This window comes from Schistocerca cancellata, chromosome 1, assembly GCF_023864275.1.
Source record: "Schistocerca cancellata isolate TAMUIC-IGC-003103 chromosome 1, iqSchCanc2.1, whole genome shotgun sequence".
In the NCBI taxonomy this organism is placed as follows: Eukaryota; Metazoa; Arthropoda; class Insecta; order Orthoptera; family Acrididae; genus Schistocerca; species Schistocerca cancellata.
Genome location: NC_064626.1, coordinates 68,902,189 through 68,974,277, shown reverse-complemented (window position 1 = coordinate 68,974,277; position 72,089 = coordinate 68,902,189).

The window sequence follows — 72,089 nt, the reverse complement described above, 5'->3', positions numbered from 1 at the left end:
TGTTAGCAACATCATTGTGGAAGAGAAATAGTGAATAACGCATTGAAAGAACCACATTTTAATTTCCACGTGAAAGGGTAGCACTTGTTAATTGCACACACAGTCTACATTCCAGGTTACAAATGTCACTCGATGTGATGACCATCTACATCCATGACAGCCTGGAACTGCACTAGAGATTGCTCTATTGTTGTCTGAAACAATGGTGGGCCACGGATTGTGAGGGCGGGTGTAGGCTACCTCCCCCATTATGCTCATCTTCAGTCTCCAGTGTGCTTCAGGATGTCCTTAAAGTAACCACACAGCCAGAAATCACAGGTATTCAAGTGTGGTGATCTTGTTGGTCAAGCAGTTCCCAAATCACCAGTTAATTCAGGCTTCTGAATCACATTTTTCAACCCTGGTGCAAAAAGAGGACCTCTCTGTGTTCCTTTAATATGCCAATACTTGCAAAGAGCAGCTGCACTGTTGCTGTTTTGATAAAACAGCTTTACGAGTAAAGCCCTGCCCACCTTGTCCAGACCCACACTCATTGTCTGGAACTAACCACCTCATACAGTGGCAGCAACTGTCATTTGTGACATCGACTCAAACAGAGAAGTCTGTGCTGTGATGAGTGATTTGTCAGTGAGGATCTTTCTCTCCTGCTCATGGCCTTTGTAACCTGCCATTAATGATGAGGTTGCTTTCACACAGGCGATTTTGTCGTGGTGTCAGCCACACTGTTTGGTCACTATGATACATGACTGTCATGCATTTGAGTCACACGGTTGAATCTCTGGGCAGGTGACTGGGCTGCACGGCAGAAACTCTGTGGCAACAGCGGTCTCTGTGCTTTTGTGATGCAGCTACAGAATGGATTCCCTACATCATCAAAGTCAACAAAGGCACTGGTTTCATCCTATTTTAACTACTAAAAGCACAATACTTATCACAGTTCATAAGAAACTGCGGGAACGAGGCAGCTGATACAGCAGCAAAGGCTGCAGTCTTTCTTCCTCAGCCTGCTGTTGGCATGGTTCCCTTTGCCAATCTACAGCGCATTTTAATCCATGGTGCTGCTCTTTTATGATACTCACATTGGTCTGCACTTCCCAATAATAAATTACATGACATAAAACCTCTTCCTTGTGGTTGTACCTCTTCCTCTCGGCCTCTTTGTCTGGAGAAGATAATTTTAACTGGACTCTGGATTGGGCAATGTCTTTTTAGCTGTAAACATCTTTTAAGTGGCAATCCTCTCCTACTTTCTCCCCACTGCTCTCAGTTGTGAACAGCAGGACACCTCTTACTTCAGTGCCCCTATTTTAGTCTGCTATGTACCCGTCACCTGATATATCTTCCCTTTTAGCAGATGATACACTCTCAGCTGATCGAATCCTTGAGTTTATGGGTTAGTGATATGACATTGGTCATTTGAAGCTCTTTCTGGGGAAAACAACCCCCCTTCAATAGGAATTTTGTAAGATTTCCTTCAGCTTTTAGTTTTCACATTGAGTTTAGCTCCCATTGCTGCTGATTTAAATTTCGGTTTTTTTAATCTTCACTAAGCCACAGAAAGGGCGCTCATGACTGTAGCAGTTTTGTGCCCTAAAATCATAAAAAAAAGAGCCATAAAGCATTACTGCCCTCAGTCTTGATGCTGTTGGCATACCTGCTGTCACCCTGTGTCACTTGCAGTTAATTGGTGTGTACAGGGTGTTCAGAAATTCCTGTGAAAACTTACAGGACCTGTAGATAGAGTAGGTACACAATATTTTGAATTGGTGTGTACAGGGTGTTCAGGAATTCCTGTGAAATCTTACAGGACCTGTAGAGGGAGTAGGTACACAATATTTTTAATAGGAGCCTGTCACAAAACATATTGTTTCTGTTCTAAGATAGCTTGAGTGGGAGGAGGTACAGTACATCTTAATTGAAACTGGTCTTGCAAACTTGACCTTCCTAAAAACATGTTGGGGCAGGTCTTGAAAGCTGTGATGGCATGTCCGTCAGGAAATGCGGTTCCAACATGACGGTGCAGTGCTTCATTTAAGACATGCAGTTTACACCACACACACACACACACACAGGTGATATGGTACAGTGAAAGATTGATAGGCTGAGGTGGTCCAACAGTGTGCCTGCCACAATTGCCAGATTTAATTCCTGTGGATTACTTCATGTGGCAGCATGTGCAAAGTTTGACTCCCACAGAGATGGTGGAAGATCTGCCGGCACAAGTTCTGACTGTTGCACTAGAGACTGAAGAGACATCAGTGGGGTGGAGTGTACATGCTCCAGGTACAATGTCTGTAACACTGGTGGTCCCCACGTCGAGCCTCTGTTGTAATGCATCAGTACTGTTCTCTAAGTGCAATATGCTAGGTTTCTCTTTGTTTTGGTATAATGTATGCACTTAATGTTAAAGTGTTGATACAAATGTGCATAAGTGATAAATAGATGTTTCATTAGGTTTCCTTTCGAATTGTTGTCTAATAGTTATACTACGTTGTACCTAATTAAATTCTTCTAGCAGAAGTGGAATGGTTAAACATCAGAATTGATACTGTTGTAGGACTGAAACAGCAATTTTCAAGACACGGATTCCTATTAAAATAATATGTACTCAATCCCCTTGAAAAGTCCTTAAAGTTTGTAACTGGAATTTTGAACAGCTACTCTTTCACTGTTCACTGTCCACTGTAGATTTTGTGTTAATTGCTCTTATGCTAAATATCCTTACCATCTGTTCAGACTAGAGTACAGACTTCATACAAAGAAACATCTCTGATATTGCCAGTAAATCTACTTCACAGAAATTAAAAACTGTTGCTTACAAGAAATCAAAATACTGAAATCAATTGCATGATAAATGAAGACATTTACATTTGTGAAAGGAGTGTTGAATAGAAAACAATACTATGTCAGTGTCACTGTTCTGGCGTTAATTTTCAAGGAAACTGTTGCCTCTACAATACATGCATACTGAATAAGAAAGAACACTCGGATTCCGTATTCTGTGTGCAGTTTTGAAAAGAAAAATTAATTTTTGGTGAAATATATGGAGCAGGGTGGTGTGGCTTGATGGCTCATTGGGTGTAGGCCCAGAGCCAAAGGTCTGGGGTTATCAGTCCTGGCTGCGTGTTGTAGCCGTGTGGTCTGAGATGTCTTGTCAAGGCTCATGCAGCTCCCACCGTTGGAGGTTAGAGTCCTCCCCTGTGCATGGGCGTGTGTGTCATCCTTAGCATATGATAGTTTAATTTAGAATAAGTAGTGCTGATGACCTCAGCAGTTTGTTCCCATGGTCCTTACCACAAATTTCCAATCTTTATCAGTCCCCTGTCACCTGAAAAATTTACATTTGTTGCCTGTTTTGTCTTTAGCAGAGAGTTATTAATTGGGGAAATGTCATTTTTCTCTGTGATACTGAGTTTATATTTGGGTCACAGACCATTTTCTGTAAATGGTTTTAATGTGGACTGTAGAGTTAGCACAATTGTCACTGAGAAGTGTAAATTGATACAGTTCAAAATTTACAGGTCGGAGTCTACCAGAAGACCAAGCATTGGACCTCATAATGGGCCACATCTACTTTGCTGATGGTGAGGAGAGCTACATAGAAGTCTGCACAAAAACTAGAACAGAATGCACTGGGCTCGTGAACACGATGTCTGGAAACACAGCGGAATAGCTCTCCTTTCACAGAATGTGTAAGGTTTGAAATGCTGCTATCGGCATGCCATGTTACAGCCAGGGTGATATGCAGGTATCTCCTCAGTGGATGTGAGGCTACTACTAGATGTTTAGGATTCAACCTCCTTAATAAGGGACATGAACCCCTCTTTTAATTGCCTGACCTGAAGGGTAAAAATGCCTCCAATTTAACTGGTTTCATGCAGCTTTGCATGCAGTCTATGCTATGCAAGCATCTTCATATCCGTGTACACTACATCCACACTTAACTGTATTCAAGCCTTGGTCTCCCTCGGATTGTTACCCCTTACACTTCCTTCCAGTACAAAACTACTCTGATGCCTCAGTATGCGGCCTTCCATGTAATCACTTTAGTCAATTGGCCATACATTTTTCTCTCAAATGATTCATCATCTGCAGTAATTAAGATATACCCATGTAATATTGAACCACATTCTGTAGCACTTATTTTATAAGTATTAGTGAGTAGAATAATAAACAAAAACAATTGTCCATGGTCCCGATGTTGTGCATAGAGTGGGTTAAAGTGATAGACAAATATCTATTGATAGTTGTTGCCATGACAACTAATGCATCAACATTTTGCAATGATACTTGTAATAGCCTCAAAATAAGAATGCAGTGATTGGTCACAAATAAAGCATCTAACGTGCATAGCACTTCCAAACAAATTGCACTGCATTTTGTATGAATATTTATAGATATTAAGTGTAAAAAGTTTTCACTTATCTCTTGTTTAGAGACCATGCTCTGCCATTTTATTTTTTGCTGAAATTTTTTAAAATTAATAGAAAATTGCACCACACCAGGCTTTCATCACATATGCTACAGTAAGTTTTTATGAAATAATGTCTGGAAGTAGTGGCACATAGGTTGAAACTTAAAGTATTTGCTGATAATTTGTAGTTAATTCACAGCTGACTAATTGCAACAGTGGTAACAACAAGAAAATGAATTTCTGCACAAAATAAGAAGAAAATATTTCAGTGCAGCTCATTATATGTAATGAATTACTCAGAAAAACTTTCAAGTAATCCTTGACCCTACTTACAATGTTTTTATTCAGCATTGTATTAGTTAAGCTGTTTCAAAAGTGATGTGGTCATAAAAGATACACTTTTCCTTATTGGAGTCTTAGACAAAGAGAAGTAATTAAAATTTCTCTGCACCTTGAAACAGATACCACTATCCAGAGATTCATCATTCTGTCATGCTTCTTTGGGATTTTTAAATGTCACAGCTGTCACCTGTTTCTTGTAGACATCTGGTGTCTGAAAAATGTAGTCACAGGTCCCTTGCAGTGCCATTGAGATGCACACTTCTATTTGCACCCCTTTTAGACATAAAAAGGAAAAATAATAATCTTATCAGCTAATATGAAGGTTCAAAATGTAAACCTTTGATGTTCATGTTTCTGATAATTGACCAGTACCCCCATAGGATCAGTAATGAACATTGCAAACACAAGAAAAATTAAATGGTAAATAATGAGTAGATGTCACCTTCCAGCACCATATTCTTTTTGCCTGAATTGCTTACCAGGGTTTCCTTCCCATATATTATTATACCAGACAAATACTTACAGCAAGCATTTCCTAACACTGTGTTGATACAGAAATTTAACTTTTAGGAAGGGTGCTCTTGCTATTCACAAGTTACATTTTATATATTCTGTACTTCTGACACTGTCTGTTATTTAACTAACCTGTTTTCATTTCTGAACCTAACCCTCACCTGTCACTAGACTTTATTCATGTACCTTGTTTTACTTTGCCTTAAAGCCTGCCCACAAGAAAGTATTCATCACTGTTTTTTAATATTTTCCATCTGATGGAATTGAACTGTCATTTAAATGCTTTATTTTCCTTTTTCACATTTTAGTTTTTCTTGCATGTACAGACTAAAATGTGTGGGTTACAGCCCTTTTCTCTTTTAAAATATAATTCCATTTCACCTTCCATTCATGTATTTTAGCTTTTACCTGTGCAGTCTGTTTACTGTAAGTTGGAAGATAACTGTCAAATTTGTGTAATTCTATAGCACTAGTTGCCACAAAGTAACTCTTAACATTGGAATTGGCACCACCAGTCTGCATGTAACTTTGCTATTACACAACAAATTAAAGTTGTGGGTAACATGTAATCAACTTAAATGAGAAAAGCATTTTTCATAAAGCATAACCAGATATGCAAGAGAAGTCTTGAATATGTGGTAACGCTGAGGTGTTGAAACATCCCCCTTAGGGATATGGCAGCAAGGGAGGGGAAGAAAACCAAAGTGCACTCCGTGTGCATACCGGGGGGAGTCATTCCAGATGTGGAAAGGGTCCTTCCGGATGCCATGAAGGGTACAGGGTGCACCCATCTGCAGGTGGTCGCTCATGTCGGCACCAATGATGTGTGTCGCTATGGATCGGAGGAAATCCTCTCTGGCTTCCGGCGGCTATCTGATTTGGTGAAGACTGCCAGTCTTGCTAGCGGGATGAAAGCAGAGCTCACCATCTGCAGCATCGTCGACAGGACTGACTGCGGACCTTTGGTACAGAGCCGAGTGGAGGGTCTGAATCAGAGGTTGAGACGGTTCTGCGACCATGTGGGCTGCAGATTCCTCGACTTGCGCCATAGGGTGGTGGGGTTTCGGGTTCCGCTGGATAGGTCAGGAGTCCACTACACGCAACAAGCGGCTACACGGGTAGCAGGGGTTGTGTGGCGTGGGCTGGGCGGTTTTTTAGGTTAGATGGCCTCGGGCAAGTGCAGAAAGGGCAACAGCCTCAACGGGTGCGGGGCAAAGTCAGGACATGCGGGGACCAAGCAGCAATCGGTATTGTAATTGTAAACTGTCGAAGCTGCGTTGGTAAAGTACCGGAACTTCAAGCGCTGATAGAAAGCACCGAAGCTGAAATCGTTATAGGTACAGAAAGCTGGCTGAAGCCAGAGATAAATTCTGCCGAAATTTTTACAAAGGCACAGACGGTGTTTAGAAAGGATAGATTGCATGCAACCGGTGGCGGAGTGTTCGTCGCTGTTAGTAGTAGTTTATCCTGTAGTGAAGTAGAAGTGGATAGTTTCTGTGAATTATTATGGGTGGAGGTTACACTCAACAACCGAGCAAGGTTAATAATTGGCTCCTTTTACCGACCCCCCGACTCAGCAGCATTAGTGGCAGAACAACTGAGAGAAAATTTGGAATACATTTCACATAAATTTTCTCAGCATGTTATGGTCTTAGGTGGAGATTTCAATTTACCAGATATAGACTGGGACACTCAGATGTTTAGGACGGGTGGTAGGGACAGAGCATCGAGTGACATTATACTGAGTGCACTATCCGAAAATTACCTCGAGCAATTAAACAGAGAACCGACTCGTGGAGATAACATCTTGGACCTACTGATAACAAACAGACCCGAACTTTTCGACTCTGTAAGTGCAGAACAGGGAATCAGTGATCATAAGGCCGTTGCAGCATCCCTGAATATGGAAGTTAATAGGAATATAAAAAAAGGGAGGAAGGTTTATCTGTTTAGCAAGAGTAATAGAAGGCAGATTTCAGACTACCTAACAGATCAAAACGAAAATTTCTGTTCCGACACTGACAATGTTGAGTGTTTATGGAAAAAGTTCAAGGCAACCGTTAAATGCGTTTTAGACAGGTACGTGCCGAGCAAAACTGTGAGGGACGGGAAAAACCCACCGTGGTACAACAACAAAGTTAGGAAACTACTGCGAAAGCAAAGAGAGCTTCACTCCAAGTTTAAACGCAGCCAAAACCTCTCAGACAAACAGAAGCTAAACGATGTCAAAGTTAGCGTAAGGAGGGCTATGCGTGAAGCGTTCAGTGAATTCGAAAGTAAAATACTAGGTACCGACTTGACAGAAAATCCTAGGAAGTTCTGGTCTTACGTTAAATCAGTAAGTGGCTCGAAACATCATGTCCAGACACTCTGGGATGATGATGGCATTGAAACAGAGGATGACAAGCGTAAAGCTGAAATACTAAACACCTTTTTCCAAAGCTGTTTCACAGAGGAAGACCGCACTGCAGTTCCTTCTCTAAATCCTCGCACCAACGAAAAAATGGCTGACATTGAAATAAGTGTCCAAGGAATAGAAAAGCAACTGGAATCACTCAACAGAGGAAAGTCCACCGGACCTGACGGGATACCAATTCGATTCTACACAGAGTACGCGAAAGAACTTGCCCCCCTTCTAACAGCCGTGTACCGCAAGTCTCTAGAGGAACAGAAGGTTCCAAATGATTGGAAAAGAGCACAGGTAGTCCCAGTCTTCAAGAAGGGTCGTCGAGCAGATGCGCAAAACTATAGACCTATCTCTCTGACATCGATCTGTTGTAGAATTTTAGAATATGTCTTTTGCTCGAGTATCATGTCGTTTTTGGAAACTCAGAATCTACTATGTAGGAATCAACATGGATTCCGGAAACAGCGATCGTGTGAAACCCAACTCGCTTTATTTGTTCATGAGACCCAGAAAATATTAGATACAGGCTCCCAGGTAGATGCCATTTTCCTTGACTTCCGGAAGGCGTTCGATACAGTTCCGCACTGTCGTCTGATAAACAAAGTAAGAGCCTACGGAATATCAGACCAGCTGTGTGGCTGGATTGAAGAGTTTTTAGCAAACAGAACACAGCATGTTGTTCTCAATGGAGAGACATCTACAGACGTTAAAGTAACCTCTGGCGTGCCACAGGGGAGTGTTATGGGACCATTGCTTTTCACAATATATATAAATGACCTAGTAGATAGTGTCGGAAGTTCCATGCGGCTTTTCGCGGATGATGCTGTAGTATACAGAGAAGTTGCAGCATTAGAAAATTGTAGCGAAATGCAGGAAGATCTGCAGCGGATAGGCACTTGGTGCAGGGAGTGGCAACTGACCCTTAACATAGACAAATGTAATGTATTGCGAATACATAGAAAGAAGGATCCTTTATTGTATGATTATATGATAGCGGAACAAACACTGGTAGCAGTTACTTCTGTAAAATATCTGGGAGTATGCGTGCGGAATGATTTGAAGTGGAATGATCATATAAAATTAATTGTTGGTAAGGCGGGTACCAGGTTGAGATTCATTGGGAGAGTCCTTAGAAAATGTAGTCCATCAACAAAGGAGGTGGCTTACAAAACACTCGTTCGACCTATACTTGAGTATTGCTCATCAGTGTGGGATCCGTACCAGATCGGGTTGACGGAGGAGATAGAGAAGATCCAAAGAAGAGCGGCGCGTTTCGTCACAGGGTTATTTGGTAACCGTGATAGCGTTACGGAGATGTTTAACAAACTCAAGTGGCAGACTCTGCAAGAGAGGCGCTCTGCATCGCGGTGTAGCTTGCTCGCCAGGTTTCGAGAGGGTGCGTTTCTGGATGAGGTATCGAATATATTGCTTCCCCCTACTTATACCTCCCGAGGAGATCACGAATGTAAAATTAGAGAGATTAGAGCGCGCACAGAGCCTTTCAGACAGTCGTTCTTCCCGCGAACCATACGCGACTGGAACAGGAAAGGGAGATAATGACAGTGGCACGTAAAGTGCCCTCCGCCACACACCGTTGGGTGGCTTGCGGAGTATAAATGTAGATGTAGATGTAGAAACCAGTGACAATTGTGTTGGTTTCTCTGCAGGTGCTAAAAGTTTAATTTCATTCTTGGGGAAATGGAAAATGCAAATGGAACTTCAAATATGCAGTCAGTAAAGATTAAGAAATGTAAATTTCAGTTGGGATTGACTTTTTTAACTTTAATGCTTGAGTGATAGCTCGATACAAAGACCACATTAAGTCCTTCTGTATAAAATAGCACCTATGTATATGAAGATGGAATAGATATACAGTCTATTTAAGATCCGCAAGATATTTTAGTTAAACGTTGACATCACATTACACTTTCTTTCCCTTTCAAATTTTTTTCCTTGCCCAAAGGATTACTCTAAAAAATGAAACCATAGATGGCAGTGAAAGAATGCACAAGTGAATTCAAGATGCCAAAACTGCAAAAGTCCTTGATGTATCTCATCTTTGTTGGCCACTCATATTGTTGCCTATTAAGAGATCCCCTTTAAGCAGTCTGTATGGTGTTAGCTTTACAAAACTTCATGTGACATAAAGATGTCTCCTGATGAACTCGAACCACTGCATGCTGCTGAAGTACCTCAACAATAAAATTTTTTGCACTAACAGAGAATGTCCCGTATATAAAAATGACACCCGTGTAGAATTTAAAGTGTAACCTTAAACAAAAACTACTGATCCGTTTTCCCATTTATAGATAAGAATATAGAAAGCTTGGCATGTCTAATGCTTATGGGTGGGGAGGGGGGGGGGGGGGGGCGAAAGTTCCAAATTTTGTTGAACAAAATTATGTACATTCACTTAAGTTTTCCAAAAGCACACATTTTCCATTTACTGAACAGATAACGGTTGCATCTTTTGTACAAGTATTTAGTTATTGTTGTAAGTGAATTTCAAATAGGCTACTGATGAAAAAGGTATTTTCACCACCTGCTAATGTTGTGTAAACTGTGAAAAATTTTCAGTTCTTTCAAAATTGCTACAGTAAAATATAATCAAAGCAAATAATTTTAGCCATAGATTTTGTAATTCAATTTTTCAGAATTTATTAAATTCCTTGTCGACGTACTCCTGTTGGCAAAATGTTTGGATAACACTTCATTATGAAAGTATTAAGATACCAGTCATCTTTGACCACACTGATCTGTTAAGCTTTCCTTAGTCACAAATGTAATAGGAACAAACTGCTCCTAATTACCCAGTCAGCATCTAGTCAGTAACAGAGCATCTAACAATTTAATCATTCATTTTGTTTCATTGTTTTTGCATGTTTCTTGGATTATATTTGCAACACTGGCCATGATGCGGAACACCACTGCAATCAGAAGAGAGATTCCCTCTGTGGAAACAGGGTACTATTTACTCAGCAGGATTTTTGTTTTGATGTTGACATACAACAAAATTTGACAAATGTCAGCCAACCACATATACATGATCTATTCAGGGTCACTGACAGAAAAAGAATTTTCAAGTAGAAATGATTTAAGAATTTTTAACGTCTTGCAGCCCTGTGAAATATTAAGTGAACCATTTACTAACTATAACTTGAAAGTCATAAGCTTAAAGCTTCTTCAAAATATGATGATTTTGCCAAGTGTCATAGATACATTACACAAATCCTGATGAATGAAATATTTTAATTCATATTCTAAAATGCTGTCAATGGAATTTTAAATCCCATATGCAGTGGAGAAGTCCTTCTGGAGTACAAACTGTGACTGGCTCAGAATGTGGTTGCAGATATTTGTTCATTCCTAAATACACTGAATTTTCTTTCCCAAACCAATAGTCCATCAGTCAGTTACCTGTCCTACACATGAGGTGTTCTGGCAATGACATACTTAAGTAGCAGTGACTGGTCAGTGTTCAGTGACTGGTCAGCGTTCACTGACCCGATGGAATGACTGTAGACATGGGCAACGATGCTTGTACAGAGCGGATGCTGAGCTGCAGTCAATAGAATCCATAAATGTGGATGGCAGTGATCACAGGGTGTGAAGGAATGTGCATTTGGAAGCAATTGCTGTGGGGAAACTTCCTTGTAACTCTTGGTTGAGGCTTTATTGGACGACAGATAAATAAGTATGGATAGGTCGTGCACTGGGATGAAGAAGCAAAAAATTCATTTCTCAGCTACTGTGATTTAATGCAGTCATTACTGAGCCAGGATGTATAGATATCACAAACTCAAAAGCACGGAAACTAACTTAACAGAACTGGTGGATTAAATATAGGTACATGGCGTGCCAAACTCATTCTTTGTGTAAGATCCATAACACTCTTTGGTGGGACACTGCAATCTTAAGTAGTGGCCTGATATCACTGTCACTCACTGTAGCATGGACATGGGCAAATAATCCCTTAACAGTTTTTTTCAAATTTTTCCAAAGAATAGTTTCTATTAATGAAAATCTAGACTGACATTGAACATAGTCATATAAAGACAGCTTTTAAAGTTGAAAATTACTTTTAAAATTTCGAATATCCCCAACAATAAATCTTGAGCATAAGATCTGTTCAAAAAATTTTGAAACAATCATAAATCCGCACCAGCAATGCATTGGAGCAAGATGCAGTTGGCACCCCTGCTCACACCTGTGTTTAATACGTAACTGTCAGAAGTTCCGTTGTTGTAGGTCTGTCAGTTATTGTTCAGTACTGTATCGAGTAGAATGTTGCCACAGAGTTTGTGAATTTCAAGAAAGCAGTTAGAGGTGAAACACATCTGTGTTAAATTTTGCATGAGACTCAAGAAAACCTCCGTAGAGACACACCTGATGAGGTAGGTAGCCTATGGTGGTGAGTGCTTAAGCCATACTGTGTTGTGAATGGTTCACACAATTTAAAAATTGCATTGTGGAAGTTATGTGATCCTCGTTCAGGATTCTCTGACATCTACAGATGATTCTTATGTCAGGAATATTGATGAAATTGTGCTTGCCTGTTCAGAATGACTGAGAGATGGCAGAAGAATACAAGATTTCAGTTGGATCATGTTGTAAAATCCTGACACAGCATCTTGGAATGCATCAGGTTGCCACCAAGTTCATCCTGTGGCTCATGAGACCAGATCTGTGGTTATGCGATTAAATTAAATGTCAAACTCAGGATCACCATAGCCATCCTTTCTGAAAGCATTGCTTAAACAATACAGGAGTGTCTTAAAGTGTATGTTTGGAGCATCCAAAGTTGCACAAAGTAAAGATATCTATTGGCAACCACCTTAACTCAAATAAGACATCCACACTACAAATGTAGAACAGACACTCCCTAGCAGCTGAACGCTTGACTACCAGTTCAGTGTTCTGTTTATTTGATGGTCTTTCCTTAAGTTGTCTGAGCACACTCAGGATTTTAATTTTCTGTCTAAATAATGAAAACCAGAACTTGGGGGTTTTATTTTGAGGGGTTGAGCTTGTTTGATGTTTTAATTGCTTTGTCATTGAAGCCTGTGAAGCTGGCAGCATTGGAAATGTCTTGAAGCATAGTCTAATGACCATACTACAAAATTAAAACTATGCAAGTATTGTCTGTAAAATCTACAAATAATGGGTTTCTCAGATAACACATCCAAAAGATTGTCATTTAAGAAGTATTTAACTGCAAAAACTGTTAATAAAAGCACTCAATTTATGAAGCAACATGAATTACTCTCATTCGCCGTACTTCAAAAGATTGTATTTATCCAAACATGATTTTACGAGGATAATAAATGTCAGCTTGATCAAATTATAAAACATATCTAAGATATGGGTATATAATTATGAAATTCTAATTACAAAATAAATGCTGCTGTTCATTCACATCTCTTAGGCTCAGTGCACCCTAAACAAATCCTTCCAGCTGATACCAGGGCCTCAGTGATACCTCTCCATTACATTCTTTGTGTGTTTCAATTAGTCTCGAATTCTAAGCCAGCATCCTTTAATATTGTAATGGTTGTGGAGTTGGGTAAGTTAAGTTTGCACTATTTGCATAGGTCTTGGTTGCTGCATGTGTAATGTGAAAAGGTTATTTTGAAAGTTTTGCCAATCCTAACATTTACTAGCTCTTGATTTGTGTAAACAATAATTAGTGTCATATGTGGTATTAAAAGTGTATGCTTGTATTTTGCTACTACGGACTGTGAAATGGGTGTCAATGAGAAAAATTTTGAAATTGCTTGTAAGCTTTGTTGGAAACCATTAAGTAACCTCTCAGATACCGGATGGAAGAAGGCCAGGTATTTGTCACTGGCAGATAAACTGCCTCAAGACAGTTTCTAATTGTATTACATCTTTGTTCCTCTATCATAAGATTATGCATGTTAATGAGCAGATTATGATAGCATTTTAATTTTTACAATTTGGTCAATCATTCAATGAAACATTGAAAATCAAATTCTCATTGCCACTGTGCTGCAAATGATATCAGATAACAGCATAGTGAGATATTGCTAATGTCTCTTAATGTAACTGATTGGTATGCTCAGATAGTGCAACTGTATAAATCACCTGTAAGTAACACAGAAGAGTTTCTAAATTGCCTAGAGGACTTGCTGGAGGTGACAGTAGTGTATAAAAAACACTTGTTGTTTGTTGTAGACATCAACATAGACTCATTAACTAATAGTGTTAATTATTTGTGCTATATGGATGTATGAACCATGAACCATGGACCTGGCCGCGGGTGGGGAGTCTTGCGTGCCTCAGCGATACAGATAGCCGTACCGTAGGTGCAACCACAACAGAGGCGTATCTGTTAAGAGGCTAGACAAACGTGTGTTCCTGAAGAGGGGCAGCAGCCTATTCAGTAGTTTCAGGGGCTACAGTATGGATGATTGTCTGATTTGACCTCATAACACTAACCAGAAAGGTCTTGCTGTGCTGGTACTGCTAACGGCTGAAAGCAAGGGGAAACTGCAGCCATAATTTTCCCGAGGGCATGCAGCTTTAGTGTATGGTTAAATGATGATGGCGTCCTCTTGGGTTAAATACTCCGGAGGTAAAATAGTCCCCCATTTGGATCTCCGGGCGGGAACTACTCAAGAGGATGTCATTATCAGGAGAAAGAAAACTGGCATTCTATGGATCGGAGCGTGGAATGTCAGATCCCTTAATCGGGCAGGTTGGTTAGAAAATTTAAAAAGGCAAACGGATAGGTTAAAGTTAGATTTGGTGAGAATTAATGAAGTTTGGTGGCAGGAGAAACAAGACTTTTAGTCAGGTGAATACAGGGTTATAACTACAAAACAAAGTAGGGGTAATGCAGGAGAAGGTTTAATAATGAACAGGAAAAGTAGTAGGTGAATATGGACTGGGGGGGAAGAAATGAAAGAGGAAGCTGCCTGGTAGAATTTTGCACAGAGCATAACTTAAGCATATCTAACTCTTGGTTCAAGAATCATAAAATAAGGTTGTATACTTGGAAGAAGCCTGGAGATACTGACAGGTGTCAGATAGATTATATAATGGTAAGACAGAGATTCGGGAACCAGGTTTTAGATTGTAAGACATTTCCAGGGACATATGTGAACTCTAACCACAATCTATTGGTTAAGAACTGTAGATTAAAACTGACGAAACTGCAAAAAGGTGCGAATTTGAGGAGATGGGACCTGGATAAACTGACTAAACCAGAGGTTATAGAGAGCTTCAGGGAGAGCAGTAGGTAATGATTGACAAGAATGTGGGAGAGAAATACAGTAGAAGAAGAATGGGTAGCTTTGAGAGATGAAATAGAGAAGGTAGCAGAGGACCACATAGGTAAAAAGACAAGGAGTAATAGAAATCCTTGGGTAACAGAAGAGATATTGAATTTAATTGATGAAAGGAGAAAATATAAAATGCAGTAAATGCATCAATCAATAAGGAATATGAACGTCTCAAAAGTGAGATCGACAGGAAGTGCAAAATGGCTAAGCAGGGATGGCTAGAGGACAAATGTAAGGATGTAGAGGCTTATCTCACTAGGGGCAAGGCAGATACTACCTACAGGAAAATTAAAGAGATCTTTGGAGAAAAGAGAATCACTTGCATGAATATCAGGAGCTCAGATGGAAACCCAGTTCTAAGCAAAGAAGGGAAAGCAGAAAGGTGGAAGGAGTATATAGAGGGTCTATACAAGGGCAATGTTCTTAAGGACAATATTACAGAAATGGAAGAGAATGTAGATGAAAATGAAGTGGGAGATACGATACTGTGTGAAGAGTTTAACAGAGCACTGAAAGACCTAAGTTGAAACAAGGCTCCAGGAGTAGACAACATTCCATTATAACTACTGACAGCCTCGGGAGAGCCAGTCCTGCCAAAACTCTACCATCTGGTGAGCAAAATGTATGAGACAGGCGAAATACCCTCAGACTTCAAGAAGAATACAATAATTCCAATCCCAAAGAAAGCAGGTGTTGACAGATGTGAAAATTACCGAACTATCAGTTTAATAAGCCACTGCTGCAAAATACTAACACAAATTTTTTACAGACGAATGGAAAAACTGGTAGAAGCTGAACTCAGGGAAGATCAGTTTGGATTCCATAGAAATGTTGGAACATGTGAGGCAATACTTATTCTACGACTTATCTTAGAAAATAGATTAAGAAAAGGCAAACCTATGTTTCTATCATTTGTAGATTTAGAAAAAGCTTTTGACAATGTTGACTGGAATACTCTCTTTCAAATTCTGATGGTGGCAGGGGTAACATAAAGGGAGCAAAAGGCTATTTACAATTTGTACGGAAACCAGATGGCAGTTATAAGAGTTCAGGGACGTGAAAGGGAAGCCGTGGTTGGGAAGGGCGTGAGACAGGGTTGTTGCCTCTGCCCTATGTTATTCAATCTGTATATTGAGCAAGCAGTAAAGGAAACAAAAGAAAAATTTGGAGTTGGAATTAAAATCCATGAAGAAGAAATAAAAACGTTGAGGTTCACCGATGACATTGTAATTCTGTCAGAGACAGCAAAGGACCTGGAAGAGCAGCTGAACGGAATGGACATGGTCTTGAAAGGAGGATATAAGATGAACAGTAACAAAAACAAAATGAGGATAATGGAATGTAGTCGAATCAAGTCAGGTGATGTTGCAGGAATTAGATTATTAAATGAGACACTTAAAGTAGTAAAGAAGTTTTGCTATTTGTGGAGCAAAATAAATGATGATGGTCAAAGTAGAGAGGATACAAAATGTAGACTGGTAGTTGCAAAGAAAGCATTACTGAAAAAGAGAAATTTGTTAACATCGATTATACGTAGATATAAGTGTCAGGAAGTCGTTTCTGAAAGTATTTGTATGGAGTGTAGCCATGTATCGAAGTGAAACATGGACAATAAATAGTTTAGACAAGAAGAGAATAGAAGCTTTTGAAATGTGGTGCTACAGAAGAATGCTGAAGATTAGATGGGTAGATCACATAACCAATGGGTAGGTACCAAATAGAATAGGAGAGTAGAGAAATTTGTTGCACAACATGACTAGAAGAAGGGATTGATTGGTAGGGCATATTCTGTGGCATCAAGGGATCACCAATTTAGTATTGGAGGGCAGCATGGAGGTTAAAAATTGCAGAGGGAGTACAAGAGATGAATACACTAAACAGATTCAGAAGGATGTTGGTTGCAGTAGGTACTGGAAGATGATGAACTTTGCACAGGATAGAGTAGCATGGAGAGCTGCATCAAACCAGTCTCTGGACTGAAGACCACAACAACAACAGATGTATTACAGTGTTATAACTTTAAACAAATGGACTCAGAACCTAAAAGAGTCACTGGAAATATGAAGACATGTATTGACCATGTTCTCACAAATGTAGGAAAAGAGAAAATAAATGTAAACACCTTAGAAAACTACATTTGTGATCACAGAGCCCTTACTACAGAAATAGATGTATTGAACATAGATGTAACTGAAAGTGATACAGCTATATATAAAAGAAAATTTAATTATTCTAAACTTAAGATGGCACTAGGGAATAAAAAATGGGAACCAGTGTGCAATGCAAATGAAGTGAATGAAAAATGGGAATATTTCTATAAGTTATTCAGTAACACTTTAAATGAAACCTGTCCTTTAGTTAAAAAAGTAAATAAAACTGTAAACCATAAAGCCAAGAATCTCCCTCCTGAAATTATTGAACTGAGGGAGAAAATGAAAGATTGCTATATACTTTTTAGAGATACTAAACTACAATATTTCTCAACAAAATATAAACTGCTCAGAAAAACTTACAGAGAGTCCTTGACTAACCTTAAATCACAGAACTATACCTCTGAAACAAGGAACTCTAACTGTATCAGTAAAACTGCCTGGGAAATAATGCATAAAGAAAGTGGGAAACAGAATTCCTGTGAACACAGCAACATAAAATTAAAAGAGAATGTTGAAGAAATAAATGACCCAAAAGAAGTGTGTGACAAATTTATACAAAAGTTCAGTACAGTTGGTACAAATGAAGTTCATGTGAAGCCACAAAATTTTGGTCTTGGAAAATCTAGCCAGTGCTTTTATATCCACAGCATTACTGAGAGGGACGTCCTAGCAATCATATCAGCACTTCGACCAAAAATGTCTTGTGGCTGGGATGACATTTCACCTAAACTGCTAAAGGAATGCAGGGATGAATTAGTGAAACCCCTCACTAACTTGATAAATACCTCCCTCAGTAATGGTGTATTCCCTGACCTTTTGAAAATTACTGAAATTATACCAGCGCATAAAAATGGATTAAAACTGACACTAAAAACTTTGGGCCAATATCATTAACCTCAGAACTAGGCAAATTATTGGAGAGGGTTATACTAAATCAAGTTGAATCATATTTCATCAAACACAATCTGTTAAACAACCTACAACATGGATTTAGAAAAGGGAGATCTACTACAACAGCAGTAGCATCTTTTATACATGAAATATTAAATAAGCTGGTCAAAAGTGACAAGGTAATAGGCACTTTCTTAGATATGATTAAAGCCTTTGATACTTTGACCAATACAGTTCTTCTGTGTAAGCTAGAAGAGTATGGGTTGAGAAGAATAGCCTTGAAACTACTTACCTCCTATTTGAAAGACAGGAAACAGTGTATAAAGCTAACTTATAAAAATAATTAGCACCTCCTAACAACCAAATTAACCTTCAGGACACTTCAATGTGGCGTGCCTCAAGGAAACATACTAGGTCCTTTTCTGTTCCTTGTATATGTTCAAATGGTTCAAATGGCTCTGAGCACTATGGGACTTAACTTCCGAGGTCATCGGTTCCCTAGAACTTAGAACTACTTAAACCTAACTAACCTAAGGACATCACACACATGCCCGAGGCAGGATTCAAACCTGTGACCGTAGCAGTCGCGCGGTTCTGGACTGAAACGCCTAGAACCGCTTGGCCACTGCAGCTGGCCTTGTATATGTAAATTACTTATTTGAACCCCAAAATTGCATGGTTGTAAGCCATGCCAATGACATACCCTTCATCAGCTGTGGCAGTGATATGCAGTCTGCAGCTCACAGTATCAAGATCAGTTTCAATACTCTGTCCGCATACCTTACAGCAAACAAGCTTCTTGTAAATAAAGACAAAATGGCAATAATGATGTTCATCCTCAGTTATAATGCCGCCATAACTGATACTGTATTTACATCTCCATTGGGTCTTGTATATGCAAATTCACATAAACTTCTGGGCATCATTGTTGATGAACACTTATCATGGAAAGAACATGTAGATAATATTTGCAAGAAAATCAGTAGAAATGTGTATTTACTGAAACAGGTCTCAGCCTTCTTGGACCATGATACTTTAAGGCAAATATATTTTGGGTTGATCCATCTGCAACTTCAGTATGGTACTGAGATATGGGGTGGGGCATCAGCAGTACATATAGATATACTTTTTAGATTACAAAAAAGGCAGTAAGAATGGTAGCCAAGGTAAAGAAGAGAGAGCCTTCTAGAGACATATAGAAAATATAACATTCTTATGGTGTACTCCATGAATATATTGCAGACAGTCATGTCCATGAAACAATATCCTGAATTTAATATGACAAACAGTAATGCACACAACTTTGATACACAGGGAAGGGAAAATTTTTATATAATTGTGACCAACAAAAAGGCAATGGACCACAGCCCACATAGAATGGGAGCAATTTTCTACAATGCACTACCCTTTGAACTCAAGTAAGCAAATATAAATATGCTAAAGAGTAGAAAGAAGCAATTATTAATAGAGAAGTGTTGTTACTCTATAGAGGACTTTAAGTTGTAGTGCAATCTTGGAAAACAAAGTATATAGACAATATCTCTGATCTATCACTGGTATGAAAGAATGTAAATATACTCTGTATTATGTGTACTGTACTATTATAAATATAAGATAAATTGTGTTACACTATAGAGAAATCAACTTGTAGTGCCCTTTTGAAAAATAGTGTGTACAGACATGTGTCTGATCCATATGATGTTATGAAAGAATGTAAATATTTTACTGTATATGTGTAATGTAAGCTTAATTTTCCTGACAATTTATGAAAACTTTTTGTTATATGGACAGAAAATAAATAAATAAATTGTAAAAATGTAGAGGTGACAATTCTTATAGGCCTCTCGTATATTGTGGTAATATTATGTGTACATATTGCACAAAAAATATTGTATCTGATATGCACAGGAACAATGTGAAACTGAAATGTGTATTTGATTAGGTGAAGTTTCACTGGTGTAAAGAGAGAGAACTTTTGCCAAGCAGGACTCTGAAATGTGTGAGTACTGTTACTTTGGGGATCATATGTTCCCAATGTGGGGAAAAATGTCTGTTAAGGCATACATTAGTTACAAATACTGACTTGTTTCACATGTTTTTATAATGATACAAAGCATGAAGGAGTATTGTTAGAGCTTTGGTCTATGAGAATTGCATACTGCTGGGTTTAAAATAGATTTTGTCTTGCAGGTAATTCTGGAAACAACTGTGAAGCACTCATTCTCAATCACAGTCTACAAGAAGAGCATGTACTGGTTGGACTGGGAAGATCAGGAGATTCCTCATGTCACAAGTTGAAGGGGAAGAACTAGAGTCCTCATGTGATTGCTCAAGTCACATTTGCAGAATAAAGGTCTACAACCCTGCCCTCCATCCTTTGGTAAGTGTCTGGTGGAGGGTGAAATCTTTCTCCCTATTTATCTTGTTTTGGAGATGGGTAAGAAATTAATTAGACAGTCTGTAGAATGTGTAGTTTAATTCTTGAAAGTATTTGAAATATATTTGTTGATGACTGTATCTCTTGTGCTGTAAGGGTCCCCCTAATCAGGGCCCTGTTTACCTGTGGATTAGCTCTTCTCGGTGGACTTCTCTTTTGTGTCAAAAGGTGCTGAAAGAGATTTGTTATCCACTGGAATAACAGATAGTTTGATCTAAGTGCCTGTAATGTAAAATTCCAGATGATAAATTACATCTGCATGTATTCCAGTCAGACAAGAGCATGTCTTTTGGAGTCCATATAGACAGTAATTTGCACAAATATAACTTCATTTGTTCTCTGGTGAGAATTTCTTTGACAATGTGATCACCACTCTGCCTATCCTTCAGCCAAAGCACCAAAGAGGAGAATGCTCTGTCCAGCAGGTACAAGTGGCTGTTTATGGCTCACCTCCCTTGTAGTACAGGACTGTTGAAACTCTGATCTGCATGAACCATAAAACATGTCTTGAAAGTGGGCTGCTTTCTACTACTACCTTAACATGCAAACATCATTAGTCAGCCAGTGGAAAGTAGGGAAGTTGGACATCAGATCCCAGATTGTCGAATGTCACACTTCAAAGCAGAAGCCTAGAGCGTCCATATTTTATGGACATGTCAGATTATGTAACTCAGATAGTAAACATCAAAGAAGAACAAACTCAAAACAACACTAGAAAAGTCACAAAAAATGGTATTATCAGCTATTAGAACAAAAGTGTTCCATCAGTTATCTGTAGAGGTAGACTGTAATAGAAATTAAATCTGTACTGCTTTTACAATGTATATCTTGGGTGCAACTATTGTAGTTCTATATTATGAAATTTACTGAAATAGCCCCAAAACAAATTTTTCAAATTTACTGATAAATGTGGATTTCTGAGTTCACAATTAACCTTGCCTGGTTCCAGCCACTTTATATATTGCTGGGTTAAGGCTATCCCGATGTTACTCCTGTGCAGTTATGAAAAACATGGGAAAGAAAAGTAAACACTTGTGACATACCTATACTCAATCACATCAACTTTCCCAACTCTTTCAGGGCGATTCAAGCAGATAACAAACTTCATTTCCATTGATCTCAAAATTATCTTCCACTTAAATCTCTTACCTGATCCATATGTTCTTCTAGTAATTAGTAATTACCAACCCAGTGTTCCTGGACACACACACACACACACACACACACACACACACACAGAATCACAATTTTTGTCTGAGCACAATATCCAGTGCCCGTTTTTCGTCCCAAGACAGTTACATTGATCTTTCTAGTGAAATTATATAGCTTTCTCAGGTTGACAACAATTTGCATCATCATTTCATTGACTGTTGCTCAGTTTGAGTCACCTCATGTAACTATGAGGTCAAAAAAATTAATCTTGTTCCTGATTTGTTATAAAATTAAAAGCTTTGAAGGACAGCCCAATCTGTTTGCTCCCTGATCAGAAGTCTTGAAACTCCACCAAGAACAAAATTTTCTGTAATTCAGTTCCTCTAAAATGTTGTACAATGTGTGGAAATTCTGTTGACAACTTTGGCACTGAATTGTTGGTCCTTGTAAAGTTTGTTCACGTCACAAATCAAATCTTGAGATGTTGGAGGTGGTTAGCCAGGCAGTCCATTATATTACAGATGCTCACCCGTTGATGGGTGACACAGTTCTCTTAGATGTTATAAACTTCTAAAACTTGGCACACAGATTAAACAGCTGCAAATGGTGTCTAAGTGAGTTCAACGCATTCTGGAGTAGAAATGTATTCACACTAAAGTGATTGCATGACATTCAGTTTTTTATGAGTGGGCTTTATTTAAGACAGTCCCATAAAAATGAAGAAAATTGGTCGTGACTTTAATGCAAAAGGTGGAATGCATCTGCAAAGTAAAAAATATTACACTGCAGCAAGAAATTAAATTTATAAAAAGAATATGAAGCAAGGGATGGCCACCTCCTTTGATGAGCATATTTAGCATGCTTCTTACTGTGTGACATTCTGAGACCTTTACCTTACTGAAAATGTTGCTTAATTACATTTGGTGATTACTGCAAGTTAGCAAATGTAACCTAACCAGAGGACTGGCCAAACATTTTGTGAAATGTGACCTGCAACTGGGATTCCCTGAAAAGATGCTGGCTGCAGTGATATTTGTATGCTAGCACCTAACAACTCTTACACTCGTGCCTGTCCTGTGGACAAGGAAACCAGTATCAATCAGCATTTGTGCACAGGTGAGATATAAAAAAGTTAAAGGCAACTTGTTTTGTAGTTAATTCTGCAATTTTAAATTGCTGTACCACCACTGACAGCTTTAAGCTCGCATTTGAACTAACATAGTATGTGCTGCTTCACTTGTGCAGACTGTATGGACTGCAGAGGTTTCTTTTTCTCTTAATTGTATTTTGTTTACAAATTGTTACACTTCTCAAACTTTGCACACTGATAGATGACATAGAAGCTTAGTATTTTCTGAGTGTACTTCTTACCTAAGGATTTTGGTGGCTGGAGTCAAAAGTTCTTGTTAATCATGTATTTTGCATTCTTCTAGAGATATTTCCAGAGAAACTTAAATCCCGAACATAAATTTTTTTATAACTGAGAAGTGAAATAACAGTTTCCATCAATTTAACATTAAAAATTGTTCAATATAACTATTTTCTTAGAACAAATCTTGGACGAAATTTAACATTATGAAAAAGATAGTTGCCACTCGCAATATAGTGGAGATGTTGAATTGCAAGTAGGCACAAAAGATGACAGTCTTTTAGTTGTGCTTATCTGTGTCTCAACATCTCTACTATATGGTGAGTAGCAACAACCCTTTTCATACTGTAAAAATATTTTCATAAATATTCGTTCCCCATTTAATTCCTTTAGGGGTTCAATTTTCAAAAACAGTGACACATGTTTGTTATTTGTAACAGTCAAATAGCTGCATCTGTAGTTGGAGATCTAAAAAAAAAGAAACTTTAATAGTTTTTAATTATGACAAACATTTTAGCCACTATTGCACTCCCATAAGTGTTAAATTTCGAAAAATGCTGAGACACGTATTTCTTAATTTGACTGAGGAACAAAGTAAAATTTTTGTAGGTGAGCTTAAAAACTGCGTCAATAGTGACCCGTTAGCAAAATCTTTCATCTCTATTCTACTTTGTTAGGGGTGAAATTTCAAAACATCCTTTCTTGGACACCCTCTGCAATTTTAAAGTTTGTATTTAGTGGTTCCTGCTGGGTAGTCAGGTGGGACATTTCCTTCACATATAGATAAGAATGCCACTGTGTGAACAAGCCACTGTGTACTAAGTGGTGCTTGCAACAGCTGGTAACCATTCAGTTGTGCTGAAGAAGGAAGTGGTGGTGGCAGTGGCTGGGAACCACACAATCCAGGCAAAGCACCGGCTGCTGGGCCAGCAGACCCATCAGTCGTGCTGACCAGAAGCATCCGCAGTCATCTGCTGCTCCATGGGTGGTAACTAGTCTCTTGCAGTGGTGGCCCTGACTGGTCTCGCCACACGTCTGTTGGCACTTGATGCTGCTCTCCACATGAGTCTGCTGTGCCCCATAGGGGCAGCGGTAGCTTTGATTCTGTGCATCTAGATCTTTCTGTCTAACCTTAAAAGGTAACCTTATGGACTCCCTATTTATATTCTCTTTGTACTTAAAGGTCTTAAAGGATAATGTAAGGATATCAATATTCTGAAGCAGTATGATCAAATTAAATACTCGACAAATTTAACGAAAATGAATTTTTTTATACTTAACTGCACTCAAAAGACTTAAAGCAGATTTTTACTGTATTCGAGTAGTGTCACACAGGCTTATGAAACTGGTGTCCACACACTGGACATCAAATCCTGTAAGCGTGAATACAAGGACAAGTCTGTAAAATCTCCAAGAAGTTCTACATGTCAGTGATGTACCAGTACATGTCGACATGGCAGTGAGCTGCCAACAGTTGTGTGGTTAGCATCCATATTTCATACATATGACTTTTGAAAGATACAATATCAACTGCATTTGCATAAACATACTACCAAATTTTCAATTTATTTGGTAATTTGCTAATTTTTATCACAGCAGATATTAACTATTGACAAGCAAACAACCAAAGCTATTCCATTTCTGAAAATGTATGCCTGTTGCCATTTCTGGAATCTTACATATGTTATCAGGGGAAGGTACTAAGAACAGCTTCACACCTGAACACAATCTGCAAACAGATTTCAAGGATGTACTGGTTTGGATGACCAGTGGAACACCAATAAATAAAGCTGTAAATAACTGCATTCAATAATACTGTCTTACCATATTCCAGAGTATGATAGTACTGAAAGATTAATCATCAGATAAGCTTTTGACATCTTTTTTTATACAGACATGAGTAACGTAACAGAAGCTATTACATTGAATGAATGTAATTTCCCTACATGCACAAGGAACCTCCAAAGTTTACAAGGGAAAAAAAGCATGCCGAAATTTTGAAAAAATTCTTTTCAAAAATGATAAAAAAACCATGCGTAACACAATATTTTTGTAAATGAGTACCAAACATTAGTGATGTATGATTGAACATATTTTAGCAGCATCTTCACGAGAAGCAATTTCTCATTTGTCAATTGAATATGAATAAGTTTGAATTTTTAACTTGTCTGTAGAAATCGCATACTATTTATTGTAATAATAAAAATTATTGAACAGCTGAATAACATTGAAAATTCAATAAAATGTCATGTAAGTTCATGTCTTCATCATATTAACTTTCAAATCTAATATACATGAAGTGACTAGTGTTGAAAAAAGATAAATAAAAAGCATGGGTGGAATGTGTCCAATGATTCAGATTATGGAGGTTGTGCTCAGTGGCACTGCATTGGTACATCACTGGCACAGGAAGCTTCCCTTGCAATTTCATTGAAATTGCCTAAATATACGTTACTACTTCAGCATTGTCCTAGTAAATGTTTATAGAATGAGTTAAATCTGTGATATGAACACCATGGCTCCCCTTTGATAGACCTTTTACAGCTCCACATTTCAAAAGCTCCCATTCTCATCCTGTAAATTTTTGGTTACATACTATAGAGGGCTACATTGCAAATATTTTCAGAAAAGATTTCATGACACTTAAATTTCAGAAGTTAACAGCTCATTACTGTGAGCCTGCATTAATATTAGAGCCAGTCATTTTGCTCCCCAAATAGAACAAAAATCTCATCCCCTATTCAGTGTCTCATTTACAAATTTCTTCAGAATCACCTAATTGAATTACTGAGTTATGTCATTTTAACTTTACTTTATCTACATCTTACAATTTGTTTGTGAGTTACTATCCATTCTGTTCAACTGAAACTTCAGAATTGCAGAATGTATTAAACTAAACATATTTTAGACATTTTCTAACTCAAAAGATTTCTGCAGATATCTGATTTGTCTAATAATGTTAGGTGCGAATTAGACCTAAAGAGCTGATCTTTATTGAAGTAATTTAATATGTAACAGCACTGCATTCCAGTTTACTGACTTGAATGAATATTGGATGATCTGGTGCCAAGGGTGAATATTCTAAATTTATAGGCTACCACTTTAGTTGACAAATTGAAGTCAGGTACAGTGACTTTTTGAGGCCCATATGAGATCCTGATACTGAAATCCCAGATGAACATAAATTTTCATTCAAATTACTCCACCTTTTGGGAGATACTGCTTCATAGGAAGACTTATAGAACAAATCACATACTTTAAATCAGAAGTGGCCGCTATAGGCTATGTCCATGAAACATATTAACAACCAGTTAGCCATGTTGTTCATATCTTCAGGGATAACTATGAAGATTATTTCCAGATCACTTTATCTATGTGCATGTAAGCAGAAAAGCAGCTACACTGAAAACAGAAAACCCTGCTGCTTGTCAGCTCAGCAGTTGCCTTGTGGCAATGGAAATTAGCTTTGTCCTCTAGTCCAAATTCTGAGTACTTTGAGCCTGTACACTAATCATATGATTAGAAATTGTATGTTATGAGACAAATAAAACACTATTCATTATTCACTAGTAATAGCTATTAAAGTATTCTTTCTAGTTCTTCTGGATATCTGGTTACTTTGTCTGATATCTTCTGGGAAGTGTCTGCTCTTACACACTGGATTAGAAAACTCCACACCCTACACTATGGTTTGCAGTGTAGAGGTTGTATGGGTATTTCTTCTACCTCTTATGAGGGTTTCCATTAACTGCCTCGACCATGGGGTTGAAGGATCTCAAAACTTAATATTGGAATAAGTGTGAAGGAAGATATTTCTCAGTATCAATTTATTAACTGGGCAGCAAGAGTTAATGTACACTTTTCAAATGGAAAAGCAAGCATGTAATAGAATGGAGCCTGATTAACATCTATTGCCACTTCATTGTCTAGCAACTCAGGAGCTCTTTGTCCATGGGAAGCCCAATAATATGAAACTTCACACAGAAGGAACTCCATGGCAGCACACTCTTGGACACTTGTGATGATGTAAGCACGTCAGATAGCAGTCTTCTGGTGCTACATAATGTCCTTGAAGCATGTTCAACATCAAAGATCACAATCCAAAATGCAGAATAGCATTAAATACATAACTAGTTCATTCTGACAAATCCTATGTGCCACTGAGTATCAAAACTCAATTATTTAAAATGTCATTGGTACAGGTATTGTACCGATCCACTCCAATATTATAATTCTGTACATTTAAGCTAAATTACTGTTATTGTGAATTAGTGAGCTCATTCCTAAGTCACTGTTAACCAAATACCATTAGGGAGTATGTTTTGCCATTTATGTATAAGACTCTAAAGATCACTGAAGACACTATGGCAAGATGTCTGCTTATTAACTTTAGGAAATAAGGAATAATGTAATAACAATGAAAAACATGATTGGAAGGAGGTATGTGAAAATAGCCTCGCCATGTGAGATTGGCATTCTCAAGTAGTTCACAACTTGACAAGTTTCCTTTTATTTCCCTACATTTTATAAAAGCAAGCATTTTCATGAGATATTAATATGGAATGAAAGCAACACTTTAGACATCACTGGTCTCTCTTTGACACAAAGAGCAACATTCCAATACTAACATTTTGTCATGTGATAACAGGGTTTAGTATACTATTCCTCAGACCAGTGTCAAAGAAGCCTTAGTATCTTGCATGGTCAGTCATGACTCAAGATGCTTGTAGGGATCACATAGTACTCATGTGGGAGCAATCTAGGTGCTTGTAAAACAGTAAACTGGTAGCCAAGATCACAGGAATTCTTTTTATTCCATGATTACCAGTTTTGGTGAAACTAAAGCTGCCATCATCAGATCTTAGGACACATACCGGTAATCATGGAATAAAAAGAATCCCTGCAATCTTGGCTACCAGTTTATTGTTTATCAAGCTGCTGGTTTTCAGCCCTTACACATGGTTAGTAGGTGTGGCTGATAATGAGTAGATTTTAGATTCAGTGGTTGTATTCTTCCTTTTGACTTAAGGTTGTTCTAAAAATTTTGTACCAGGAATCCCCAGATTTGTGCTAATAATGTCTTAAAAAGACAAGTTCATTGTTTTGAAAGTCAGTTATACATGCTCATTGTTAAGGTGCGATTCCGAACACAGTGACAGCAACTGGCTGCAGCTGCAGAAGACAGATGGCAATGCTGTAGCCTGCAGTCGGTGCATTAAGGAACACAGTGGCAGACAAGATATGCAGTTGCCGGGAACAACTGCACGAGGCGAGATGTCTGTTAACACCACCGCTGTTATTGTGCTGTTATTGGAAGAGGAAGACAATGACATTTTATTGTTGCATTTCAGGAAAAGACAAAAGCTGGTAATGCCTTTATATAAAAGTAGAACTGCAGAAGGTAGATATACAGCACTGATAAAAAGACATTTGTTAGGTGATGAAAATGTCTTCAGGAGCTACTGTCATTTAAATAAAACACAGTTTTATTTCATGCTTTGTTACATTAAAGATGACATAAAACCACAGTGCCTAAGAAATGCAATAAGTGCAGAAGAAAAATTATATTTGACGCTGAGTAAAGTCCATAAAATGTTATACATTACTAGATTGTGCTGCAGCTACAAGACTTTGTGAGAGAGTTGTGGAGGTTGAAGGGCTGCTGTTATCACTTGGCTGATGTCTGTTGCACTGTGCGGCAATTATTTCATAATCAGAAATGATCATACTAATTTTTCTTTTGGCTTCTGTCGTATAAACTGGAGGTAAACTCTTTACAACTGTGCTGATGTGTCGGAAAAATAAGTCAATATCATCATCTTTGTGTTCCACAAACGTTTTTAGTAAATATTGCCTAATTCTGTCCCTTACTTTCCACATTTTTAATATTGTATTATCATTACTAAAAACTTTACCAAGTTTTCCTTTTAGTGCTGGCACATAATGCTCATCGTTTGTTACCACAGATGTTTCACCATTGTTTTCTATTTTATATCTTCTTCCTGTAATACCGAAAGGTCCAGTTGATGAGTTTGATCTCCACTGTCTTCTTGGCTTTCTTGTATTGCTGTCTGTAATGATGTCAATGTAATATTTATTCCTCCAGATCTGTGTTGTGAAACACTGTCAAGGAACAATAGCTGCTCATGTCTTTCTGTTTTTTTTTTTAATTTTTTGAGGCAGCAGAGCCCATTTCTAATTTGCTTCTCTTCTTCAACCTCTGGTAACCATCCCTTAAAAATTTCCACTTCTTACAGTCATCACCTATAAATGGAAATTATATTAACTGTATATTTTCATTTGTTTCAGATTCTTGGCCACAGGCAAAAGATACCAGTCTTTATCATTTGCCTATCATATATCATTGTGTTATATATCAAGAGTTGATAAATGTTTTGAAGGTATTAAGAATAAGGCTGCTGCCCATGTTGGTGCCACCTTCTACTGAATCAGACTTCAGACGTATTCAAGAAGGGTTTTGTCTTAAATGGAATATACCTAATTGTGTAGGCGCTATAGATGGAAAACATGTTTGCATAAGGGCACCAGAGAAAAGTGGATCTCTGTTTTTTAATTACAAAGACTTTCTTTCAATTGTTCTGTTGGCTATTGTGGACACAAATTGTAAATTCATTAGCGCTGATGTCGGCACTTACAGAAAAGATTCTGATAGTGTTATATTTCAGAAATCGGCTATGGGCAAGAAAATAGCTGCAAAGAAGTTTAATGCACCTCCACTAAAATGTTTGCCAGGCACAACTGTGATATTACCACATTTCCTGATAGGAGATGAAGCATTTACTTTCAGTGATTGTATGATGAAACCATATTCCAGAACAGTTGCTACATCATATCGAGACAAACAGATCTATGACTATAGATTATGCCATACTCATCAGGTGTCAGATAATGCATTTGGGTTATTAAGCCAAGTATTTAGGGTATTTTATAGTCCTATTGCTGTGGCCCCTGGTGTAGCTGATGACCTCGTTTTGTTGGCATGTTGTTTACACAATTTGCTACGAGACAGTTATGTTGAAGAAAATGGTATTCCATTTTATAGCTATAGTGTTAATGAAGCAACCAGCCAAAACAACATGCATAGCTTTTCTTGTTTTGGAGGGTTTCTAAACAGCAGTGGTTTTGAAATTAGAGACAAACATACAGATTTTTTTCTCCAGTGAATACGGTTCTGTGGCATGGCAAGAGGCAGCAGTCAACAATGGGTTGTGAATAACAATGTACTGTAAATACTGATTAATGTAAGATGAAATATATATACGGTTGTCTTTTTAATATATTCATATAATGATTGTTAATGAACATATGGATCTATTTGTTAGTAAATAATTGGTTGAATGTACGTACTTGGTTTATTTAGCTATTGTGATACAGCTTTCCTGACGTTATCTTTCACTAAAACATTTCTGTATTCTTCATGTCCTGGATCATAAATTACAGAATATTTCGCCACACTGTTAATTCACTTTTCTCCATCAAAGTCCGAGAAACGCATTTTCACTGAATTGGTTATGTTCGCCTAGTAAAAGCAGTCTCCAGTCACTATGCGGTTCGGCGGCAGCAACACTACTGGTTCCTGACCGGATGTGAGGTCTGCCGCCAAAGCATGTATACGGTGGCAGACGATGCTGCTGCCATGTTCCGCACGACTCACATTGCAAACAATGGCAACCAGTGGTGCCACCTGCAGCCGGTCGGTGCAGTCAGCAGTCTGCGGTTGTGCCCAGAATCACACCTGTCATCGCTGTTGACAATCGGGCCTACTTTGCAACATGTAGCTTATTACATTAACCTAATGTGTGGACCCTACTAACTAAGCACATGCCAAAATTGAGTGGATAGGTTATTTATTGAACTTTGTGTTGCAAGAAAATCTGAACCTTTCCTGTTAACATGTAACAAAAATATTGAAAGTAAATGCACAAAATTTAACCTTAACATTACTGCTTCTAGACATGCTGATACAGAGTGAGAGTGAAGAGAAGAAATTGTCCCCGATGATGATGTCTACTAATGTAATTAGACCACTTGTCAAGAAAGTGAACAGTGAATGGGGAGGTGTGTTTATAGCGATAAGAAGTGCAATAGTATCGAAGGAAATTGACGGATATCCGAAATGTGAAATGATTTGGGTGAAGGTCACGGTTAAAGCAGGCTCAGACATGGTAATTGGATGTCTCTATAGGCCCCCTGGCTCAACAGCTGTTGTGGCTGAGCACCTGAAGGATAGAATGAGATTTTCACTCTGCAGCGGAGTGTGCGCTGATATGAAACTTCCTGGCAGATTAAAACTGTGTGCCCGACCGAGACTCGAACTCGGGACCTTTGCCCGCGAAAGGCAAAGGTCCCGAGTTCGAGTGTCGGTCGGGCACACAGTTTTAATCTGCCAGGAAGTTTCACCTGAAGGATAATTTGGAAAATATTTCGAGTAGATTTTCCCACCATGTTATAGTTCTGGGTGGAGATTTTAATTTGCCAGATATAGACTGGGAGACTCAAACGTTCATAACGGGTGGCAGGGACAAAGAATCCTGTGAAATTTTTTTAAGTGCTTTATCTGAAAACTACCTTGAGCAGTTAAACAGAGAACCGACTCGTGGGGATAACATATTAGACCTTCTGGTGACAAACAGACCCGAACTATTTGAAAAAGTTAACGCAGAACAGGGAATCAGCGATCATAAAGCGGTTACGGCATCGATGATTTCAGCCGTAAATAGGAATATTAAAAAGGGTAGGAAGATTTTTCCGTTTAGAAAAAGTGACAAAAAGCAGATTTCAGAGTAGCTGTTGGCTCAACACAAAAGTTTTGTCTCAAGTACAGATAGTGTTGAGGATCAGTGGACAAAGTTGAAAACCGTCGTACATTATGCGTTAGATGAGTATGTGCCAAGCCAGATCGTAAGAGATGGAAAAGAGCCACAGTGGTACAACAACCGAGTTAGAAAACTGCTGCGGAAGCAAAGGGAGCTTCACAGCAAACATAAACATAGCCAAAGCCTTGCTGACAAACAAAAATTTCGCGAAGCGAAATGTAGTGTGAGGAGGGCTATGCGAGTGGCGTTCAATGAATTCGAAAGTAAAGTTCTATGTACTGACTTGGCAGAAAATCCTAAGAAATTTTGGTCTTATGTCAAAGCAGTAGGTGGATCAAAACAAAATGTCCAGACACTCTGTGACCAAAATGGTACTGAAACAGAGGATGACAGACTAAAGGCCGAAATACTAAATGTCTTTTTCCAAAGTTGTTTCACAGAGAAAGATTGCACTGTAGTTCCTTCTCTAGATTGTTGCACAGATGACAAAATGGTAGATATCGAAATAGACGATAGAGGGATAGAGAAACAATTAAAATCGCTCAAAAGAGGAAAGGCCTCTGGACCTGATGGGATACCAGTTCAATTTTACACAGAGTACACGAATGAACTTGCCCCCCTTCTTGCAGCGGTGTACCGTAGGTCTCTAGAAGAGCGTAGCGTTCCAAAGGATTGGTAAAGGGCACAGGTCATCCCCGTTTTCAAGAAGGGACGTCGAACAGATGTGCAGAACTATAGACCTATATCTCTAACGTCGATCAGTTGCAGAATTTTGGAACACGTATTGTGTTCGAGTATAATGACTTTTCTGGAGACTAGAAATCTACTCTGTAGGAATCAGCATGGGTTTCGAAAAAGACGGTCACGCTATTCGTCCACGAGACTCAGAGGGCCATAGACACTGGTTCACAGGTAGATGCCGTGTTTCTTGACTTCCGCAAGGCATTCGATACAGTTCCCCACAGTCGTTTAATGAACAAAGTAAGAGCATATGGACTATCAGACCAATTGTGTGATTGGATTGAGGAGTTCCTAGATAACAGGACGCAGCATGTTATTCTCAATGGAGAGAAGTCTTCCGAAGTAAGAGTGATTTCAGGTGTGCCGCAGGGGAGTGTCATAGGACCGTTGCTATTCACAATATACATAAATGACCTGGTGGATGACATCGGAAGTTCACTGAGGCTTTTTGCAGATGATGCTGTGGTGTACCGAGAGGTTGTAACAATGGAAAATTGTACTGAGATGCAGGAGGATCTGCAGCGAATTGACGCATGGTGCAGGGAATGGCAATTGAATCTCAATGTAGACAAGTGTAATGTGCTGCGAATATACAGAAAGATAGATCCTTGATCATTTAGCTACAAAATAGCAGGTCAGCAACTGGAAGCAGTTAATACCATAAATTATCTGGGAGTACGCATTAGGAGTGATTTAAAATGGAATGATCATATAATGTCGGTAAAGCAGATGCCAGACTGAGATTCATTGGAAGAATCCTAACGAAATGCAATCCGAAAACAAAGGAAGTAGGTTACAGTACGCTTGTTTGCCCACTGCTTGAATACTGCTCAGCAGTGTGGGATCCGTACCAGATAGGGTTGATAGAAGAGATAGAGAAGATCCAACGGAGAGCAGCACGCTTCGTTACAGGATTATTTAGTAATTGCGAAAGCGTTACGGAGATGATAGATAAACTCCAGTGGAAGACTCTGCAGGAGAGATGCCCAGTAGCTCGGTACGGGCTTTTTGTTGAAGTTTCGAGAACATACCTTCACCGAAGAGTCAAGCAGTATATTGCTCCCTCCTACGTATATCTCGCGAAGAGACCATGAGGATAAAATCAGAGAGATTAGAGCCCACACAGAGGCATACCGACAATTCTTCTTTCCACGAACAATACGAGACTGGAATAGAAGGGAGAACCGATAGAGGTACTGAAGGTACCCTCCGCCACACACCGTCAGGTGGCTTGCGGAGTATGGATGTAGATGTAGATGTAGATGTAGATGTAGATGTAGAAAGGAATTGGGAACATTATGAGCTTGTTATATGATGAGTAGAGTGGACTGTTGTATTGTGTTGTTGTCAGTAAATGTCACTTTCTTCTGACTAACAAGTGACATTTGCAGATCCGTAAGGAAACACTGCCTACTGGAAAGATGCTGAGCCCGCAACAGTGAACGGGATGAGCATGAACGTGAAGATGGTGTCTGTGATGTTGAGAACTGCAGAGACAAAACTGCTGCTGAGTGTAGCCATTGTCCCATATCAGGAGTATGTATCAACTGTGGGGCTGTAAGGCATAATCAGTTGCAGTATAAGGAGCTGTCCACAAGACAGTTTGCTTCATCTGCTTGTAAACATAAATGTGACTAAAAAGATGGTCTGTTGGCCAGTATGAACCTTCACTTGGGCAGTATGTGTTTATGTATATGCCCTCTCAGGAGACACCGCCTTAGAGTAGCCCTGGACTTCATTAGCACTGGCATGCCTTCCGTATAGGAGAGGGGCAACTCCAAATTGAAACCCAGAATCGGCACATCTGTTAGGTGCAAGTATTGTCCAACCGGAAATGAGTAGCAATTGCCTGCAACTAACCTGACTGCACGTCATGCATTTTCACACCTGTGGAACCAGTCAGATAGGCCGAGAGGGTGGCATGAGTAGTGGGGAAGCTCCTCGTCATCTAAAATCTGCATCCCAGGCACAGTTGCATCCACGGAGAGATACTCCATCTGTGTGAAAACAACACAGATAGCAGCAGTTACTAGTCATAAGCTCACTCAAATTTGTGTGGGAGCAGGCGACAGGAGTTGCTATTGACAGTGGGAGGGCCCATCATAGGTCCACTGGCCAGTCAGTGCCCACTTCAAGCTGGGCAGCCCCCAGTCAGTTAGGCACTGGCCCGTCCTGGTGCTGATTGTTCCATTGGGTGTCTGGAACACTAGCACTGCTAGAAGTCATCACCATAATATCGACAGCCACTGCTACAAAAATAAAAAAATAAAAATAAAAAGTAAAAATATTTCATTACACATTGGTACAGGGAACACCCGCACTATGCTGCAAGGCTTCCCAGAGATGTGTGGAAGCTCACAAGAGCCACACAAAGTGGCCGATATCGACTTAGAGCTAGTCAGACTCAATAACAGCACTGAAGGGAACAGGGATACCAGAAGAAGGCTCAATATGGGAAAAAACTACACTTTTTTCTGGAAGGGCAAAGATTTGGCTAGGCCCTGACAGCACGGAATTGGCTTTGCTGTCCTCAGTGACTTGCTGTGTTGTGCCAAAAACCTGATTGGGATCTCAGAATGCATTGTGACTCTTTATTTCACAACAAATACTGGACCACTGACACTGATATCTGTATATGCACCAACACTTACCTCAGCTGCAGATGCCAGGAATCAGTTTTATTGACAACTCAGAGATGTGGTACAAGGACTGAACTCCATGGACTGTCCAGTACTTGTAAGGGCAGCAATTTTGCCACTTAACCTAACTGCTTAGGCAAACACAGAGTGGGGAAGATGAATGAAAATGGTCTATGGTTGTTTGAATTCTGTGCAAAGTATCAGTTGTGTGTCACCAATACATACTTTGAAGGCAGCCTGAACCACAAGGATTCTGGGATGCACTACCACTCAAAACATTGGCACCAGTTAGATCTTATTCTAACTAAAAGGAAAGATCTGCATTATTTTCTTCATACACGTTCTTTTCTTAGTGCAGAATGTGACACGGATCATGCACTAGCAGTGACAAAAGTGTGGTTTGTGACTAAAAAGTTTCACTCTGCCAGAACACTTTGCAAAACAAAAACTAATGCTTGCCAAACAAGAAACATTACTGCAGTAGAATTATTTAGTGATGAGATAACAAAAACTAATGCTTGCCAAACAAGAAAAATTACTGCAGTAGAATTATTTAGTGATGAGATACAAATAGAGATGGATTCCTGGTACCCAGCTGCTCCTATTTCTGAAGACTGGCAGAAGAGAAAATCATTTCTTACTATTCTACATTCTTGGTTCACCAAGAATGTAGATGTCCTGAAACCTCTCCTTGAGGCTAAGCATCAGGCCACTGTCATCAGGCATAAAAATCCATGCAGTTTTCTACGCAGGGAGCTAAGCAAAGCAAAGGCAGCTGTTCAGTGCACTGTCTGCAACTTGGAGCAACTTTGTACTGGCATACTGGAGTGCTTCAATGCTGGCAACATTGGTGGTGTGTACTTGGGTAACAAATGGGGAATTGGACCCAATCCAAAGAAGTGTGTACCACTCAAGGAAATAAATGGAAAAGTCATCATAGATCGAAACTGTCACTTGCACCATTGGGTAGATCATCACTCTAGCCTCGACTAACCTCCCATTAAACTTTAGTCCAAACACAATGGATGAAATTCCTTAGATGACACCTTACCATGGCTTGAATACCACACCTACTATGGAGGAGCTCCAAAGAGATATTGCACACCTCAAATATGGGAAGTGCCATGGCAAAGGAAACATCTCCACAGAAATTGTAAAACTTAAGCCAGTTTTTCCGCTGCTTTCCAACCTCTTACTGAAATTTTGGACTGAGGGTACTGTGCCGCAAGACATGCATGATTTCAATATTTTTACTTTATACAAAGGTAAAGGTGCCTGTGGCAATTGCAAGTGTCACCATGGAATCAAATTTTGAGTATACCTGGAAAAACATTTGCCCATGTGGTGTTGGGCAGACTTCAGAAGCTTGCCAAGTGCATATACCCAGAGGAACAATGTGGGATTCGTACCCAACAATCTACAGGTAATACGATCTTCACTCTCCAGCAAATTCAGGAAAAGTGCCATGAGCAGAAAACCCCTCTGTTCATTGCCTTTATCAACCTAAACAAGCATTAGGAGACAGCCAGCAGAGATGGGCTGTATGCAGTACTTTCGAAGGTAGGGTGTCCTCCATAGCTTTTAAGAATGATCAAGGTTTTTCACGAAGATATGGAAGATTGTTTGGTCTTCTGCAGAATCACATCTGTCCCATTTGCTGTGAAAAGAGGGATTCGTCAAGGCTGTGTATTGGCTCTCACTCTGTTCAATACTTTTTTCTCAGCACTCCTCGAAGTTGATTTTGGTGAAACTAACCAGTGCATTCATCTGTATATATGAGAGCTGACGTGAAGCTCTACAATGTTTCTCTACTCAGATCCAAGCACTTCCGAGAAGAATTGCTTGTAAGTAGCCTTTTATTTGTTGGCAATGCTGCATTTGTAGTGCATACATGGGATTATCTCCAAGAGCTTGCGGATAAATTCTCTACTGCATTCAAGCTCTTCTCCACGTCTATAAACATAAAGAAGATGTTTATCATGGCATGAGGATACACAGATCCACCTGTCATCAAACTGGACGGCTCCTTGTTGAAGGTAGTTGATATATTCTGCTATCTTGGTTCAATAATGACTGAAGATCTCTCCCTGGATGACGAGATAAATGCTAGAATAGGAAAGGCTGCCAGCACTTTCGGAAAGTTCCGCACACGAGCATGGGGCAGCAAACATCTTACATTGTTGACAAAAATACTTGTGTATCAAACATGTGTGCTGAGTACTCTGCTGTATGGAGCTGAGACATGCATGTCATACGCCACACAGGAATGAAAGCTCAATGCCTTTCACCTGCGGTGCTTACGGAGCATCTTGGGAATATCACGGGAGGATCATATGACAAATGATAAGGTTCTGAATACTGCAAAACAACAGAGTATCACTGCCACACTTAAGCAATGGTTCCTATGGTGGTTAGAACATCTGCATCATATGGACCACTCCCATCCAGTATTAACAATGACAAGTAGGAGCAACTTGCTGATGATTACAGCAATTGGAGGAAACTGACAGCAGATAGAAGCAAGATGCACGAACAAGTATGGCTTAACAACTTAGCTGCAAAATGATCATGCAGAGATGAGCTTACGACTAACCCTCCTGCTGGAGTGAATCATATTTGCCTTGCTTGTGGGTGCCAAGTCAGCTCCCGCATTGGACTTCTGAGCCACCAGAGAAAATGTCTTCAGGATGCCCTTGAATCTTCAGACAGGAAGCATGAGGCCATTATATGTCTGTGGGCAGTTCTAATTTTGTTTCCTTGGAGGGGTGTTTCTGGTCACAAGTTCATACTTCATGTAAGTATAAAGTTTTATCTGGCAGTAGCAAGATCTTGTCATTAATTTGGGCAGCTGGTTGACTACTACTTTGCCACTTTGAATTTTGATTTAACATGATGTGCCACCATAGAACCAGAATACTCTTGTTTACAGAGCAGACAAGTACATACACTCCTGGAAATTGAAATAAGAACACCGTGAATTCATTGTCCCAGGAAGGGGAAACTTTATTGACACATTCCTGGGGTCAGATACATCACATGATCACACTGACAGAACCACAGGCACATAGACACAGGCAACAGAGCATGCACAATGTCGGCACTAGTACAGTGTATATCCACCTTTCGCAGCAATGCAGGCTGCTATTCTCCCATGGAGACGATCGTAGAGATGCTGGATGTAGTCCTGTGGAACGGCTTGCCATGCCATTTCCACCTGGCGCCTCAGTTGGACCAGCGTTCGTGCTGGACGTGCAGACCACGTGAGACGACGCTTCGTCCAGTCCCAAACATGCTCAATGGGGGACAGATCCGGAGATCTTGCTGGCCAGGGTAGTTGACTTACACCTTCTAGAGCGCGTTGGGTGGCACGGGATACATGCGGACGTGCATTGTCCTGTTGGAACAGCAAGTTCCCTTGCCGGTCTAGGAATGGTAGAACGATGGGTTCGAAGATGGTTTGGATGTACCGTGCACTATTCAGTGTCCCCTCGACGATCACCAGTGGTGTACGGCCAGTGTAGGAGATCGTTCCCCACACCATGATGCCGGTTGTTGGCCCTGTGTGCCTCGGTCGTATGCAGTCCTGATTGTGGCGCTCACCTGCACGGCGCCAAACACGCATACGACCATCATTGGCACCAAGGCAGAAGCGACTCTCATTGCTGAAGACGACACGTCTCCATTCGTCCCTCCATTCATGCCTGTCGCGACACACTGGAGGCGGGCTGCACGATGTTGGGACGTGAGCGGATGACGGCCTAACGGTGTGCGGGACCGTAGCCCAGCTTCATGGAGATGGTTGCGAATGGTCCTCACCGATACCCCAGGAGCAACAGTGTCCCTAATTTGCTGGGAAGTGGCGGTGCGGTCCCCTACGGCACTGCGTAGGATCCTACGGTCTTGGCGTGCATCCGTGCGTCGCTGCGGTCCGGTCCCAGGTCGACGGGCACGTGCACCTTCCGCCGACCACTGGCGACAACATCGATGTACTGTGGAGACCTCACACCCCACATGTTGAGCAATTCGGTGGTACGTCCACCCGGCCTCCCGCATGCCCACTACACGCCCTCGCTCAAAGTCCGTCAACTGCATATACGGTTCACGTCCACGCTGTCGCGGCATGCTACCAGTGTTAAAGACTGCGATGGAGCTCCGTATGCCACGGCAAACTGGCTGACACTGACGGCGGCAGTGCACAAATGCTGCGCAGCTAGCACCATTTGACGGCCAACACCGCGGTTCCTGGTGTGTCCGCTGTGCCGTGCGTGTGATCATTGCTTGTACAGCCCTCTCGCAGTGTCCGGAGCAAGTATGGTGGGTCTGACACACCGGTGTCAATGTGTTCTTTTTTCCATTTCCAGGAGTGTATTTTCAGAACTGTAGAGGTATTTCCTGAAGTTCTGTGTTCTACCATTTCGTCAGTTTAAACTTATTCCAGGAATTGGTTTTAATGACAGCAGTGTATTACCCCAGGTTGCTGTAGATGCTCCTAATCTATAGATCCCAAATGTTCCCAAAGCTGACATTAATTCAGCCTGGTGTGAATTTTCCAGTTTATGCTACATACTTCCTGAAGTATTCTCTCCATGTAACTTGTATCTTAGATGTTGCTCATTAACCATAACAAAGTTTCCCCCTAAATAATACTACACTAATAATGATTTGCATTATTTTGGATACTGGTTACTCCAGAGGTATGAATCAACAGGAGTTGTATTATTGCCATGACATTCCTTTTTGGGAAAGGACACTTACAGCATTAAAGTTGTTAATGAATTCTATGTGCTTGCAGTGACAATGTCATAGTGCCGTCAAACACAAGTGCTATAGAAGCCTAACATACTAGTCTGCTACACATGTCTATTTGAATTGATATGCTTTGCAATGACACAGGCAACTTAAAGCCTCACTAGCTTTGTGTTTGTTCTGCAGCTTACCACTGGAGTGTGTGATGGGTTTTGTAGTCTGTATTCTTACCCCTAGGGTTTGTGCAATTGTTTTAAATACTGACACTGTGGCTTACTGTGCCAGTTTGCACCCTGCTGTATAGAAATACGTGGCACTTGGTGCGTAGTACACACTAAAATAACAGTCATGTTGTTTGTACAAGTAAAACTCATGAAAATAAAAGCTAACATGCAGCTATAGGTGTAGAGATGCTGTGCTCTCATTTGGCAATTCATGTTATTTAATAACAAGCTTAATTCTACTGTATTAAAACAGAGGCATCTCACCTGGGTGGAAATTTTGGGTGAGTAGTTGCGGGAAGGAGAGGGGGGGGGGGGGGGGGAGGGGGGAGGAATTCGTATTCTTGAGGAAAAAAAACCTTGTTTCACAAAGATCCTAGCATCCAGCACATGTTGGTCTATCAATTCTGCATATGATTTTGAAACATATCCCTGATGGTTTTTGAACATTTCTGAACACAATCTAAGTTGATTTCTGAATGAATTGTAAGCTGATTTTTGAATGTGTGCATAGCATATGTGATGTCTCTGCTATGAAAATTCCTGTCTCATCTAGAAATAAACTTTCATGCAATCAAAAGGGGATGGGGCAATACAAGCTGGGCGGAGTAAATCTGAACTGATGAATGCCAATCGCTGTCTGATTATGTGGTTGATTGGGTTTGTGAATGATCAGTGTTGCTATAATTACTACTAAAATCCATAGATTCAAACTACCAGAGTGGAAATAAACTACTAACAGGAATAACAGGTAAGAAAGATTATCTATTATCTTCTCGGTGTATCCAAGAAAATGAAATTTTGACAGATAATTTTTGGCCAAGTTGCTACACTAGTAAGAATGTGTTGTATAGTCCCTATTTAAGTTCTATTCTGGAAGTAGAGCAGAAACTGCAAAGTAAGGATATGTAAGTGCCTAACTGGAGAATAATTGTGGGATAACTAAATCTGTGATTCTGCCGGGCTTAGTGAAGTTAACTTGTGAGGCTTTGATATTGGTAGGATTAGTTACAGAATTAGTGATGACAAGATTATTTGTTAGATCAAGGAAGTAGAAGAAATGGGGACATCACACAAATTATATGAAAGAATATGGTGATTACATATTTATATAAAAAAATTTGTACTAGTACTATTCGATCTCATGCTTGTAAAACTGGAGTGTATGAATGAAATGTGGAACTGTATCTTAACACAAAGCTTTTTGGTTGCAGTAGGTCTAATACACATGTGATATTGGTACTTCATCAATTATATTCTGTCGTGTTATAAAAATGACCATTTTTGTCAAAACAGTCTTGTTTACTTGGCATGTGTTAAAATTGCTGCAATGTTAGAAATGCCTGTTTTGTTTTAGCTAGCAGACAGTGACAAAATAGATGTAATCAAATGGAGAAACCACAGCAATCTTGGGTACCATTTTTGTTAGCAGCTTTTTCTGTATTAGTCAATGACATTTCCATTTTTCATGTAGCAAAATGTTTGACGAACTTTGATTAGGTAATAGATTTTTCTGCAGAAAGGAAAGCACATCGTATGTAGCTGCAGTAAGATTAGAGAGAAAAAAATGCTAGGAGCTCAGGATTGAAGAAATACACGTTTCAACTCCACAGAGCAAAATACAGTGACGTGCGATAGAAGAATGCTGTGTGAAGAGGTGTGGCACGTGCAGAGGTGTGGCACACTTAAGACCGAATAACATGTACTACATTTTCTCAAACATATATGTTTTATTTATCAGACTCTTCAGAAAGATGTGCACTAAAAAATGAACATATTTTTGAAAATTCAATTTTTTAAAATTTTTGAAGTTCTATCTCAAATTTTTGAGGGGGGGAGGGGCTCGGCACTATCTAGCATTGCCTCCGTTCGGAAATATCTTAGATCAGAGCTAATGCATAGATCCTTCTGAGTCATAGTGGGGAAGTGGGTAGTCTTCATGACCTGTGTTCACATTTAGTGATTTTGCTGTTTACTCTTCATTTACTGCTCCCACCTCAAACGAAAACAAAATGGCCTTCTGCGGCCAGGAACTATTGAGTGAATTGAAATAAATTCTCATTACTATGGAAGACTGAAATATGTTATTAGATTCAGATTTTATTTTATTTCCACCTTTCTGAGAGTCAAGCATTAACCACCTTGCAAAACAATAAAGTTATATTTGTCGGTTTGCTAAAGATATTTTGCTTTTATTATTCTTTTCTGCTGAGGCAGTCAGTGTATCTGAAATGAAGTGTTTAATTGCACACTATTGGCCAGTTTCAAGGGTTCACTGCATTTCAAGTGGACATTTTTATCTTCTAGCATGCATGGCGTTATGCCATAATAAAGAACCAAACATGAGATATTGCAGTACTAGTGCAGCACTATATGAGAATTTACATCCGAAAACAACACTGAAAAGCTTAATATCAGGTCGAGGCCTACCTCATTGGTAAGCTGGACATACGAATGTGCACTTCAAGTATGCCCTTTAAATGTGCACATTTTAGTACACTTCACAAAACTCAGATGCTCGTGGAGTATCCTCTGATGTCTTGTTTCTTTTATGACATAATGTAAAATCTTTTAATGTCTCACATGTGAACATATGGGCATCCTATGTTGTAGCTGTGCAGGCGCAGCAGTGCCTGTTATCTGGTGCTCTCTGGCAATTGCTGAAATGAATCTTTCTAACAATCATGGGAAACTATTGAAAGTGGTGGTTTGAAAGGCTTTGCTTTCAAAGAGCTCTTCCTTTTTGGAAGTTGAACTATGTATGAGAATGTACAAAGAATATCTCAAATCACAGAGCGTTTGACTCTCATTTAAAAATCAACTCTTGGATTACCAGCCATTTAGAAGAATTTTGAACCTAGAAGATCACACATCTATGTCATTATTAAAATTTTTACTGGCACATTTGTGTGATATATGTTAAAGTGTAACACACACAAAAAATATCAACATTACAAGTGAAAGCTTAGCTTCTCTTGCAGCTTATTAAACTTAGGGACCAGTATTATATGTGAAAGCTTTGCTTTTCTTGTATCACACCTTGTATATCAATTTAAACCATTAACTTCATCTGTTTGTGTGTTCATGCTACTTAACGATGATGTTGCTATTAGCTGACTACATCACACTCTGAATATCTGCTGTCATTGGTTGGAGAGATCATGTGACATGAGCTATGACTGGCTTACAAAAGTGCATCGCGATCTCAATTTCAGTGCTTCAGAGAGCAACATGCAGTGTTTGGTGGAATTAGAATTTATACTTTTATAATACAAAAATATGCAGTGTACATGTTGGTGCACATCAAAGATCTTTCCAAAACATTTTTTTCCCCTGAGTTTTGTTTCTTAAAGTGCTGGGAAATTCTATGCCTGTGTATAAAACAATAACCATTCAAAGAATTGATAAGTTTTCAGTTCCAAAGGGAAATATAGTGTTACTTAACATGGGGAAAGTGTGTTTTCATCCAGGAGAAAGTGTATTTGGAACCAGGAAATCTGGGAAAAATCTGGGAATTTTTTGTCCTTCTCTGCATATACACTCTGATATTAGAATTCCATAAGTTAATGGCTACCACTTTGAAGTCGAAGTGGTTCAGTGTATTAAGTAAGCACAGTACAATAAGATTTAAGCCACTTCATTACTCATTACCTGTTATTGTATTGTATTGTTATCCAGCTGTCTGTTTGATGTATTTTGAAATATTGTAGAAGCCAAATGATTTAGCAGGCAACAACTGAAAAAATTTGAATCAGACTGCTTTAAATGATTTGTTGGTTTTAAATGTGCTGTAAAGCTCACTAGCTGTGCATACTATAAAAATAAGAAATTGACTTGAGTAACATGAACTGGCTGGTGTTTTGCTGCAGGTACATGTTTGTGACATTTGGTTCATCGTCACATGTGCACGTGGACAAGATCTTGACGGACGGTTCTGGACAGCCGGTCCACTTGCTGGAGGAAGTGTCAGGGCACTGAGTGTCTCTATGATACATCAACAGGCTGGACTGAGTCTTCGTGGCAGATTTGAGGATGAACACCATAGGAAGTCTTGCCTCTGATGGTAATAATAGCTAAACTGTTATTTTAGCTGCATAAATTAGTGACAAAACTATTCTGCAGGTCCAAAAGCTTTTTCACTCTACATGGCATTCAGATACAAGAACCAGTGTCTAGAGTGAGAAGAGTCTTGGTGCAACATTGAAATTACCTGTTTTCTATTCATCAGTGTTGTGTGATGTGTGTTTTGCCCAATTTGAGGCACATTCTGATTTGCTGATAAGTGATAAGTTAGGGATATAAATAAAACATCTCCATGAAGGAAATTTATTTTTGTTGATTTTGTATCATATGTATGTCCAACTTGCTTATCAACATTAGCCAATATGAAAATCCCTGCAATTATGCAAGCTGTGAGTCATTGATAAGTAAAGAAAAAGCAGCATCCCAGCCAAGACTGCTTTCTTCTCCTTATTCGAAAGGTGTAAAGCTGAAGATATCTTTACTGTAAATTTTGTGCAGTGAGGCTACAAGGTTTTAATAATTTTTAGGTGTTTCCTGTGACTGAACTTGAGTCACATTTAAATCAGTGGTCTGCAAACCACCGCTAATAAATGCAGGCTAGAAAGTATGTCCCATTGTACTACTTTGACTACTCCCTGTAGCATTTTCATGCAGTGTTTGGATGGATGATTACTTAAATTCCTCTGTACAAGTTGTAATAACTAATCCAGTTCTTGTAGTCATCATTGGAGAAATATGTAGAGGACTGTGACATATTCTTAAATTTGTCAGTGCTTATTCTTGACATTAATTAAGCAGGGTTTTTTGGGTAGTTGGTTTCTCAAGGTTCTGCCAGTTTTTCAGCATCTTTGGAATGCCCTTGGGTGACAAAAGTAAACCTGTAACTGTTCATGCTGCCCTTATTCGTGTTATGTTAATGTCCTGCTAGTGCTGTTTAGTATGGGTCCCACAAATTTGAACTATATTGTAAAATGTTTCTCAAGTATTCATAAGCAGTCACTTAAGAGACAGGTCCAATTGTAAGGTACAGGGAAAGCAGTGTGTGTTAATACTATTCTGTGTCCCCAAAAAAAGCTTACACCAGATATCTGAAAGAGTGGGCTAGTTAAAATGTTCACGCTGGCATTGTAATTGTGTGAGCCATTTGCAGTTAGTGAAAAGTGCACAATTCTCCAAACTACGTAAGCAACTCACTGTTGCTATAAAAATCTGTGATTAAAGAATTTAGTATTTTAAGTGCCACAATGCTGCTAATGTGAAAGTTGAAGGATGTTTCAGTTGGATGTAAGTAATCTTTTTGTATGCTCACATGTGTTATAGGTGGTTAAAAGGACTTCAGTCATTCAGTATGAAATGAAAACACCTGCAGCTGCCTGTCTGCATTTATTTATGCAACCAGTTCTAATGTCCCATTACACCATCTTCAGATCCCTGGACAAATGTAAATTGGGAGGAATCCAGTCTTGGGTGCAGTCCTAATGATAGCCACAATTGAATAACTGGTGTCCATAGATCTCTGGTTTACACAACACTATCCCTCATGAAGTATGAAGATCTTGTAATGGAACACAAAAACTGGCTGTGTAAATAAAATGCGGGAGAGAGGTCTGCAGGCATTTTAATTTTCATTTCTTAAGTTAATTTGGTTGCAGTAGCAGTTGTAGTGTTGACTGATAAAGCATTGCTTATTTATATGGTGTCATAAATCTGTACCACTAAGCTGACGGTACACTGTATATTGCAGTGGTTAGATAAAAATGCTGAATATCCAGTGGATCTTATGGGCACAATGGTGCCTTAGATACCTGTGGATCTCCTTGTCATCTTTGACAGTTTGGAGAAAATCTGTTATGGTCTGAAAGTTGCAGACTTTGAAGTGATTTTTAGTCTTGCACCAATGTTGGGCCATGTAAAGCTTAATTGTTCTCTCTGATGAGATGTTCAATGTGGCAAGGTCTGGGATTATGGTGCCCATTTTAATGCAGCTGGAAATGAAATCCATTTGTCTTTTCCATGGAGAAACTCGTGTACCTGAACAGTGAAGTATGCTGTTGTAACCATGACCCATGGCTTCCTTGCCATTGGCATGAGGTGTCAACAATGTATTCAGCATATTTAAATAAGAATTTCGATTAATGTAGACTTCAAAAGTCAAAGTATTGTGACATCCTAGTCCATATCATGAGAGGTGGGTTCCTCTCTAACTCTTGCACATAATGGTTGTCCTTTGGCCAGAAAACACCATTCCTCCTGTGTGAATTGCAATAGGTCACACATTTGTCAGAAAATAACACTATTGAGAAAGACATGGAACTTGGAAACTATGACAACAAACAACTACAGGCTGTAACTTGCTGCTCTCAAGTAATTAAAACACATTTCAGCACCCTTAGATTTTCAAATATGTAATGTCGCTTGCATTGTTGGCCTCAGTATTGGTTCAGCTGACATACTAGAAATAGATTTCATAGGCAGCTGCTCAGCTAGTTGAGCAATGGTAGTACATGTTTCCTCACCCATGTCCACCACATAAGCTGTCTGACACTGCCTGAAACTGTCCGCCGCTCGTGGTCTCGCGGTAGTGTTCTCGCTTCCCTAGCACGGGGTCCCGGGTTCGATTCCCGGCGGGGTCAGGGATTTTCACCTGCCTCGAGATGACTGGGTGTTTGTGTTTTCCTCATCATTTCATCATCATCCAGGAAAGTGGCGAAATTGGACTGAGCAAAGATTGGGTAATTGTACGGGCGCTGATAACCACGCAGTTGAGCGCCCCACAAACCAAACATCATCATCATCACTGCCTGAAACTAAAGTAGCTTTATTCAAATGGAGTAGGGATAGTTCCATTTGGTCCTGCCAAAGCAATTTCTATTAGCATTTATCTCCATTTGCAATTTCTGTAGGTACTGACACAGTCACACACATGGTGCTAGTGACTCCTAAAGAGTGCAACTGTATCAGCTCAGTGAAAATGTGTTGGCTACATAACTGAAACAGTGAAATAACCTAATTACAATGAAGCCCAAAATGCTTCTCCTAGGCTTCAGTGTTGGTGTAGCCATTAAAGACCCATAAATTTGCATGTTTGTAGAAGGTCAGGAGGTATCAGGGACTTCAGATACGCTTAAATTGATTACATATAAGTCGTGTATATTGCAGTAGCTGGGAAGGTTTAAGCGCACTTTCCGTGTGACAACAGGTGGATGACTATGGTGTAGAACCAATAGTATCAGACTCTGGGACTGGGGTTTATCTGTCTTAACATTTCTCAAAGTCTTACATTCAGAGAGCACAAGTTTGCTAATACCAGGAAACTTGCACTCTTTGTACACAGAAAGCTGCCAGAATGTGTGCTTCCTGCTGTTCTCTGAACTGCACCACTTATTAATGTTAATTAAGTACCTTATCTGCAGTGTTGCATTCCTAACAAAAGTAGGACTTGCCTAAAGATCACATGACTTGAAGTATCACTCACTGCTGCACATGTAGATTAGCCTTTTAGCATTGGTTATCCTCAGCATACCTGGTTTCATCCCTCCTTTGATGTAACTTTTGGGGTTCCATGTATGTAGCAGAGGCCCCACAACTGAAGTAAACATCAGTGTAAAACATTCTGGAAACATCAGTGTAGATTGCAAAAAGGTGAGTTACACAATGTTGTCAAAACTGTGCAGTAGGCTCTTTCTCTGATATACTACAGGGCGTACATCACCACAAACAAACTGGTTTTAGGTTTTCAGGAATGTTCTCTTAATGATGTGTGTAATTTCCAATACCTTTTGTTACATTTGAAAATTCTCAGAGTTCCTGATGTTCTTGCCCTCCTAACAGTGGGCTTGCAATGTCACAGGGCCATTTCTTAATGTACAAAATATTCATATTTTTCATATCTTTTTTATTTGAAATTAGCCTTTGCTTCATTGTCACTAATGCTCTGACAAAACCTTTTTCTATTACTTCAGGAAGTCATTTTGCTAATCTCAAAAAAGAAAAATCCAGAGGCAGTACACTGTTACACACAAACTATGAGCTTGACAGCACTTTCAGCAAGCTGTTGCACTCTTCCCTCATGCTTCAATTTTACTCATCTCTTTGGAACATCTGTTTTGGAGGCCTTGTTTTTCTGCTTACTAACTGTATATGTCTATTTCACTATCCAAATTTAAAGCGTACTTTCTCTAAACTTTTTGGTGGATCTTGAGGATCATGCACACTGTTCTCTCATAAAATAGTACCTATAATTTTGCCATTTCTTAGTTGTACAGTTTTTAGTTAAACTTCTTTATGTATTGTATCTGTGGAACCTATAAGTTTGCTATCTTCTGTTTAATAGCTAAAATGTAGTAGATGAGTATTTTGCGTATTTATAGTTTTTGTAATTCATGCGTCTATAAATAGGAATCATGCAGAAAACATAAGTCATCACACAGTTGTCAAGATACAAATCTATAAGAGTTGGAACCTAGCAATGAACTTGTGCACAATCTATATTACTTCACATAGCTTGTCAGTGCCCCAGAATGAAATTTCAGACATGCAGTTTTCAGATAATTTGAAGCTGGTATTCACTATGCAACCTATATAAGTGATGTTTAAAGCTTTCCTGGTATACTGACTGTTTCATAAAAACATGGGAGAACTGCTGGATATCAGTAATGTCCTGCCACGGTATTTTGGCAATAGTACTGTTATAGTGGCACTCACCTGAAGATGGCCAGGAGACTCTGTGCCGAAATATCGTTGCAGGACATTACTGATATCCGGCAGTTCTCCCGTGTTTTTATGGAACAACCTATCAAAGCCTTACAATGCCAGTGTTAACACTTTAAAAACCATGTCAAGCCTCTCAGAGTATGTTAGGTACTGACCTGTGGTATTTCAACTGGAAAATACTCTACACAATACAGTCTTAGGATTAAAGCACTGATGAATGAAAGTGAAATTGTGGTAAGCTATTGTATGGTGAAGAAACCTCTCAAGTAGCTAAAAGCTTTTCAAGAAAAACAACAAGAAGTACAAAATGTGAAAAGTTAGCAATATTAGAACATGAATTGGAAACTTTCTGCAGTATCTATGAATTTTCAGAAATTACCTTACTAGGCTCTCTTTATATAATTTTCCAGAATGCTAGATCTGAAGCATGTAAATTCCTCTTACCTGTAATGTTTAACACAGACTAGTTTTGACTTTTCCAGTATGTAGACAGTTGATAGTGTCCTGTGTAGTGCCATAAATGCATTCAAATATTTGCTAAAAGTCTCAGCCGAGTTATTATGTTGAAGTCCACTGTTAATTTTTAAAGTTATCCTTAGAATCATCAGTTTGTGTCTAGTGTAATTAAAAAAAACTGCCTGGACTGGTGACTCTTGCCTGTTAGTGGCTACTACATTTTGCACACTTGTTGAAGGCTCTGACTTCTCCTGGAAAGCCCTACAAAAATTAAGCTAATCCTACACCAGATGCGCAAAGGCTCAGTGTAAAGAAAGCACAAAATGGTATTTTTGTTGATAAAAACTGTAGCTAATACAACAAGTAACAATAAAACCTGCACCTCAATGATATTTGTATTAAAAATGTTAACAAAATGTACTTTATTATCAAAGAGTAACGACGCCATATAAAGGCATTCTTTGTAACCATGGACATCTCATTAAAATTAAAAAAGGAACTGGTTCAAATATTGACTACTACTTTTGTCTCTGCTATTTAAGAATTAAGTTGTTTAGCTACTCTGACACAGTAGATATTGGTGTACATATTTTCTTTTGTAATGTATGGTTAAAAGTGAATTTCTCTTGCTTCTATTCAAAATATCTCCCTTTCTGTGGAAATATTAAAGTGAAAAATAATTTAAAGTGAGGTCTGTAGAAGAATGACCATCTGACTTTCTTTTGTTGTAATGGTGCACAAGCAACCATTATGTAATACTGAATTAGATGTTAAATATTTGGCTTCACTTTCAAGTTAACATTATAAATACTTTGAATATTGAAACTTCCTGGCAGATTAAAACTGTGTGCTGGACTGAGACTCAAATTCGGGGCCTTTGCCTTTCGCAGGCAAGTGCTCTACCAGCTGAGCTACCAAAACACAACTCATGACCCATCCTCACAGCTTCAGTTCTGCCAGAAATTCGTCTCCTACCTTCCTAACTTCACAGAAGCTCTTCTGCAAAACTTGCAGAACTAGAACTCCTGGAAGAACGGGTATTGCGGAAACATGGCTTAGCCACAGCCTGGAGGATGTTTCTGTAATGAGAATTTCACTCTGCAGTGGAGTGTGTGCTGATATGAAACTTCCTGGCAGGTGCTTAATTATTGATAATTTTCAAGCATTAATAATTGCAAAGTTCATTTATCAGAATTTTTATGGAATTCCATGGATAGATTCAACTGCAGTATGCAACAAGTCTTATGTTTGCTTCATGATATCTTTGGGTTTACAGTGAATTTATTTCTGTCAAGGAAATGCTAAACCCCAAATGAAGCGAGATAGCTATCAATGAAATTATTTTCAATAAGTACAGATCTTTAAGCTACATAGGTGGTTGTATCACCTTTCTTCGCAACAACTAATTTAACTGGCAAGAACATTAATAGTTTCATGCTACTTCTGATTACCTTTGAGCTAGCCACAAGTTTTGCTAATGTAATTAAACAATTACAAGCACAACTGCACCCATTTTTGCTAATATTTTTGCCTGCATAGCACCTTTGATTACCATCAGCATACATGTAAACCATATTTACGAACATGCAGAATATATGTGTCACCAACAGTATAGTAAATATCCTTTACTACTGGAACAGGTGGTGTTGTAGATACAAGCTAATCATATGAAGTAATTCCTTGAAATTTGGAGTCTCAAAATATCTACATATCCCATTTGTTTGAACAACAGTACACACATAATTTATGACAAAATGAGAGTGGGTGTGTAAAGAAGACAAGCTGGAGTGCTTAGTGTGGAAACATTGTCAGAAAGTAAGAATGAGTAACTCACAGGAAGTGTTCATGTTTGAAGAGTTATGTATGTAGGTTGGTCCAACCTGTGGAAGTAAACAAGCTCAGTACATCACTGATTGAGATTGATAAACATAGGAATTCCAAAGCCTGTTTAATTGCATGCAAATAAAGAAAAAAATGTTGTAAAGAACCTTGTAGCTGAGCAGCAGAAAGACATTTTTTTTAATAAGTACAAGGAATACTACACACAACATATTTTGTAGTAAAAAATTTAGCCGTATTTGGTCTTACAAAACATTGTAGATATGCGAATTCAAAATAGTCTCTATGTGGGCAAATTACTGTTTGATCAACAGTTTACTATGCAGTAACTGCAGTGCAGAAACTGAGGAAGAAGCTCTCTTCACAATATCAAAGAATTCCAGTACGTAACAATGTATGTAATTCACTAAAGTGCAGAAAAGATATGCAGAAACAATAGACCATGAAGTTTAAATTTTTTCTCTAAGTGTTTTATAACTATTTAAGCACAAGTACAACAAGCTATTCAAATGGCATTGTACCAGTACATTGAATTGATTAAAACGAGAAATTTCCTGTAAACGTTGTGTAATGTTGTTGACAAAATCAAGAAAGGAAGAATTAAACTGGCATCACAAGCCCTATAAAAATTGGTAAGGAGGTCCCACCTTGTTCTTTCAATTTCCATTAGCAGCATGTGACATCTGCAAAAGTGTAAAAATTTCCATTACGAACTCCTAATAGGGATGCATAATTCACATGGAAATTATTCAGACTATGGATATTCTAGTTGTGAATTGCATGATTCATCCTACTTTTGGCATTACTGTTAAGCACAAATGTTAGAAAATGAATATGTGGATCTACACATACAATAAATCTAATAACCTCTAGTTTCCTGAAGATTTCCTGAAAGATGTTATCAACTATGCATATTTTTGTAGAATAAATCCTTCTGTTCTAACTTGAGTTGTCTAAGAGGGAAACACTGTAAGGCAGTATAGAGAGAAAGTTTGCTAGCAGTCAGTTTTATGCCCCCAACAAATATTTAGTGTTGGGTGACATAAGTTCCACATGTAGAAACACATTGTACTAGAGTGTCAACATTTGCAGGTATTGAACACAACGTCTCCAAGAGGCTCTCAGGATCTGTGACATTGGAAACTGATCTGGGGCAGGATCTATTCTGGGCCATCCATGGCCAGTGCAGCTTGTATTGGGCCAACAAATTCGATATTGCTTCCAGAGTGGAGAAGATTGGCCTTAGTAAGTGTGCCAAGTGGTGGATGCTGGTGCACATTTTATCTTGCTGTGGCTGTACCAAGTTTCATTGACAAAGACATAGTAGTTACAAAGAAAATTGTATGTAAAGCTAAAAATGTCATACTTTTGGGGAAAGTGCATTTAAAATTTATGATAAAATATGTTAGCCTACATGCAAAGTTAAAACTCACCAGGTCAGTAGCTGTCATTGTTGTAGATTTCTGTATCCTCTAGCTTAAATTTGGAGACATTCTTCAGATTTCTGGTCTTGTCATTTTGAGGACCCTTTCCTCAGCTTCCTGCACCTTGAGCAGGTCAAATGACACATGCATTTGTGATGTTCACTCCAGGTTCTATGGCCATACTTCTGAAAACTTTCAGCCTGCTGCCTGACCTATCATTGAAACACATCACTGCAGCCATGATACCAGTTTTTAGGGGTTGTTCTCTGATACATGGCAACTAGAGGCCTCTGGGCCTCTCATAAAACTTCATGCTTGTGTATGATTTATAAAAACACTCCTTTCTTGGTACAATTTATTGTAGTAATTGTCTATTAACTAAACATCAAATGACTTATTGATGGCTAAGTATGGAACATACTTGTATTAAAACTTGCAGTACCCTGTTTCAAGGCAACAGTGCACTGAAAATTTCAGACATGTCATGTTTATTGCTAAATATCATCAATAATAATAATAATAATAATAATAATACTATGATGACACTAAAATCACTTGATGAGGCGCTAACATAATGGATGATTTGATTTATGAAGTTGTAGATTCCTTTCCTGCTGCATGAAATTATTTTGTTCTTAGTATTAAAACATTCTGGGTCTTTATTAGCAATGTAATAAAATATGTTCAACAATATTAAATGTTATTTATGTTTCCATCTGATTTGAGAACAAATGACAAAATAAATATTTGGCAGTCTCAGAGTGTGGTGTTAGGAAGGAACCTGAGGACAGTTTAAATTGGTGCAAGTCAAAGAAAAAGCAATAAAATTTGTATTTTTCCTAGTTACGAAAAGGATTGCAGCTCTTGCAGTTGTCAGTATTGGGTGTGATGTCATATTTGCAGAAAGTCTTGTGAAATGAATGCCACCCTATTTCGAATCACTAAGAATTTTACTGTATCCTCACTAGTCAGTAGGTATTCATGGAAAACAGTAGAGTTATTGATTTCTATTGTTTCTAACAGCATATCAACTGTAATCTCATTTCCTCAGTGGGATTAATCACGTACACCCTTATTTTCAACAGAATTGTTACTCCCATTTTTGTGCACAATATTTTGATGGTGTAGCCATCTTCTTCAGATGGGGGTTTGGCTTTTATGTGTACTTGGCACCTGGACTGCTGCTAGGCTGAACTATTGAACAGGCAATACAGTCAAAAGCCTGAGATACAAGAGATGGAGACTGAGAAAGAGAATCCAAAAATAACTTATCTGCCTTAGGCTTTCCTAAATGTGGAAAGAGATTTGTGGAAACAAGGCATCTAGTGTATTTCCCTCCCTTAAACTGATGGGGAGAATATGGCAAGTGCCCTAATGAAGTTCACCAAAAACTTTGTTCAGCATAAAAGAAGTCAGAAGAAGTAAATGCGTACTGGCTTATGTGTAGACACCTGAAAGTTTCTGAGAAAACAACAGCTGTAGACGTAATTTAGATGTCATTAAGCACACTAGTCTCATCCAAAATAGTGACATAGTAGCAAGTATTGCAGTCTGTTTTCCACTCTGGGATCGAAACCAGATTTTTCCTTTACTTCCTTATTTCTCTCCATGTCCATGAGTTACTGCACAAATGGTTATTGCATTTGGGAATACAAGAGTTACATTAATTGTAAAATTAAACTGGGTTTGTGTCACACATTTACTATACTGGGTGTTCATTTTAACTGATGACATTAAAATATCTCAAACTACACATAAAAAAAGGTATGATTCCAGTTTGTCTGAGAGGGAACATCCAATGATGCCACACTCGATCTGCCATCCTGCCATGTGTGGGTGGTAGGGGGCAACTTTGAAATATGCAGTGGGAACCCTAGTTTATTGCAAATTAAGTTTCTGAAGCAAAATCTACATACTTTTTTTCTGAAGCATTTCCTTTATTTTACCACAGATGGCGATGTAATCAGAGGGATAAAAATGTGTACAGTCATAATTTATAAGACACTGCTCAGTGGCCCTTGGATATTCAATGGCACATAGGGCCCCACCTTGATGCTGTGGAGGTAGCACATGCCAGTGTTAACTTATAATTGGTATCACCATTTGCAGCACTGTATTACTCAGACATAACGAACAAGGGACTACTTGACATGTCACCACAGCTGTGTAGCAAACTAAGATAACAGACAGTAAGAAGCAGTGAAATGTTTGTATGATATTTGCAGGTGTTACAATCCTTTTAGTCTCATTATATTACAATGAAATAAGAATGAGATGATTTATTCTTATGTTTAGTCTTCAGCAATACTTGGAGCATTCCCTTGGATGACACTGACCACAGAAAAATTTGAAACAGACTTTGACCACTATAAGCATTGCAAGAAGCCAGGTTTGCCAGTGACATTTCTCAATATGAACTTCACTTGGGAAACATCACTAAGATTGAAAATTTCACATGTTGGCAATAAACTGACTGCAAACCATGTGTAACTTTCCTAGAAACTTCCACTTGTTATTAATTTTCAGTAGAGATACACAATAGGGTTTTCACTGAATAGTTTCAAACAATTTTATCATTGATTTATTCTTCTTCCTCAAATTCATTCACCATACGAACATCGTAACCAGAAAACATTTGTGTAGTACACTTATATAGGTAAGGATAGGTAAATGAAGAACAAAAATAAAAATAAGTGGTGTTTCAAACATTAGGTACAAAATGTGGAGCTGTGATGCTGGCCCCAGTGCCGCTACATCAGTCGTACTACTTACACACTAAAAGGCACATAAAGTGCCTCAAACTTCGACTGCCATTTACTCAGAAATGGTAGACTGTCAACACATAAGTCAAGTGTGTGGTTATTTTTGTCCTCTTCAAATGAAAAAAATTTTGGGGAAATCAAGGCATGGCACTTGGATCTCCTCATAAGGTAAAAACTGTCCTCAGTAATGTTGATGATGGTCTATGTCTTCAAAATCTGAGTGTATATTGTATTCCATGATAATGTTGCATCTTTTATCTGGGGCAGACTCTCTGAACAGTCAGAGACACGAGTGATATATCTGAATAAAACAGAGCAAAGGAGCTATCACAGAGTACTGCCTTCAATATAATTGTGGAATCAAATATGATACCAGTGTGTTGGTGTGAACAGTCACTGGGACACCATAGCTGAGATATTGAAACAGACATTGGAAAACCTATTACACAAGACAGAATTATCAATTTAAATGATGCTTGGTGTATGACACTCTGTTTATTGGTGTCATATGCCTAATATTCTCCAGAGTTAGAAAATGCTGAATTTACAGTTGACAGGATCAGTAATAGCTCTTAAAAAATATGTATCAAGTGGCATAGTGTGGGTCGGGAATATAACTTTGCTACAAATAAGTGAGACAAAGCAATAATTGTGTCTGGCTGGAGTCCAAGCAGTGAGTGCACAACAGCAAAACTTTAAGCACCTGAAAGACAGCTGGGTCTATCGACGAAATACCGTGCACAAAGTGGAAACTTGGCAAAACACTCAGAAGTACAGTTAACCATAAAAATTGGTGCATAGTAACATCAATTTTGTTTTGCTTACTTTGTTTTAATGACATTTTGTCACTTGTGACTTCCTCCTTACTGAGAGTTTAAATGGCATTGTCATTACAGATGCTCACAGAGCAAGGTTGGGCATGCTCTCTGTGCTTTTAGTGTGCCAACTGGAAAGTGGCTGTATCTAGTTGTTGCAGTTCCAGCTATGGCCAGGCCCATGGTTTGCTTTGTTGAGTAATACATTAGGGCTCGTTATACTTAATTTAAGCTGTATGGTGTCCAAGTGACACACAGAAATTTTTTTCATGTCTCCTCTTTGAGTTTGGAAGAGCACTGGGGTGTAATAATAAAAATTGTGGCTGTGTTAAGCCTTTCCTGGTTAACACATGTTATATTGATACAAAATATGAGGTTGAAAACTCTTTCATCACTGATATACTACCACAAGTAAAATTCAATTCTGCATGCTTTTGTTTAAATCTAGAGTTTTCAAAGTAAACTTTTTCTTGGGAAGTCTTATCAGCATTACAAATATAGAAATTTAATTATGCAGTATTTACTTGTAATTGATGGTATTTTCAAAAATCATCCTAGTCAAACAATCTACAATTACCAGAAAAGTCAATAGGTCAAATTAACCCCAGGTGGGATCAAGTTGAGATGCAGTTTTTTAACTTTTGATCTGTCCGAGCAAAAGGTAATAAGACAAAATGTTCTACTACATATCAATAGCTATGTTTGTAAAGGGAAAATAGTACAATAATATTTCTGAAACCAATAAATTTGAAGTCCAAAATTGGTCAACTTCACTCTGTTTGACAGTACCAATGCACACTCATAGCAATGAAAATCATGAAATATTTCTTACAAATTTTCAACATATAATTTGGAGAACACTTTGATGTAACACTTTTACAGTACGTGAAGTCAGTGGGCGTCTGCACCACAATAATCAAAATAATGTGCAAACCTGAGGCATGACTGAAGAGTAGCATTGTTTGAAAAGTCTGTGATGTAAAAGGAAACAAAATGGCTTCAGTCTTGGATGGCAGACATTTTCCAGAGCTAGAGCCACATTGCCAGACACACTGCCCCACTTTACTACTAACAGCCATCCATAGATCAAACCCCGGCCAATCACATTTTTCTCAGTTCACAGAGCTTCTCACTAAATACCAGACAGATATGTCCCATTGTTTGAAACTGTATTAGCTTAGTGGGACATCTGACCCATCAATTGTGAAAAGGTTAAAGTGCTTAATAAATTATGTACTATGGTGTACATGACAGTAAGTGTAAGAATTGTAATGTCCTGTTTTGTCTTGTAGTGTGTCTGCCTTATGAATTATCATGTACCCAGCAAACCAGTTGGATCTATTGATAAACTAAAAAGTACCTCATAAAGTAGCTTCATACATGATCGATTTCCTTAATACTGGAGGTCACTTCAGAAAGATAGCCTCTGTTACTTTTACACTCTTAATTGACCACATGTGTAGAATGTATTGGAAAATGATCTTTCAACCATGCTGCATGGTTCACTTGTGTGCTACTCTGCCACTTACGCAGCAGATGTCACGTCCATTTGCATTGGAAAAGCAACATCTCCAGTCATCATTGGCTGAAAATTAACTTGGCTCAGTTCTGGATTGCCAAAAATTAATTATGCTCCATAATTAAGGATACTGTAATAACATATGGTAAAATCATTCTGTTGGTGTATACTTAAGCTCTTTCCCATAGGGTGCGCTCAGATGGCACTGCAAAGATTAAGTGTTTACTTTTTCTCATCTTTAACTTATAAGCTTCCAGTGCTGTGCATGCATTGGAAACATCAGGAAATACTTCTAGATGCTAATTTTCGTTTTCTATGCTTTGAGAAACATTTAAAAGCTGTCATGGTTCCTAGTGTTTCCTTGTTAGTAAGTTGTTAAAGCTAAGAGCTGTGATTAGTTAGCAGGGCAATATTATTTACTGGTATTGTTTACTGTACTTGTACTATGACCATCTCTGCCCCCTCCTCTTGCCCAGACTAAATGAGTGAATATTATAACACTAGTCTTGTATAAAGAATGAATAAAAGTGAATTTCTTAGAACATGGGATTAACTTCTGAGAGATTGTGGTCAGCTTATGCATTATTTGCTTGGGTAACTTGTCTAGTGAGCAGTGAGTCTAGCCTTGATATAGATGTTGCCTTAACCTGTTACCATAAATTTATCATGTGGGAGTAGAGTATGGTGTAATTTTTCATTAAGTACAAGCAGTCTAAAATTTGTGTTAGTAACTTAGTTCTATTTGCCAATTAATGCTTATGACTGTGGTTGTAAGTAGAGTACACACCATGGATATAATCAGAAATTTGGTTTCTGTGATGAAATTTAAAGTTTTACCATATAAAATGATTAACAGCAAAACATATTTACAATTTAGAAGTGCCTGTGCTCAGAAATGTTGTGTGTTCCTTTAGACATGCTTGCATGTCTGAAGGAACAGGTACTGCGAGGCTACAGCCATTTTTAAATACAGCAAATGTATTCAGAGGTGTAAATATGAACAGCCATCACTTGTGTAATGTGTAATGACAAAGCTTGTGCTGGACCAGTCGCGATAAGTGGGAAATCCAGGTTTGCGTCCCAGTCAACGAAAAATTTTGTCATTCCAATGTATAGCCAAAGCAAAGTTCATTCACAACTGCAAATATGCTTCATGTATATACTTTGCCAGCTGAGTGACAGTAAAAAAAAATCCTTTCTAAGAAGAGGGAGAAGTCAATTTTTTATGCTTTGTAAACTATTGTTGTAAATTAATGATTGAAAGTACCTGCACATGCAGAATTTGTGATTCAGAATGGTACATCACAAAGGTACTATGTATCTTATACTCTGTATGTCGAGAGAAGTGCTCTGACTGCTGGCAGCGCAGTTGCCAATTATTAAACGGGCTTCGAGCCAGCGGCAGAGTAAGCACAGTGACAGAACCTCCTGTCCCACCATTCGGCTCATGGCAACACTCGGCTCCTTCAGAACCTAACAGTGCCGTGTCATTAATTGCAGCATTCCTGTAGGGATAACGTTCTACTGACTGATGTGTTCCTTGATGAAATATTTTTTCACATGTTCTACTAGTGTTTGTCACTTTACACACGCCAACACGCACACACGGCCATTTGACTGCAACAATTTTTATTTTATTGTTATACGGTTCAGATTTCACTCTGTTTCATACCAGTCTGATATCTTTTGACATATAAATAAGTTACTGTACTTGAAAATGGACTATGGCCGAGCTCTGGATCGTACAACATAAAAAAATTTATTACCATAAAATGGCAGTAACATCATTAAAAAAATATTACTGTGACTATGGCTCCGGCCAAAATAAAAATTAGATGCAATCATATTTTAAACATTAACAAGGTAAAGCAAATTACACAAATGTTAGGTGTAAAATATCAAGTACGGATGTTACCCCTATTTTTCGAGTGTGAGAATGGAAACCCAAAGATCATCATCACCTGAGTGGTCATCTCTCATTGCGACCACGTAGTCTTCAGTGTCTTCACTGCTGCTGTACTCATCGTCTGATAAAGAAATTACAATATTATGAAAGGATTCTTGTCTTACACCTTCTTCTGTGTGTGACCTTGTAATCTCTTTCCATGTCCGCCCCAGTAGCTGAGTGGTCAGGGTGACGGCTTGCCGTCCTCCGGGCCCGGGTTCGATTCCCGGCTGGGTCGGAGATTTTCTCCGCTCAGGGACTGGGTGTTGTGTTGTGTTCATCATCATTTCATCCCCATCCGGCGTGCAGGTCGCCCAATGTGGCGCCGAATGTAATAAGACCTGCGCCAAGGCGGCCGGACCTGCCCCGCGAGGGGCCTCCCGGCCAATGACGCCAAACGCTCATTTCCATCTCTTTCCATATGTGATTCACAACGTTCTTCCAATTTTCTGTTTTATTTGAGTCCAGATGAGTTCAGTTGCATTATAATGGCAGTGGTATGGTGGAAGACATATAGCTTAGCGTTTGTGTTTCTCTGCTAATGTATCAATCTCATAATGCATCTTCTGTGGCTTGTATTATTTCACTCATTCCAGAAGTTGCACTTTCTGCATATTCTGTTCAAATCCTATTTTGCCATCTTTCAACCAGCTGACTATTTTGTCCCTCCTTCCAGCAGCCGCTGCTGCCTTATTTAACTGTACAGAATGGTACGGCACATTGTCCATTACAAAAACACTACAGGAACTGACATTTGGCAGTAAATTAGTAATGAACCAGTCTTTGAAAGTATCTGCATTCATCTCCTTGTGGTAGTCAAGAGTTTCTTTGAAACGTCATCATCACACCGGGCACAAAATCATTCATAGAGCCAACATGAACCCTTATTAGTTGTCACACTCATTGTTCTGTGGCATATGTTGTCTGCCCATGTGACAGAAAATGCATGACACACTTGACCCATGTTTTGTCGATCCATACCACATTTTGTGGATTCACTGGTAGCAACTCGCACAGGAAATGAGATCTTCATGTTGTTGTTGTTGTCTTCAGTCCTGAGACTAGTTTGATGCAGCTCTCCATGCTACTCTATCCTGTGCAAGCTTCTTCATCTCCATGTACTTACTGCAATCTGCATCCTTCTGAATCTGCTTAGTGTATTCATCTCTTGGTCTCCCTCTACGATTTTTACCCTTCACACTGCCCTCCAATGCTAAATTTGTGATCCCTTGATGCCTCAGAACATGTCCTACCAACCAGTCCCTTTTTCTTGTCAAGTTGTGCCACAAACTCCTCTTCTCCCCAATTATATTCAATACCTCCTCATTAGTTATGTGACCTACCCATCTAATCTTCAGCATTCTTCTGTAGCACCACATTTCGAAAGCTTCTCTTCTCTTCTCTTCTTGTCTAAACTATTTATCATCCATGTTTCACTTCCATACATGGCTACACTCCATAGAAATACTTCCAGAAACGACTTCCTGACACTTACATCTATAGTCGATGTTAACAAATTTCTCATCTTCAGAAATGCTTTCCTTGCCATTGCCAGTCTACATTTTATATCCTCTCTACTTTGACCATCATCAGTTATTTTGCTCCCCAAATAGCAAAATTCCTTTACTACTTTAATAGTCTCATTTCCTAATCTAATTCCCTCAGCATCAACAGACTTAATTCAACTACATTCCATTATACTCATTTTGCTCTTGTTGATGTTCATCTTATATCCTCCGTTCGAGACAGTGTCCATCCATTCAACTGCTCTTCCAAGTCCTTTGCTGTCTCTGACAGAATTACAATGTCATTGATGAACCTCGATGTTTTTACTTCTTCTCCATGGACTTTAATACCTACTCCGAATTTTTCTTTTGTTTCCTTTACTGCTTGCTCAATAAACAGATTGAATAACATTGGGGAGAGGCTACAACCCTGTCTTACTTCCTTCCTAACCACTGCTTCCCTTTCATGCCCCTCGATTCTTATAACTGCCATCTGGTTTCTGTACAAATTGTAAATAGCCTTTTGCTCCATGTGTTTTACCCCTGCCACCTTTAGAATTTGAAAGAGAGTATTACTGTGAACACTGTCAAAAGCTTTCTCTAAGTCTACAAATGCTAGAAATGTAGGTTTGCCTTTCCTTAATCTATTTTCTAAGATAGGTCGTAGGGTCAGTATTGCCTCACGTGTTCCAACATTTCTGCGGAATCCATACTGAACTTCGCTGAGGTCGGCTTCTACCAGTCTTTCCATTCATCTGTAAAGAATTCTCATTAGTATTTTGCAGCTGTGACTTATTAAACTGATAGTTCGGTAATTTTCACATCTGCCAATACCTGCTTTCTTTGGGAATGGAATTATTATATTCTTCTTAAAGTCTGTGGGTATTTCGCCTGTCTCATACATCTTGCTCACCAGATGGTAGAGTTTTGTCAGGACTGGCTCTCCCAAGGCCGTCAGTAGTTCTAATGGAATGTTGTCTACTCCCGGGGCCTTCTTTAGACTCAGGTCTTTCTGTGCTGTGTCAAACTCTTCACGCAGTATCGTATCTCCCATTTCATCTTCATCTACATCCTCTTCCACTTCCATAATATTGTCCTCAAGTACATCACCCTTGTATAGACCCTCTATATACTTCTTCCACCTTTCTGCTTTCCCTTCTTTGCTTAGAACTGGGTTCCCATCTGAGCTCTTAATGTTCATACAAGTGGCTCTCTTTTCTCCAAAGCTCTCTTTAGTTTTCCTGCAGGCAGTATCTATCTTACCCCTAGTGAGATAAGCCTCTACATCCTTACATTTAGCCATCCCTGCTTAGCCATTTTGCACTTCCTGTCGATCTCGTTTTTGAGACATTTGTATTCCCTTTTACCTGCTTCATTTACTGCATTTTTATATTTTCTACTTTCATCAATTAAATTCAATATTTCTTCTGTTACCCAAGGGTTTCTACCAGTCCTTGTCTTTTTACCTACTTGATCCTCTGCTGCCTTCACTACTACATCCCTCAGAGCTACTCATTCTTCTTCTACTGTATTTCTTTCCCCCATTCCTGTCAATTGTACCCTTATGCTCTCCCTGAAACTCTGTACAACCTCTGGCTTAGTCAGTTTATCCAGGTCCCATCTTCTTACATTACCACCTTTTTGCAGTTTCTTTAGTTTTAATCTACAGTTCATAACTAATAGATTGTGGTCAGAGTCCACGTCTGCCCCTGGAAATGTCTTACAATTTAAAACCTGGTTACTAAATCTCTTACCATTACACAATCTGATACCTTCTAGTATCTCCAGGATTCTTCCATGTATACAACCTTCTTTTATGATTCTTGAACCAAGCGTTAGCTATGATTAAGTTATGCTCTGTGCAAAATTCTACCAGATGGCTTCCTCTTTCGTTTCTCTCCCCCAATCCGTAATCACCCCCTATGTTTCCTTCTCTCCCTTTTCCTACTTTCGAATTCCAGTCACCCATGACTATTAAATTTTCGTCTCCCTTCACTACCTGAATAATTTCTTTTAACTCATCATACATTTCATCAATTTCTTCATCATCTGCAGAGCTAGTTGGCATATAAACTTGTACTACTGTAGTAGGCATGGGCTTCATGTCTATCTGGGCCACAATAATGCATTCACTATGCTGTTGGTAGTAACTTACCCGCATTCCTATTTTTTTATTCATTATTAAACCTACTACTACATTACCCCTATTTGATTTTGTATTTATATCCCTGTATTCACCTGACCAAAAGTCTTGTTCCTCCTGCCATCGAACTTCACTAATTCCCACTATATCTAACATCAACTTATCCATTTCCCATTTTAAATTTTCTAGCCTACCTGCCCGATTAAGGGATCTGATATTCCACTCTCCGATCCGTAGAACGCGTTTTCTTTCTCCTGATAACGACATCCTCTTGAGTAGTCGCCGCCCGGAGATCCGAATGGGGGACTATTTTACCTCCGGAATATTTTACCCAAGAGGACACCATCATCATTTAACCATACACTAAAGCTGCATGTCCTCGGGAAAAATTGCAGCTGTAGTTTCCTCTTGCTTTCAGCCGTTTGCAGTACCAGCACAGCAAGGCTGTTTTGGTTAGTGTTACGAGGCCAAATCAGTCAATCATCCATATGTAGCCCCTGAAACTACTGAAATGGCTGCTTCCCCTCTTCAGGAACCACACGTTTGTCTGGCCTCTCAACAGATACCCCTCCATTGTGGTTGCACCTATGGTACGGCCATCAGTATCGCTAAGGCACGCAAGCCTCCCCACCAACGGCAAGGTCCATGGTTCATGGGGGTAGGTCTTCATGTTACAATGTTGTAAAAACTTCATGTTGAACAATATATTTCAAGAAAGACGCAAACTCACAGATCAAGTAAGCAGAGTAAGACGTGTGTACACTCTAACAGTCAAAACATAACTGAGTCTAAGTCTAGCAGTCACTGGCTGGCTGGCCGCTTAGGTGGCGCTGCTGCTGCTTGGCTGGCAGACAGTGCCACATGTAAAGGATGCGCGTAACTGTGCGGCAGCACTTTGAAAGATCGGCGAGTCACAACACTTTTCCCGCCTTTGAATTTTTTGCACAGGTCGTGATGAAGGTGGCCTGTAGATTACTAACGTCTGTAGGTGTTGTTTGACTGGCCGTAAAGTCTCGAGGAGGAGGCTTCCCGCACGGATGGGTCGAGGTGACAGGAGACGCGGGGGTCAAATCTGCAGGGGCCCCATGCACCAATCTGCCAATTGCAGCAAGTCCGGTTGTTATAATAGGAGACATGGGTCATGTATCTGCATCAGTAGGAGAACGAAGCGAGTGGAGTTGCTCCGACAGAGGATGGTCATCCTGTTCCTGCATGGGCACGTCTCCTGGTGGCATCTGTTCTTGTGCTGGCACCGATATGATGGTGAGAGGATGGCGTTGTGAGTAATGAGAGATTACAGCATCCTGAGCATCAGGTAGAGCCGAAGGTGGTGTAGCGGCATCAGGAACAGGCGTTGCCAGCACACAAGGCCGAAGCTGGTCTGAATGACACACTGCAACACCCGTGTCTGCCTGGATTTCATACAGGCGTCACCCGTGGTGTCGTAAGATGTGGCCAGGACACCATTTTGGCCACCTGCCATATACCTGTACCCATACAAGGTCATCGGTGGTGAACCGGCCAAGTGAAGGCACCCACAGCCGTGAGGTGGAAGGCCACAGAAGATGAAGTAGCATACGGGGCTGTCGGCCATGTAAGAGCTCAGCCAGGCTGTGGCCACCCATGGGGGTGAAATGGTAAGAAGCCAGAAATTGGGGAAGCGCATCATCAGCAGAAGAAGTCAGGAGTTTCCTCATCTGAGCCTTAAATGTGCGGACCAGTCATTCAGCCTCACTGTTTGACTGTGGATGGAACGGAGGTGCCATGACATGCATGACGCCATGGCGGGCACAAAAATCCGAAAAATCTGAAGAGGCAAATTGCGGACTATTATCAGTAACAAGAGTAGAGGGAAGGCCTTCCAAACAGAAAATGCTAGCTAGAGCATTGGTGGTTGCCGCGGTGGTAGGGGACGTGCAATGGACAATGAAAGGGAAGTTAGAGTATGCGTCAATAACGAGAAGCCAATAAGTACCTATAAAAGGTCCCATGAATTCAGCATGAATATTTCTCAGGTGAAGGCCACGGTGACAAAGATGACTTCGGAGCGGCGGCCTGTGACGCACAGGGGCCGCAGGCAGCGACCATGTCTGCAATTTCAGAGTTGATGCCGGGCCAGTACACATGACGGCGCGCCAGAGATTTTGTGCGAGAGACACCTCAGTACCCTTGGTGAAGGAGGCGCAAGACCAAAGCACGCAAAGATGCAGGTACCACAAAACGCGGTGAAGCATTTTCTGTGGAAAGGAGGATAACACCATCCCTAGCCGTGAGGTGGTAACGCAAAGTGTAGTAGTTCCGCAATGGATCAGAAGTCTTAGCTGATGAACAATCTGGCCAACCCTTCTGAATACAGCGTAAAAACTGGGAGAGGGCAGGTTCAGAACCTGTACCAGCCACCATCTGGTCCCCGGTGATGGGGAACCCGTCCACAACCCACTGCTCGGCAACATCCAGGTGGAAACACAAGAGTTTGTCCCTATCAAATGCCAGATCAGGACCCATGGGAAGGCGAGACAGTGCATCAGCATTCACATGTTGAGCCGTCAGCCAGAAATGAATGTCATATTTGAAATGAGACAATTAAAGAGCCCAATGCTGGAGGCGGTGTGCAGCCTTGTCAGGAAGTGACATTGATGGATGAAACAAGGAAAAAAGTGGTTTGTGATCCATAACAAGATGAAATTTGGATCCATAGAGAAAAACACCAATTTTATGAAGAGCATAAATAATGGCCAAAGCTTCTTTTTCAATTTAAGAATACTTTTGTTGGGCATCCGTGAGCGTTTTGAAGGCAAAAGCAATGGGTTGTTCAGAACCGTCAGAAAAACGGTGTGCAAGGACTGCACCAACCCCGTATTGAGAGGCGTCCATGGCAAGAACAAGATGTTGGCCACATCGATAAGTAGCCAGGCATGGGGCCTGTTTCAGCATAGTCTTCAGTTTCTGGAAAGCTGCATCACATGACGTGGACCAGTGAAAAGGCACGTTTTTTTGCAACAGGCGATGCAACCTCTGAGCCACCGAAGCAGCTGATGGTAAAAACTTGTGATAGTGTGCTATTTTCCCCAAGAAGGCCTGCAGTTCCTTAACAGATGTAGGGTGAGGAAGGGCATCGATTGCAGCGAATGTGGACGAATACCATCCCGAGAGAGTTGAAACCCCAAGTACGTGATAGATGCCTGAAAATATTTTGATTTCTGAAGATTACACTTAAGACCGGCAGTCTGTAAGACATGAAAAAGTGTGCAGAGATTTTGACTATGTTTGTCAGTGGTGGAGCCAGTGACAACAATGTTGTCCTGGTAATTTATACACCCAGAGACAGTGAGAAATAATTGTTCCAAGAATCGCTGGAAGAGAGCAGGGGCACTGGCAACCCCAAATGGCAATTGTTCGTATTGATAGAGGCCGAAAGGCGTGTTAAGGACCAGAAACTGCCGGGAAGCAGCGTCGAGAGGAAGTTGATAAGCTTCTGACAGGCCAAGTTTAGCAAAATACTGGCCTCCAGCAAGTTCAGTGAACAATTCTTCAGGTCGAGGCATAGGGTAAGTGTCAATAAGGCATTGAAATCGTCACAGAGATGAATACCACCATCGGTCTTACCAACGACAACAGGAGAGGAACACTCACTGGAAGTGGCAGGAAGCAAGACCCCTGAAGCAGTGAGATGATCCAGCTCCCATTTGACCTGATCACGAAGGGCCACAGGAATGGGACGAGCCCAAAAAAACTTGTGCCGAGCAGTGGGTTTGAGCATGATATGAGCTTCAAGTCGTGTGCACTGCCTAACCCAGGAGAAAAAAGGAACGAAAATGTTGTTGACAATGAATCCAATTGAGTGTAAGGAATAGCATCAGAGATGATATTGATAGTCATCTATGGAGAACCCAAAAATGTGAAAGACATCGAAACCAAAAAGATTCTCCACATTACTATGTTCGACCACAAATATGGGAACAGTGCGAATGACAGATTTGTAAGATACCTCAGCATCAAATTGTCCCAAGGGAGAAATCTTCTGTTTATTGTAAGTCCATAATTGCCTAGTGACAGGTGACAGGATTGGAGAACCCAACTGTAGATACATCTGAGAACTGATGATAGTGGCAGCAGAACTAGTATCCACCTGCATGCGAACATCTCGACCAAGATTTGGACAGTGAGGAATAACTTCCCTTAAAAGGAAGAAGTACAATTCACAGACAACACAGAATCAGAATCAGTGTCATGTTCATGAACATCATGTATGCTGTCAGATTTGCAAACATTTCAGCAAAGGACAAAGACGCAGGGTCTTTCAAAGGAGCCAATTGCGGCAACCAATACATTTGAGGTGAAATCTATGAAAGGAACAGAGACTTACATGTTTGTTCATCCGTGACATGAAATGCCAAGAAGTGCTGTCGAAGACATTTTCGTAATCAGACCAGTCTTCTGCCGTCTCGTCGTAAGGAGGAAACGTAGGTAGAGACAACGACGAGAGATGCCCCGCATTTGATGCCACAACGAAATCACGAATCGCACTTGTGAGAAGTGTTTGCTGTTCTATGAGACCTTGCAATAGTTGCTCTAAATTAGCCATGGAAACATGTGGGTCAACGATGAAAAGAAAAAATCCACTACCTCATCACCAATTGTTATAACGTCAAGTTGAACACACATATTTCAAAGGTGACACAATACATGTAAGTCACAGAGCAAGTAGACAAAGTAAGACATGTGTACGTGGTAACAGTCAAATCAGCACTGAGTCCAAGTCTAGCAGCCGCTGGCCGGCTGGCCGCTTTGGTGGCGGGGCTGCTGCATGGCTGGCACACAGCGCCGCACGCAGAGGACACGCGTAACTGCATGGCAGCACTTTGAAAGATCAGTGAGTCACAACAATATTCTCCCAAGAACCAATGGAACTGTCAGCCAATTTTAATAAAAATAACATTAATGGATATTTTCTGGCTCTACTGACTGCCTCTTTGGATATACTAGATTTCATCATATGAGCAAAAAATTTCAGATTCTGCAGATAAAAACACCATAAAATTTTCAGATGTTAACACCCTTCAGGTATCAAAATAACATGCCTTCAAAAAGTATTGAATAGTTAATCATAATTTGTTTGAGATACATTAAGATTAGTGTACTTCGTGTCAAATTTAATTATTTGCACATGTCATGGTCTCATTCTAATTGAATCAGTTACATAAAAAATGGATGTTTTATAATCTTAACCTCACCCTTTTTTGACACTTTCTGCTGGCACATGACTTTATCCATCTTTTTCAAAATAGCAGCTATAAAGGCATTACCACATAAGAGTTATTTAAAGCCCAAATCTACTTTATTCCTCATTTCTGGCACACATGAACTTGTTAACACTGCAGTAGGTGTGTGCTGTATTGTTACAGAGTTAGGGGAGTAGGGGAATCCTGTACTCCATTTGTGTTTCTTATTTGCTCATTGAAATGATTATCAAATGTGCTTTAGTTGCTTTTTATATGTTTGTATATGTATAGGGATGAAAATAAAACACAAATTTCCCAAAAAAATATTTCAGAGACAGTTAACACATCTGGTGTGCAAATGAGGCAAGCAAATCCAACGTTTACATTTATGACACCATTTTCTAGTTGACTTGTCTTTCTGCCAGCCACAGTCAATAGCAACTTCCTTTAGTACCTTCTCTGGGGTGGTCTTGTGGTGTAGCTGTTGAATTTATGCCCAGTAGAACATGTACAGGCCACCATAATTCAATGGAAAATTGAGGGACAACAGATGTGTACTGAATTTGAGGTTCCATCATTTCCCATGCCAACTTCTGCAGAAACTCCATTCTTTTCAGTGAATTGGGTGTTCTAGAATTTGCATGGTATATGAACAGTGCATTCATGGCAGAAACATTAAGTAAATTATAGAAAACAACCATAGGTCACCTACGAATGTTTTGCGACACATTATTTTTTATATTAGTTGATCAAGTAAATCAACTCCAATCTTCATCATATTGTAACAACTTACATTTTCTGGTTTCGGTGAACCTCTTTTTATCTTTATCAGTGGTATCATCATGTTGTAATGTGGATATCAAGAGAACAGCTTGATTAACTTTAGGGCAGTATGAAACTAGTGTACAATTCTCTTGGAAACCAAATGAAAAAGAATATTGAGGTCTTTGCTTATTAGATAAAAACTCGTTGGGAATTTCCTTCTTGTTTTTCCAGAGTGTTCCAATGTATGTCAGTCCCTTGTTTTCTGGTAGCTTCTTAGCCAGTGGTATACTGCTGAACAAGTTGTAACCAGTAATGTAGTGGTGAGTCCCGTGACGGGCTCCACGATCCTCATTACTACATCTGTAGGAGAATTACTGTGCTTGAAAGGACTGTCTGGCTGTGTGCCAGCATAAGTTTCTAAGCTGGAAGTATAGGCAGTTTTAGCATATACCAAAGCAAATGTCTAGTGCTGAATTCCGCAGGCTTTTTAGGAAGATACTGTCTGAATTGGCATTTTCCTCGAAAAGAGAGTAACTGCTTGTCGACACTCGAATGTTCACTTGAAGCAAAGTGTTTTGAAAAATTCTGAACAACCATCTCAAAAATGTCTCTAAGTGGACCAATTTACCAATTTCTTTTTGAAGGCTTCTGTCCCTTATATCATCAAAACATAAACATCTCAGAAGAAATTTAAATCTTTTTTTACTCATAGTTAGGTAACAGGATTCTAAGCCGTTTCCTCTAGAGTTATCCCAGAGCATGCTAGTATTTCTTATAGCACTACTTAGGGTTACTATTATGTAGAGTATGCCAAAAAATGCTCTTATTCCAGTCTCATCAGTGAGTCTAGCATCTCAATGTCTCTGAGATTTACTTTTCAAATTTTTTACATTAATTTTTGTACAGTTAACTACGATTTTGTAAACACAGCTACCTAAGAAAACATCTAATATCTTATCCTCAGAAAGTATTGCTGATGCTTGCATCTTGGGGTCCAGGTAGGTGAGTTATTATATTCTCTGACCTTGTTCTTCCATTTCTTTTAGGAAAAGATTAGACCATTTTGATTTACTGTCCTTCCCAAGATAACAGGAAAAAACTCACCATTCTTATAATTGTATTCATCTGCAGATCGTTCAGTTTCAGTATCGTGAATGCTTTCCATTAGTTGATCATCTTCATATCAATCAGATTTCAGTCAAATATGTCATTTTCATCACTCTCTGCACCTTCTTCGAGCCACCTCATCCAGACTTATGGGTTGTAAGACATGTCCACTCTTGTTTTATTTTTATCTGACATCACTAAAATAAGAACATGTTTAGGAGTATCAGTTTCTGAAATTATAGTACTTGTTTAAGAGTACATGATTATCACTTTAGTTGACATAAGTATTGTATTCAGATTAATAAAATTTTTAAATATTGTACCTACAACAAATTTAGTATGAAAAACGTTAAAAAAAAGAAAACACCTACCTCAAGAAATTGTTATGTAGATCAGTACATAGTGGACAGTTGCACACAAACTCACTGCAATGTCCTGCTGCTCCCTGCCCAACTGATGTTAGCTGTATACGGATCATCAACAAAGCACCCACTTGAAAGGTACAGAGCGTGGGAACGCTGCAACTTTAAATGTAACAGAAATAATCACAATGTAAAACCGCTAGGTGACAGGTGTACCCCACATGCCCACTCCAGGGTTAACTGTATTAGGTAATTTCAGTTGGGTATCATAGATCAAATGAGATGAAGACGAGGAACAGGAGGAGGATGAGAGGCAGAATAATGGATAAACTGAGATGGTAATTGAGTCCAAGAATTTTGCAGTAAAAAATCTTCTGTTACCTAGTTGTTACATCCATTTTAAGAAAATTGTGTAGCACTACATATGTATCTATTTCCCTGTGAAGATGTCTCTTCTGAGCTATAGTATATTAGGCTATTTATTATAACGTTCCCCAACTGTAACATAAGAAGTTTTAGTGTGCAACTCATGTGATAAGATGCTTTAACCAAAGGAGAGTTACTTCCTCTTTTTCTTTTATGCAGAAAGCCAATCTCTCAAGCCCAGTCAACCACTGTAGCTGAGTAGGCAGCAGGGCCGACTGCCATGTGGAGGGCCTGGTTTCAGTTCTTCTGCCAGGGACATTCCCTTGGTGGGAGGCTTAACGGGTTACACTCAGCCTGTTAGGGCCACATAATTTGAAATAATTTAACCTTGTATCATGAGGATGTCCAGCACATGACAAATAAATGAAAATAAAATAAATAAATATGTTAGTAGCTAATGCTCACCAACGTGTTCATATGCCATTGATAACTGTGTTAAAGTGGATATCTTGAGCGTGAATAATTACAGGTTAGAGTGATGTATATTTATATAATGGACTGCAGTACTATTTATAAGGACAAGCAGTAAAGCATTTGGCATTTATCTATCACAAAAATTGTAAATAGCGAATGAAAAATTAGGAAACATAAACTTATTATTGCAGCTGATGTTCTTAACTTAAATTTTATGAATAAAAATACTAATTCATTAACTGCATGGCTGACAATTCTCCATTGACTTTTCTAAAGAGGGAACAAAGATTTTTTGTTGATGTGAGGCTATTGGTGTTAACTGAATGAAGAATTCCAGAGTGAGATTTTCACTCTGCAGCGGAGCGTGCACTGATATGAAATTTCCTGGCAGATTAAAACTGTGTGGCCGACCAAGACTCGAACTTGGGACCTTTGCCTTTCACGGGCAAGTGCTCTACCATCTGAGCTAGTGAAGCACAACTC